This window comes from Brassica napus, chromosome C3 (genome assembly GCF_020379485.1).
Source record: "Brassica napus cultivar Da-Ae chromosome C3, Da-Ae, whole genome shotgun sequence".
NCBI lineage: Eukaryota > Viridiplantae > Streptophyta > Magnoliopsida > Brassicales > Brassicaceae > Brassica > Brassica napus.
The window spans coordinates 50,751,024-50,823,112 of NC_063446.1; the positions used below are offsets into that span (position 1 = coordinate 50,751,024).

Genomic DNA, 72,089 nt, shown 5'->3' on the forward strand with positions numbered 1-72,089 from the left:
AAAAAAAAAAAAGCGATACAGTTTTGGTAAATACTATAGTTTTAATTTATGGTGGTATATAGAGTTGTAAAATGGGGAAATTATATGTTTACCAATTTCATGCTACCACTTTTCATTTTTACCACCACAAAAGAAACATTTTCAAAAATATATTTTTCGCTAAATGACAAAAGATTCTTATGCCCTTGTTCTTCATATATATCATAAATAAATATTTAAATAAATAAAAATCTAAAAAAATAGAAAATGGTTTTTTTTTTATTTTTTTTCGAACTATCCTATTTCGAAATTCAAACCCTAAACCCTAGAACTCAACTCTAAATCCTAAACCATCAATTCAAAACCCTATTTCTTTTTTGAAACATCAACTCTAAACCCTAAACCCCGAAACATCAACTCTAAACCCCGAAACATCAACTCTAAACCCTAAACTCTAAACCTTCAAATCTAAACCATAAAACAACAACTCTAAACCCTAAACCGTAAACCCTATATTTTTCAGAAATTCGAACCCTAAACCCTAAAACCCTAAATCTTCAAATCTAACCTTAAACCCTAAAATTCAACTCTAAACCCTAAACCATCAATCCTAAACCCTATTTCTTTTTTGAAATACGAACCCTAAACCCTAAACCATCAATCCTAAACCTTGTTTTTTGAAATACGAACCCTAAACCCTCAAACATCAACTCTAAACCCTAAACCCCGAAACATAAACTCTAAACCCTAAATCGTAAACCTTCAACTCTAAACCCTAAAATATCAACTCTAAACCCTAAACCCAAAACTTCAACTCTAAACCTTAAACCATCAACACTAAACCCTAAACTATCAACACTAAACCCTAAATCCTAAAAAGTAAACTCTAAACCCTAAACCCTAAAAAATTAACCCTAATCCCTAAAACATCAACTCTAAACCCTAAATCCTAAACCTTCAACTCTAAACCCTAAACTCTAAACCCTAAATCCTAAACCCTAAACCCTAAAACCCTAGAGTTGGTGTTTTACGGTTTAGATTTGAAGGTTTAGGGTTTTAGGGTTTAGGGTTTAGAGTTGATGTTTTATGGTTTAGATTTGAAAGTTTAGGGTTTTATGGTTTAGGGTTCGAATTTCAGAAAAATATAGGGTTTAGGGTTACGTTTAGGGTTTAGAGTTGATGTTTTAGGGTTTAGATTTGAAGGTTTAGAGTTTAGAGTTTAGAGTTGGTGTTTCGGGGTTTAGGGTTTAGAATTGATGTTTCATGGTTTAGAGTTTAGAGTTGGTGATTTGGAGTTTAGGGTTTAGAGTTTAGAGTTGATGTTTCATGATTTAGGGTTTAGAGTTGATGATTTAGGGTTTATAGTTAATGTTTTAAGTTTAGATTAGTTAATTTTATGTTTTTTTTCGTCAAAGTTAATCAAAAGGTTATATATGTCTTTAAATACGTGGTAAAAGTGGTTAGTGTGAAAAGTGGTACTCTGAAAATGGTATTTTTGGCAATTTACCGAGCTAATCTCAAAAGTGAAAAAAAAAAGAAAAAGAAAAATCAGAAGTCAATGAGGACATCTAAGCAGTGACTCCAAAACTCATAGGTGAGAACAGATCTCTTCCACTAATCACAAAACCCTAGATCCCAACTATGGCGGAGGAGAAGAATTCGAAGCAGAGACATCATCGCTCCATGTTCTTGGAGTCCATGTATCCAGTCGTTGCGCTAATGCTCGTACTCGTCGCCTGCGTCGAGCTTTGCGACGCCGCGACTGTAGTAGATGTGTACCGTCTCATCCAATACGACATCTCCGGCGCTCCTTTCGGATCTCGTTTCTCCTCTCTCAACCACCACGCCGCTTCTCTCAGCTTCCAACACGGCGCCGATCTATCCCGCTCTGTACTTATCCTCCCACTTCGGGAGCTCGATATCGCATTCGTTCAAGGTACCTTCGATTTTGGTTTTAAGGATGAGCTAGTTAGTTAGTCACCTGATTCTTGGATCGGGTTTTGTTGCTATTTCTTCAGATTACATTTCACAGAAGCAGTCTCTTGGAGGATTGTTGATTTTGCTTCCCCAGACGTTTAGACCTGGTAACATTGGCGGTGGAGAAACCCAAGGCCTCAGGATATTATTAGCACAACTTGAGAAGTTGCTTCTCCATGGCAACATCCCTGTGAGTGTTCTGTTTCATATGTATTAGTTTTTTTTTTTTTTGAAGTTTAAAAAGCTCTCTTCTTTCTATTGGTAATCATGATTTATTCTTACAGTTTCCTGTCTACTTCGCCTTTGAGAATGAAGAGACTGATACTATGTTGGCTGATGTCAAGAAAAATGATGCACTTGGTCAACAAGCTACTGCAACCACAGGCGGGTTAGTCTACTATTTCCTCAATCTTGAGATTTTGTAGTGATATGTCTTCTGGCGCACGATTTTGTTATAAGCTGCTAAGTAGAATAATAATATGAAGATATGCGACTTTAAGATTGGGGAAGCTACGTATTAAACTCTTAGTCTTGTTTATATATGGTAGCTACTTGAAGTTATATTGAATTATTTACCTAAATTTGAATATGCTCATTCTTTCTACAATATTGTTCATTTCCAAGGAATGCTTTATTGATGAACTGTTACTTTAGTGTGTACGTTAACCATTTCTTTCCGTTAATATTGTCAGATATAAACTAGTTATCTCCGTATCAGAGCCTAGGAAAATTGCATCTCCCACCATCACAAACATTCAGGTAACTCATGGAATTTTATTTTATTCTGATAAATGTCGTCACTAGCTTTGATATCTATGATAAGTAGCATAACCTTCTCTGTCGAATCTTAAAATTATTAGCTAACTCAATGCTGGGAACCTTGGCTGGCCGCATTTTAAGATGAGTATGGTTACTTAGCATGATAGTCTTGTAGACACCACAATTGTTAAAGTCTGATGGTCTGGTTTGTGGTAGCTTGAATTTGTGCATCCTACAGTCCAATTTCCCTGCAAGGAAGTAATTTTTAAGTATAGGACCAGTTAAGCTCATCCATTATTTCAGCAACTAGGGATCTGGTGTACACTTTCCTAATGTTTAGTGTTATTGAATCTAGTTTGAACATTATTATTCTATCCTATTTTTATTTTCCTCCTTGTTAGATACTGATGTAGATATGTGTTCTCGCTGACTCTCTCTCTCTCTCTTTTACTGGTTACTTTTGGATGGTTGACATGCAGGAGGCCTGAGAGGATTTGGTTTGTGTGTAGGGATGGCTTCCAGGATCAAGAGCAGATGGAGATTCCAACCAGCTTTCAACAATTGCTGTTGTAGCATCCTATGATACCTTCGGAGCAGCTCCTGTATGTAATGAGTAGAAGATATCTTTAATACTCTGGTAATATGTACCTGACTAACTTGTATTTGTAGGCACTATCAGTTGGAAGTGATAGCAATGGGAGTGGGGTAGTGGCGCTTCTTGAAGTAGCTAGACTGTTTTCCACTCTTTACTCAAATCCCAAGACAAGAGGAAGATACAATTTACTTTTTGCGCTGACATCTGGTGGACCCTACAACTACGAAGGAACTCAGAAGGTACGAGACCTTACTTCCTGATTTCTACTAAAACCATATCCTTTGTGCATTTTTTATTTCTGTGTTTGTTACATTTGCAAACGTGTTGGTATTCGTCATTAAGTATCATATCTTTTGCAGTGGCTGAAAAGCCTTGATCAGAGGATGCGTGAGAGCATTGATTATGCCATTTGCTTGAACAGTGTTGGCTCTTGGGACAATGAATTACTGGTTCACGTGTCAAAGCCTCCGGAGAACGCCTATATAAAACAAATCTTTGAGGTAAAAACGATAGTGTATTCATCGTTCAGTGAGTAGCTATTATGGTTCATTGGTTAACGAATGCATCTCTGCAGGGCTTCTCAAATGTGGCAGAAGACTTGGGTTTTCAAGTGTCCCTGAAGCACAAGAAGATTAATATCTCTAATTCACGAGTGAGTCGATACTTAAATTTTGAATGATGCAACTTGATTTGCAAGGGAGCTGACTGTTAAAACTTAAAAGTATTTCTTAGTTCATGTGCTCTTCTTATTCATCTTGATTCCGGTAATCATAGATGTCTAACTGACAGTTAGAACTGTTCCCAAAATTTGGATAGTCATAATTTCCATGTCATAATTTGAAAGTCATTATATTTTGCAGCATTAAACTTGTCTTATGCAGTGATTAAGATTTTTCAATACTTAATTGATCTTCTCATGTAGGGGGTTACTTGAGATATTCACACTGTTGTCTCTAACTCCGGCAATTGTATTTTCACTGATCAATACATAGACACTATCTGACAGAGGTGTGCTGCTGATTGTTTAGGTTGCTTGGGAGCATGAACAATTTTCAAGACTCCGAGTAACAGCAGCCACTGTATCCGAACTTCTGACTCCACCCGAGTTACTGGAAAGTGCTGGAAGTTTGTCTGATACGAGGTAGGCTTTAATCATCTGTTTTGTTGAGTCCTGATGAACTATTTCAACGTATTCTTTCCTGTTTCAACTTTGCAAGAATTGTCATTATCCTTAAGACTAACGTCGATACTGTTTCTGAAGGCAACATGTGAATGAGGATTCGATCATTAAGGGTGTCAAGTTGGTGGCTGAAAGCCTTGCGGTAAGACAAGCACACTCAATTCAAGTGATTACTTTGTATACCGTCCCTGATTTCATTAGAGAAAAACCCCGTTCAAATTCTTAAAACTCGTTACATTTGGTGATAGCTGACTCAAATGTTTTCTTGGTTGCCGCAGAGGCATATCTATGGCCACCAAGGAAAAGACATACAGATTTTTGCTGATAATAGTAGTTTGGCAGTAAATCGCTTTTATGTGAAATCGTGGTTGGACGGTTTGTCACAAACTCCTCGGGTGGCACCATTTCTTTCAAAGAATGAACCACTAATCATGGCTCTAAAGAAGGTATGCATTATCTATTTTGTGTCCACATGCGGCCCGCCCCGCAATTGTTTATGACAATGTGGTGTTAAGTAGGTGAGATACCTCTTGACAGGAACTAGAGGATTATACTGCCGAAATGAGTATCCAACAAGAATCTTTAGATGGAATTTTCACATTTTACGACTCAACAAAGGCTAGCCTTAACATATACCAGGTAGGACTCTCATCATACATTATTTTAACTCATTTTCTCGACCTAATTGTTTGTTCGGTTGTGTGCATTATTGTAGGTGGCGAGTGTAACATTCGACTTGCTCTTGCTTCTGGTGTTAGGATCATACTTGATAATGCTTTTCAGTTTCCTCGTCATAACAACTCGGGTAATTATAGAAACCGATTGATCTCTTATACATATATATAGAGGTAGTGTTTAACCGAGAGTCGGTTTGAAAATGATGACAGGGACTGGATGACTTGATAAGCATATTCCGCCGGCCTCCTTCCCGGAAAATGAAAATCGCCTGATCGTTCACTTTATACTCTTCTCATCTCTTTCTTTCTGGCCATTCACTCTCGCATTTGTTACAAGTTGAATCTTGAAGAATTCACAAAGAGAAGCGCAAAAAATGAGAATGTCTTGTCCCCTCTTGGACTTTTTTGGTTTTGTTGTATGCATTTCTTGATCTAGCTGTTATCGCTTCTCAGTATTGTCTTTTTCTTTTCCTGCCAACAGATTTGCACCATCAAAACATAATAATGCAAGGCGCTCAACAATTTCAAAGAGCCGTCTATAGTTAATCGCTCAAAAGTTCTTAAAACTAGGTGCATAGTCCCCGCGCAAGCGCGGAGTCGGCTACATTATAAGTGTATTGTATAGTTTTGTTTACGGGATTTTATTGTTTTTTGTCTATAATGTGATTGATGGGACTTTGGATATTACACAGGTTGATGAGTTTGATATAAGAATGAACGACGAAGTCATATGTTGATATTTTTATATCTTATATGTTCAAAGTTGAGGGTGATGGAACTTGTTAGTGTTTACTTAGGTAGTTGTTTGTATATAAATCAAATAGTGCATAGAAAAAGATAATAAATTTGGATTTAAAATGTTAGGATTTCAAAATAACTGTGCCTTGAATCTGTGGTTTAGTCTAATACTGAAAAAACTGTTAGGATTTCAACTCTTTTTTTTCTCTATGTCGGGAATGTGGGCACTAATTTCCCGATTCATGTTGGTAAAATTGTTTCTTAGTTTGTGAGATTGAAAAGCGTAGATTGATTTTAAGCATGATTGATGAGAGGTTTACTTGCATCAGCTTCGTCTGCCGTGGGTGTTGAGTTTCGTCGGCGCCAGATGTTAGACATGCAAGAGAGAAGATCTGAATATGTTAATTTCGTGTTTTGTTTTTTCTTCTCTCGTGTTTTGTGGGTTCCACTCTTTGCTCACGCTGTACAAAAGATGAAGTCTGGCTAGGCCGTCTCACTTCTCTGAAGTATTCCCTTGATTAAGCTCCCACCAACATCTATCTTCTGATTCTGTCTTGAAGTCGAGGAGCTTCCAGAAAAATTAGCTTCCATCTGCTGTTCCGTTTGGAATGGAGAGTTCTGAAATGCCACATAAAAAACATATTGACAAATAACTAATGATTGTCAACAACTATCACTATACTAAATAGAAAATAAATCAAGGTTTGTTGTTCTGCACAAACTAAAATCTTACAACAGGGTTGTCACAGTCTTTTTTCAGGAGCAAGATCTTTTTCTTCCCAGAAACCATAGTCAATGCAATTCTTGGGAGAGAGCTATCCATGACAGAGGCTAAAGTTGCGTAGATGAAAAAATAGATCAGAAACACAGTAGATTTTTCCAGATAAGGGAAATATGGGATAAGTTGTTGACTAATTACCAGTTTCAGTTGTTGGTATGTCATTCCACTTGAATTTGCCTGATTGTAATCTTGCTTGGAGCTGCCAAATATGCTATGTTTACCAATTTCTAAGTTTGTGTTCGCGATCACTTGGAGCACCTAGCAACCTCAAAACGATCGACTTTCACAATGGAATCTGCTTTCAAAGATGGCATGTAATGATTAGCATGTCCGACGGGAGTAAACCCATGAATCACGGAATCTGCAAATAGTATTATCCAACAAAGAATCAAGAAATAAATTAAAACAATTATGTTAAATAAGTGTGATAGATTGAAGATTAACTTACCTTTTCATCAAGGAAAAGAACCGTGATTCCCACAAACTCTCTGTCTTTCTTGAAGTTCAGGGAATCCCAGAAGCGGAGGATGCCAGAGGCTATGCTCTGACTACTAAGACCAAGACGGAGAGACTCGAAGGTTGAGTGACGGACGCCGGGACGCCGGTTTGACGAACTGGAGAGGTAGAGAGAAACATTTTCTAGAAGATGGTTAAAGCTAAAAGGAATCAATGAGTTTTGTGGAGATGCAGATTGAGTTCATCAAAGATGAGAATCATATATATATGGTTTACAAAGGGGCTACAAATCAGGAACATTTATGATCAAGCGATTTAAGATGGGGACATGAAGAGTTCACCGGTGAAAAAATAGATTACGAACATACACACGGCGCAACTCTGTAACTCAGACTTGTTTGAGACAATGATGAAAAGAACCCATATTAAACTACAACAGTTTACAATATAGGAAAACCATAATTGTTGCAAATTTAAGATTTTTTTCATATAACGTGATGAATCTCATTTAAAAATGAAACCCATAACACACTTGTAGGTCCGACCCTCAAAGGAAGCCGAAGAAGCAAGGGCTTCCGACCTTCATAAATATATATTAGGTTCGGCCATCAATGTACAAAGGTATCAGTTAGCTTAGTGGTATAAATGTTGGTGTTTATATCTCAATAATCCGGGTTCGAGCCATGGACTTGACATTTTTTTACACTTTTTAAAAGTAGGGTCCACAAAACGATGACGTGGCGCGCTGAGGAGTGAGCAAAAACTGATCTATTATAATATAGATTAATAAAAATTAAAACAAAGAGTTATTTGGTTACATTTACTTTTGGAACCAAAATTCAAAAAAGTATGCTTTGCTATAATCTTTTGACACTGATCCGACGAAAACACTCTTAATATTGCCATGTTTACAGCTGAAAAACATAGGTGTATCCAAGAAAGATATGACATTTGATTTTGTTGGTGTGCATAAGTATCCCAGCACTTAGGCAACCTTGTGTCTACTTTATTTTTGTTATTTTGTGTCCAGTTGATTTCTATCATCCAGTAGTTTCCAATGTAAGAATTTAATTTCATATAATTTCTCAACTAAAATGTAATGGCAATATTGTTATTTGTATTGTTATTTGTATAAAATATATTTGATTATTTCAGTTTTAAGTGCTATATAAATTGTTATTGAGTAACGATAATTTTAGAAGATACAATATAAATATATTTTGTATTGATTAATGTTTCAACCTATGAAAACATTAATTAGGTAACAAATCATATATTATCTAACAGGCAATGTATCGAACAAAAGGTACAAACTAACAAACCATGTATCAGCTAACAAACCATACTATATGTTTTGTTAATAAATCATAATTATGTGCATTGTGTTAAACGAATCAATAACATACACGAATTAGAAACAATGTATCTACTATGAAAACATATATCAGGTAACAAAAACTGTATTATCAGTTAATAAATTATGTATCAAACAAAATATAACTCCTAACAAACCATTTAACATCTAACCAACCGTATATCTACAAAACACATTATTTTAGCATCCTATCACATATTATCAGTTAGTGACAATTTGATAATAACATCTGACAAAACATTTATCTCAAACGGTGATATAAAACTGATGATCCACTAAAACATGAATAATATCTGGTAACAAGTAAAATTTCTGCTAACATAATTGTTATCCATATTAAAATAAACATCACAAATTCGCTCGCCTCTTCTTCAGCTTTGGCTTTTCTCTTTAACAGCCTCACAATCTCAGGCAGAGACATCATCAAGTGCTTCGAATCTAGATCCGACGCAGCTTTAACCGATGCCGCCAAACACAACTCAGACGTTCATATGATTTTGACGTATACAAATAGAAAACAAAATGACCAAAACACAAGAAGATATATCATCAAATACTCAAGCTTTAAGGAGAACAATCAAACACATCGTCAAATACTAAAGCTTTAAGGTGAACAATCAAACACATAAAATTAATTCAATGGAAAAATAAAATCTAGATTGAATCCATCTTGGTAAAATCATTTTCAAGCTTCAGATGAAGAAAATAATAAGAGAAAAGCAGTGCAAGAAAGATTTCAAACAAACCTGAGATGGCGTCCTCCTTCCTTTCTTTTGATTATAAATATCTTCATATTTGAAAAACTAGACAAAAACAAAAGAAGTTAAAGAGGAAATAAACAAGGCAAGAGGATAGAGACTTTATAAATGGGAGGATAACTAATCATTATAAATGTAAAAGTGATTCAAGATATGAGATGAGAAAGAGCTAGAGATGCAGAATCTAAAATCTAAGAGAGCTAGAGATGCATAACCTATGAGATAAGAGGAGAGAGAGCTAGGGCCTATGATATATATTATCGGAATGAAAATGGTGCAAGAATGTTGGGGGTATTCTCCTAATTATTTTCCATTTTGTATGCATAGGCTCTAATTACTCTAAAACAAATATATTGGGAGCATTCTAAGTTTTCATTTAGTAAGGTCTCTTCCTTATTGGGTGTCTGTTGTATTCATTAACTTGATTAAAATCTGTTTGTATTTGTTCTTTGACTTCTCCTATTAGAAGATTAAACTGGAGTACATTAAGTTTGCTTCACCAAATTATCTTTTTCACTATCACGCTGAATAATCACTCACTCCCTATTCTCTCTCTTTTCTTGAAGAAAAATCGACTGTCCTTCGGTATTCAGTGAAATTCCGCTGTTGTGAGAGGGATCTTTTCTTCCTTTCAGTTTTCCACCATGTGCTTTTTTTCTAGGTTCAGTATTTTTATCTTTGGTGTGTATATCTGCGGCTTTGGTGGTGTAGCGGAAGTCCTTGGCGTTATCGAGGTTTGTGATATCACAACTTAGATCCCTCAGGAATGGATTTGGGTTGTGCCCTTTACTCTCGCCTCTTTTTTGGTTGGTTCACGGATGTGTGAGATTTCGCTTCCTTAGCAGCACAGTGGCGGTGGTTCTCGGTGATAAAGTGGGACGTTGGTGTGAGCTCCTATTTCAGTTACAGATCCATTCAGTATTATCTCCCTCCTTTTATATTGTTTTGAGGAAGGCAGGCGGGAGCTGAGTCAGTGATTATGTGGTGGGGGTAGAGGCGAGACAGTGGTGAGGTTAGATCCAAGTATTCTAAACGCCATCTCCAAACCGGCAAATCCCATCTGTACTATAAACACTAACTTATGTAGTGCTTTTCTTTTTCTTCTCTTGTCTTTCGATTTATGTTCCTCGTTTTTTTGTGTTTCTTTAGTGGGAGGTTGCGGTGGTGGGGGTCTTGTTGCTTCTATTTCCTCTTCTCCTCGTTTTAGGAGGTAGCTCTTCTAAGGCAGATGCTGCAGTCACAATTCATTTTGGTTCTACAGATGTCTGGCGGGTGACAGTTTGCTCTGGCAAATTAATCAGTCCCCGGTTCATTGTGTGGATTCAATTTATGTTATCGATTTGATGTCTTTGTACTACCCCGGTTATCCAGGGTCTTGAGTTTCTTTTATTTTCTGTTATTTTTATTTAAATCTACTTTATGTAATTTTCAAAAACACCAAAAATAATAATAAAGTGGTTTAAAACATTAAATGTATGCTTCATGCATGGCATAATCTCCATCCCTACTCCATCATTTACTCCAAAAATAGAGTGGGAAATGGAGTATGAACAAAAAATAAAAGATTACTCCATAAATAGAATGATTTTTTATTTTGTGTTCTTACTCATTTTCTCACTCCATTTTTGGAGTAAATTATGGAGTGGAGATGGAAGTGCCCTAAGCAATAATGACCATCTGCTTCTTAAAATTTTTAGTATGACCTCACTGTAAAACTGATTTGTTTTCTTTGTAAACCAAAATGTGTCTAAAACCATTAACAACCTTACTAAATATTTATAGTTACCAACATAACTATGTTATTGTGGGATTATCCACCCAAACCCAATCAAAATGAATCATGTACCATATATATATATTTTTAATTTAATCTTTTCCAAATCTTCTGTAATTTGAAAGTGATAAAAGAAGTCAAAACCTATGAAAACGACATATGATAACAAAATAGAACTATGAAAAAGACATAAGATAAAGAGATGCTAAATTGATACATGGTGGGGTGTTTTTAAGTTTAAAAGGATTAGAAAGAGCTACTTCTAGAGAAAAATATGTAAAGTTTAATGTTAATCTAATAACTAGATGAGTTGTTGACACTCTGGGTCAAAGACATCAAGTATTTCCAAAACTACTATAGGAGAAAAGTAAGAAACAATAGCATTTTCTATTGATAGTTCATAATAACTGATCATAAATAAAGTTTTTCCTTCACAAAACTATTAAAAGATTTGCATGATATAATCTTCCATTTGGAGCATAAACAGCTCTTTGTGTATTGCAACTAATAACCAGAACGCATCTTGAGTCCTATAAAGAACTAAAGAAGCAGCATGGCAGCTATAAAACTCATCCCATGAAGATATTGGTGTTTATTATACTTTTATAATTTCAGTTATGAAATCAACCCAAGACCATAATCTAGATTTAGTTTAATTCAACCCTAGTATGTTTTCTTAGAGAGAAGAAAGAAACACTAACCTTAATCCATGCTTAATCTGGCTTAGTAAAGAATAATTTCACCAATTGATTTATTCTTCTCTTTGTCAATTTCTCTAATGGTTTCTTTTGATGGAAAAGAAACCTTTAAACTCATTTTTCTTAATCCATTTGATCAACATTTTCATTGTGGTGTAAGAAAGATTCATATGTATTCTCATAAGAGATACAAAGCTTTTATATTTATGAAGAGATGTCATTATGTTAAGAGACACAACTCTCCATAAAAATGTAACCACCATACTATGAATTTGAATGGTAACCGCAGATTTTGTATTAAAAACGTGGCATAATTAAAGTGCGGTATGGTGAAACTGTGGTTCATGAGGTTTGCAGGATAAGTGCGGTTTTGATAGAGATTTTAGTGCGGTTTTGATAAAGAAATTAGTGCGGGTCTAATAGAGAAAGTAGTGCGGTTTTGATAGAAAATAATATAAAATAAATCTATTAACAAATTTAAATTTATTTGTGTCCAACCCAAAAATTCTGAAACCAAACCCAAAATGTTAAAATTAATTTGATTAAATATTTTATTATTTGTTATTTCCAACTTCTATAGTTCTAATAATTCAGATATCCTAATGCAATAATTAAAATTACATCAATACAATGTCAAAAAAATTGCAGTACTAGAAACAATAAAATACATAACAATCCACATTAATTTATAAAATAATACCGTGTAAAGATTTTCTTTATTCTTGAAATATTAAATACTGCTTTATTATTCCAAAGTTAAAAGAAAAGTAAAAATTATTATATTTCAATTTTTTCATTGCGGAATTCAAATCAATCCGCTGGTTATTAGGTGGTGGACAATATACGTGCGGTTGGTGTACTAAAAAATATATTAAGTGCGGTCCCAGTGTATTTTGAAAACGCTATCATGTTTTTGTTTTGTAAAAAAAACGCAAATCGTAAGCTGAAAAAGATTATTGGTGACGAATAGCATTTTTCGAAAAAGTAGTTGATTCAATGTCACCCTTCGAACCTATATATAATTATATATGTTATTTCAGTTGTTATATTCATTATTAACTACCATACATATATAACTATATATACGATCATAGGAAAGACACATAAAATAAGGTCAGAGAGAAGGGTTATAAATCCACTCAAATTCTAGTAAATTTAATCGAAACCGACCTATCAGAGTGTTGTCTTTTCTATTAGGATTCCTAATTTCGATGTGAATTTGAATTTTATAATTAAACCGAAAGACATATAGGTCATATAAGAATACAATTGAAACAATAACGCTACGAGAAAACGTTTCTATAACAACGAAGATTTACAAGGAAATTATTTCCTCGTAAATTTACATGGCGTTTACAACGAAATTACGAGGAGTCCAAAATTCGTCGTAAATTCGATGTAACTTTACGACGAAACAGTTGCGTCGTAAAGTCAATGTAAGTTTACGACGAAAGTACGTGGAAAGATAAATTCATCGTATACATCGACATTACAACGAAACATGTTACCGTTATATTTAGGTGAAAACGTGTATTCTATGTGCTTTAACTTAACTAATTTCGTTGTAAAGTGGTTGTAAGTTCATGTAAAATCGTTGTTATATCCATGTAAAACATTTTTTGTAAAATCCATGTAAAACATTTCGTGTAAAATTGTTGTTATATTTCACCTACCAAACTCGAAAATTTGTCTATATATATGTCATTTCCCACAACTCTCTTCCTCACAACACACAAACGAAAAAAAAAAAATCAGGAAAAAAAAATTTCAAAAAAAAATCTAAGAAAAAAATGGCCGGTGGCGGTAGTATTTACGAGATACGGAGTTGGATGTATTTGCACAAATATTCCAACGGGAGGGTGACGAACGCATTTCTGAGCGGGCTAGAGACATTCATGCACCAAGCGGGCTGTACACCAATCACGCTGGAAAGCGGTAAGATGTTCTGCCCCTGTCGGAAATGCAAGAATTCAAAATTTGCACGTAGTGAAACTGTATGGAAGCATTTAGTAAACAGAGGATTTACACCACAGTACTATATTTGGTATCAACATGGAGAGGGTTATGGGGGAAATGAAGCTAGTAGTAGTAATAATAATTTTGAGGATGCTCATCATAATGAAGAACCGAATCATTTGCATAATGAATATAATTATCATCAGGAGGAGCAGGTGGTAGATCATGATAGGGTTCAAGATATGATTAGTGATGCATTGTTAGAAACAACTACAACAATAGCTGATGGAACTGAAAATGTAGAAGAACCTAATTTGGATGCAAAAAGGTTTTATGAAATGCTAGATGCTGCAAATCAACCAATCTACACTGGTTGTAGAGAAGGTCTCTCTAAATTGTCTCTAGCAGCTAGGATGATGAATATTAAAACGGATCATAATTTACCTGAGAATTGCATGGATGCATGGGCGGAGTTGTTTAAAGAGTATTTGCCAGAAGACAACGTGCCTGCTGAATCTTATTATGAGATTCAGAAATTGGTTTATAGTCTTGGGTTGCCTTCGGAGATGATTGATGTTTGCATCGACAACTGCATGATCTACTGGAAGGAAGATGACAAGTTAGAAGAGTGTCGATTCTGCAATAAACCATGATTCAAACCGCAAGGCCGTGGGAGGAATAGGGTACCGTACCAATGGATGTGGTACCTACCAAATACAAACAGATTGAAAAGATTATATCAATCTGAGAGGACTGTTGCGTTGACGAGGTGGCATGCTGAACATGTCCAGAGAGATGGCGAGGTTGGACATCCATCAGACGCAAGAGTGTGGAAACATTTCAACAAGGTACACCCAGATTTTGCTACAAATATTCGGAATGTCTATCTTGGGTTATGCACCGATGGATTTAGTCCATTTGGAATGTCTGGTAGACAATATTCTTTGTGGCCAGTCATTCTTACGCCGTACAATTTACCGCCAGATATGTGCATGGAACAAGAATTTTTATTTTTGACCATATTAATCCCTTGGCCGAAGCATCCAAAACGGTCTCTTGATGTTTTTCTTCAACCGTTGATAGAAGATCTAAAGCAATTGTGGTCAGAAGGGGTGAGGACGTACGATTGTTCCTTGAAAAACAATTTTACGATGCGAGCAGTTCTGCTGTGGACGATAAGTGATTTCCCTGCTTATGGGATGTTGTCTGGCTGGACAACACATGGAAGATTATCTTGTCCATATTGTCTTGGATCGACGGATGCTTTTCAACTGAAGAATGGTAGGAAGAGTTGTTGGTTTGATTGTCATCGTCGCTTTCTTCCACTTTCCCATTCGTACAGAAGAAATAAGACATTGTTTCGGCACAAAAAAGTTATCAGAGACAGTCCTCCTCCATATCTCACCGGCCAGCAGATCGAAGCGGACATTGATTATTACGGAGACAGTTAAGGTTGGAGGAAACTGGCATGTTCCTGGAAATATGCCTGATGGGTATGGTGTCTCTCACAATTGGCATAAAAAGAGTATATTTTGGGAGTTACCCTATTGGAAGGATCTTCTCTTACGCCACAATTTGGATGTCATGCATATTGAGAAGAACTTTTTTGAGAACATCATGAATACAATACTTAACGTCCCTGGGAAGACAAAAGATAACAAAAAGTCAAGGATGGACTTACCTGATATTTGCTCAAGAAGTGAGTTACATACCAGGAGCAATAGAAACGTTCCTATTCCCATCTTCCGGTTGTCATCATAAGCCAAAACAACTTTGTTTGACTAGGTTGCATCAGAAGTTAAGTTTCCTGATGGTTATGTTTCAAATCTGTCAAGATGTGTTGAACGAGGTCAAAAGTTCTCCGGAATGAAGAGTCATGATTGTCATGTGTTTATGCAACGACTACTTCCATTTTCTTTTGCCGAGCTCCTTCCAGTAAATGTACATGAAGCACTTGCAGGTAATTATAAATTTATAATATATACACATATGTTATGAAATGTTATTAATTTGATTACTTTTGCAATATACAACCATCAGAGCATTCTTCAGAGATCTTAGCACACATACGTTCAAGGAAGAAGTCATCGAACAACTTCATCAGAACATTCCGATCATATTGTGCAACCTGGAGAAAATATTTCCTCCTTCATTTTTTGATGTCATGGAGCATCTAGTTGTCCACCTACCGTATGAAACATTGCTTCGTGGACCTGTTCACAACGGATGGATGTATCCGTATGAGCGACAGATGAAACATTTGAAGGGGAAAGCAAGAAATCTTGCAAAGGTGGAAGGTTCAATAGTTGCGGGGAGTTTGACAGCCGAAACATCTAACTTCACATCATACTACTTTGCTCCAACTGTTCATACGAGAAAAAGAGTTCCTAGAAGATATGATGATGGTGGAGTATCAACATCATATGCAATTGATGGTGTTCCTGACATTTTCTGCCAAATTGGACGGTTTGGTGGTAAAACGAAAGATGTATGGTGGTCATGTGAAGAAGATAAACATAGTGCCCACACTCATATTCTACTCAACTGCGAGGATGCAGTGACCCATTACTTTGAAAGTTAAATATTTTTGTGAATGTTAATTATATGAATTGGAGTTAATTATATATGACTTGATCATTTGTTTAATTTGCAGCATGTTTGTATCTCAAGTTGAAGAAGCAATACCAGGAATATCTGCAACTGATGTGGACACACGGAAAGATAAGCACTTTGTCAAGTGGTTAAAATCACATTTACGTAATATATCTCATACATTGATTAATTAAGCAAGTGTTTTGATACTTCAATATTAATTAAGAATATCTGTTTTTTGCAGGTTGATTATGACTATCCATATTATCCCGTATGGTTTCACGATTTGGTTCAAAGTCCAGTTGCAAAGGTCATCACATCACCTATGTATTTCACACGAGGATTTACCTTTCACACATACGAGTATGGGAGACATCGGGCAACGAGTAACTATGGAATATGTGTGAAAGGCGAAACAGACTTTTACGGGATCTTGCAGAAGATTATTGAAAAATTTTCGGGGTTATTGAAGCTAAAATGCGTCCTCTTCAAATGTGAATGGTTCGATCATGTTGTGAACCGAGGGATTTGGTATAACAAATTTGGTGTTGTGGATGTCAATTTTGGGAGAAGATACAACAAATTTGAGCCTTTCATTTTAGCTTCACAAGCCGAGCAAGTTAGCTTCCTTCCTTATCCTCGGCTTCGAACTTCCAGGATAAACTGGTTAGCTGCTATCAAAATTACACCTCGTGGGCGCATTGTCGCTGGAGAAGAACCGCCCTTGCAAGAAGAAGACGCTATCACTGAAGTTGAGGTACCTGAACAACAAACTGATGAAATCCTTTTGATCGACCCGGAAAACTTTCAATATGAAGATATTCTCGAAGATGCGACATATGAAGCACGTGAAGACGAGTTCGAGAAAAGCGACGATGATGATTGTAATGATAGTGATGAGAACAAAAACGATTTAGAGTGATGTAATATTGATGAGAACGAAAACGATTTAGAGTGATGTAATATATGTAACAAATGTTGTATTTCTCTATTGTAATGTATGTTTAAAGAAATATTGTTTTTATATCATCTTAATGTATGTGTAACAAATGTTGTTTTATATAATATGTATTGTTTTAGATTTAAAAAAATTATTTGGAGTTTTAGGGTTTAAGTTGGAGAAAGAGTAAGAAGAAGTAAAGAAGAAGATGTTAGATGATATGTGACTTTGGGGTTTAGGGATTTCATTCTCGGGGTTTAGGGTTAAGCGTAGTAAAATCCTTGTAAAAATAACACGAGCCTGGTAACTTTGTCGTAAATGAAAAGGCCGATTCCACGTAATTTCGTCGTAAATGGAAAAAGACGAATCCTGGTAACTTCGTCGTAAATGAAAAAAGACGGGCCTGGTAACTTCGTCGTAAATGAAAAAAGACAGGCCTGGTAACTTCGTCGTAAATGAAAAAAGACGGGCATGGTAACTTCGTCGTAAATAAAAAAAGACGGGCCTGGTAACTTCGTCGTATATTACGTGGAGTTTACGACGATTGCCTTTCCCTATATATTGAGACGCGCCAGAACGAGGGTGCCTCGTTCATTACTCCCAAACTCCTCTCTCCCTCTAAAGGTACCCCCCTCTCTCCTCTATTATTTTGTTAAGTTAGTTTAGGTGATTAATTAGTTAGGTAATTAGTTTAGGTGATTAGTTAGGTAATTAGTTTAGGTAATTAGTTTAGGTGATTATTTAGGTGACAGAATAATAGTTTAAGTGATTAGTTAGGTGACGAAATAATTTTTTAATTATCTCGTAATTGATTAAATTTATTTTAATTTTTTTTAGATGGCTTCTAGGAGAAACCAGCAACACCTACTTATTCTCAGTTGTTTGGCGATGGTTCCGGTGCATCTTCTTCCGGTCCATCATCTTCCGATGCAGTTCCAGACTCTCAGACTTCTCAGAGAGTTTCTTGGAGTCCTCCTCCTCCACCGCAGATGCCTCCACCTCCTCTTCCAGCGGCTGCACCTGTCAGCGGCTGCACCTCAGCCTGCCCCAGCAGGTGCAGTTCATCCAGATTTGCATGTGCCTTCATATGCACCATACGCGAGATATGTGGTGGATGATTTGCTTGCCCAGCCTGGACGGGAGGGTTTGGAAGTTCTAGACCCCGAAGAACTTATTGGTAAGTTATTAATTTTTATTACATTAAAATTTAAATTATTTTAATTTTCTAACAATTAAATTGTTTTTTGTTTCAGGTTTGGGGCTAACAACCGTGTTAGCCTGAGCGTTTCGGCGATGATTAATTGTTACAACGACGGGGCATATCCAAACTGGAGCATGACACCAAATCACGTTAAGATCACTTGGTTTAAATGTTTTGCGGTAAGATTTTTAAATTTAATTAAATTATCACTTTTAAATATTACTTTTTATTTTAAAATATTTATTATTAATTGTAATTTCTTCAAAAATTTTGTGTTTCAGCGAAGGTGGCATTGGTCTTTGGGAATCACCGAGAGGGTGAAGAGGGAATTCGTTGCAAAGGTAAAGACCCGCCTTTGCAACACAGTCTCCGATTGGAAGGACAAGTGGGAGATCTACGGGTATGAGGGAAAGCCCGCTGAGCTCACGACGGATGTGTGGGATGGCCTCACCGCCTATTGGAAGCTACCCTCTTCGATCAAAAAGGTCAATTCGTGCTCTGCTTCTCGAAGAACGAAGGATAAAAATGGTCATTTGCCCATGGTTTACAGAACCGGACAAAAACCTCATGCAGGAGTCCGTCTAGAAGCTGTAAGTTTTGTTTTTAATATTTATTTTAAAATTTTCAATTAATTTAAATTTTAATATTTAATTTTTTTTTTGTAGTTAGAGAAGACGGGAGTCTTACTATCTCTGTCTGAGCTATTCAAGATGACTCACGCCACATCCGACAGAGTTTTTGTGGATCCTGCATCTGAGAAACTCTTCCATGTAGTGGCTGCTCGGATTGAAGAACGGGAGACGCAACTAACCCAGCAGTCTCCCGATGGATTACCCGTCACATTGATCACCGAAGTGGCCGACAGAATCTTCGAAGAGGTACAACTTAAAAATTTTGTTTACGTTATTTTTAATACTTTAACATAACTAACTATATTAATATATGTTTTAATTTTATAGGTGGCTCCTAAAAAGAAGAGACGAATAGTCGGCATAGGCTCTGTTAACGAAGTTGAAAGGGAAACTTCGTCATATACTTTGAGACGGGATGAAGAGACTTCTCAGATGAAAGCTCGAATGGATAGCCAGCAGGTTCGTTTAGACTCGCTTGAGGATCTGCTAGACGTGATGGCGGTGGGGAACCCGACTATGCAGAGAATGTTGAGTGAGAGACGACCCGCTCTTGGGTTGCCATCACGAAATCCCGAAGAGTCCGATCCAAATCGTCAACAGCAGAGCAACCCCACCGACTACTTCGACAATATGTAGTTTTTTTTATATTTCTGTTTGTATTATGAATTTAAATATTGTATGACTTTTAAATGCTTTTTTAAAATATGTTTTTTATTTTCATATTTCGTTTTAAAATTTAAAATATTTTAAATTTTGAATATTAAATATAAATTCAAATTTATTATATACTAATAGTAATATAATAAGAATCGATGTAAACTCCTCGTAAACATTACATGGAGTTTACATCGAATGTTTACGTGTTCTTTACAACGAAAATGTTTACGTGTGTTTTACATCGAAATCATTACGTGGGCTTTACCACGAAGTCTTACGTGTCGTTTACGACGAATACTTTTTTGCGCTTTACGAGGAATATATTTCGTCGTAAACGTAACGATTCGTTTACGACGAAACCTCCGTTACGACGGTCGTTTAACAACGAAACATCTTTCGAAGTTAATTCGTCGTAACACCCCGTTTACGACGAATTTACAACGAATACTGCCTTTGTAAAAAATATGTTTTTTTGTAGTGTAAATTTTAGTACCGTGTTATAAAAAGAACTAGAAACAAGTCATATTTCTCTAAAGATGGACATGAATATATTCAATATTTCCATAATGAACTGAGTACGCCTTAAGCACATTGTATAGCGATCTTTGTCGAGATCTGTGTCACTCATTAGTCAAATTGACCATGTTTGCAATTACAGTATGGTCAAGACATAGGAGAAGACAAAAAATTGAAAAAGGTAGCTCTCCTTTCTTCCCATGCTTTTTCCCCCATTAAGTTACAAGGTTGTCTAAAGGTTTTCAGATCAAATTGATTCGAATTTTATGTTCCTATAACATTGAAAGCCTCTACATTGATTCAAGAGATTAGTTTCCACTTCCCTTAACTCCATCAAGAGTATGGGGGAGATGATTAGCCAACATCTTATGCAAGAAAAATGATCTATATGAACAAGAAATTTTTTCAATTTTTTGTTATGTATAAAAACAAAACTAAGCTTATTGTTAATGTCAAATTGAAATCAATCTTCCATGTGTTTTTATTTCAACTTAAACTGTGATGTCGTTGAACTGACCGAACCCTAGCAAGAGAAAGCCCTGTTCCATCATCGTCTACTTCTCCGGTGGTCAGTGCTTCTAACCGTCGCTGGGATCGGTCCGGTTTCTTCTCTGTTTAGGTCTCAAGGTTTCAATTTTGGCAACACAATATTTTCCTAGAGTGTGGTTACGGATCGGGGTTTGAGTAAAGGAATCTATGATTATGGTATCGGATCTTCTTCGTCCGTGCTCGGATGGCAAATCGATGGTTTCTGTGCTCATCGGCTTTTGTACAGGGTGATTTTGTATGGTGGGGTTCAGCATCGTCGAAGTTAGGTGCTCAAGCATGGGTTCGAACGCCTCCCCTTTTTGGATGCTCTTAGGATGTCTAGTTTTTGTTATTGTTTTAGTCTGTGTCCCTAGGTCTGCTCTGTTGGGTTACTTTATAAATATGAAGTTATGACGGTTTGGGATTTCTCGGGTTTCCTCATCACTATCTCGCCTTGATAAGGTTCCTTTTTCAGATTTAAATTTTGTTTCTACTTCTTCCATTAGATTCGGTGATGCTTTCAGGTGGGTCTTTGGTGGTTCTGCCAATTCAGTTTCTTTTCTATATCCCATGGTCATCTTTGATAAAGGTCTTTTAAACTATGGCTTGTGTTTTTTCTTTGGGTTGTGAATAAGATTTTTGTAATTTATGAAGTTGGTTGGTCTTGAGGCAGGGATGGGTGGTGGCTACTTAGTGTCTTCGGTTTGGGTCTCCCGCCTGTGATATAAGGTTCTGTCATCTGTTCACGGTGGCATCAAATATTTTATCGAAATTGTCTTCAGTAAGGTCTTGTTGCTCAGCCTTTGGGTTTCTTGATGAATTTTTCATTGTAAAGCTTCAGTGTTGTGAATTTGTGCTGTTCTTTGTTTTTTTACCGACAGATTTTCTGGTTTTCTTAGTATGGGACTGAGGAGTTTTAGCTCAATCACGCTTGGTATTTAAGTAGTTTAATTGTCAGGCGTGTTCTTCGTTGGCTGCTCGGGTAGAAATCCATTTTCTTGTGGCTTCTTTTAGTTGAATTTTGTTGTTAAGTGATGGTTTCTTGTGGATTTTTTCCGGAACTATCTTGGAGCTCTTATACCACGCCAAATAATTTGGACCTTCAAACGCCTTCTCATTCAAACTAGCTTCCCTTATCGACTTGATTTGCATTTTCGCTGATTTTTTATTAGCTCCATGGGTTCTTAGTGATCTTGTTCCTTCCTTGTTTCATGTTATGTTAGATGCTTTCTAGGTTTCATCCTTGGCTGTGGGTTGTAATGTTTACTTTATACAATGAAGTGGATGTGTCACAAATTAATATTTTCTATCTCAACTTGCATATCTCTAGATTGAACATGTCTAAACAAATTGATACATATTTGATTATTTTCGTTAATAACAAGAGAGAATAGAGGAACCAAATCGTCGAGTAGTAATATAATAGGTAGAACATAATTTTGTTGAAACAAATAACAAAAGACTGAAAGAGGGACATAAAAAAAATATTAAACATGATGGCACAAGTAGTATGTCATGGTAAAATGGGAAAATGTTAAAAAAGAATTATATTTTAAAAACATAGATAATCCTTTTTAATTTTAAACTGTAAAACATTTATCCAACCATAATTTCATTTTAGCTAAATTTTTATTATATACATAAGTTTGGTTTTTAATAGAACGTACAATAATTTATATGAATTTATAATTGTACTAACAAAAAAATTAATAATTTTACTAAGTATAAAATGCAAATATTATTTTAGAGTTAAAATAAAGTTATATAAAATTTAAGGATAAATTTGAAACAATTAAAAATGAAATGAAGTTGTAAATACCATTTTCTTAAATTTGAAGAAATATTATTTTTGACGACAATAGATTGTTCTATTACTCAGACTTGAGATAATCCATAATAGAATAATCAACATAACAAAGGTTTCTACGAAGTGATCGAGCGGTCCTAGCTCGGTGGTCTGAAGGTTAATTTTTTCCATGTGGGATGTAGCTTATTTTGAAATATGTTCTTGAGTACTCTTAACTCTTTTAACTCCGTCAAAAAGTTCGGCTATCCCTAAGGGTCTTCCATCACTGTTATCAGTGGCGGATGCAGGAGAGTATTTAGATGTGGGCACATGCATTATATCTATTATCAGTTGGGAGAATCTCATAGACACTATACAGAATACTGAAGGAACTGAAGGAGAAATTAAAATCAGACGGGAGCATGTTCTCTTGGATGTACGTCCGCCCCTGACTGTTATTAGATCTTTTCAATCCACCCCAAAGTATGATATGCGAGAGAATACTATTTATATTCTCATTTTTAACTTAAAAATGATATACTAACAAAAATAAAGTACCATCTCCAACCTCACATTGTTTATACAAGCTCCAAACTCACTTTGTTTATTTGAATTTTTCTTATTATTTACTTCTATAATATAACAGTAGTATCAGGCCTGAGACGGATCGGGTATCCGAGCAATTTTAAGATATTCGGATCCGGATCCTTATCTGGCGGATCCATAATTTTACCATCATTATCCGGATCCGGGGTTCTCGGATATCCGGGTGTCGGATATCCTTATAAAAATTGTAATATCCGGCGGATATCCGGATCCGGATTTGGATCCTGAAAATAAATAAAAAAATAATATAAATATATATAAAATATTAAAAATAATTTAAAAATAAAAATTATATAATGTTTTAATTATTTCTATGTATAATATTACAAAATTTACATAAAATTTACATATACTATTATAAAAATGAAAATATATTAAATAAAGTTAGCTTTTATATATAAATATTACTATTTTTGAAATAGTTATTAATAAAACTTACGGATCCGGATATCCGCACTAAAAAATCAAGATATCCAGATCCGGATCCGGCTTTGTGGATCCAACATTTTACTATCCGGATCCGGATTCGGCCCCTCCACAATCACAGAGTATCGTCATATCTCCTGCCTGAACACTGTCTACAAGGTGCTTTCTCGCCTCCTGGTGGCAAAATTAAAACCAATCTTGCAGCTTTCATCCTCCCCTGCCAGACTGCGTTTGTAAAAGATAGATTATTGGTGGAGAACACAACACTGGCAAGTGAGCTGATAAATGGTTATCATAAGAAGACTTGTAGCAAACGCATAACTATAAAAGTAGACATTGCAAAAGCTTTTGACACTCTGTCATGGGAGTTCCTGTTTACCTGTTTAGAGAGTCTGCAACTTCCAAGCTTGTACCGGTCCTGGGTGAAGACTTGTATCTGTAAAACAAGTTTTATGGTTGGTTACAATGGCACGGTGAATGATTATTTCAAAGGGAAGAGAGGACTAAGGCAAGACGACCCACTATCACCTTACTTGTTTGTTATGGCTATGAACTACTTGTCTCTAATGCTAAACAAAGCGGCTGAAGCAAATAGAATCAAGTACCATCCAAAGTGTAATGCCATGAAGCTCACTCACCTGTCGTTTGCAGACGACTTGCTCATCTTCATTGATGGTTCCATCGAATCAGTGCAATGTGTTCTTCAGGTTTTGCGAGAATTTGAGCTCCGATCAGGTCTTGCGGTTAGCTTCCAGAAAACTAGTTTCTACTCTTCGGGTTTATCTGATCAGGAGAATGATGCAATCAAAGCTTCTACTGGTATGACGCTAGGTGATCTCCCATTCAGGTATCTAGGAGTTCCCCTCAACTCAAGAAAATTATCATTGCCAAACTGTCAGCCTCTGATCCAACAAGTCAAAGGAAGACTATCCTCATGGTCAGTAAAAACTCTCTCCTTCTCGGGCCGTTTACTCCTGATCAAGACAGTCATCGCGGGTATCACTACTTTCTGGTGTTCTGCCTTCATCCTCCCTAAGGCCCGCATTAAAAAGATAAACTCCATGTGTAATCCGTTCCTCTGGAAAGGAAACTTGGATGGTCATCACGCTTCAAGGGTGGCATGGGACACTATTACATTAACTAAAGCGCAGGGGGGGTTGGGAATTAAAGACCTACTAACCTGGAACAGGGCTTGCTGTTTGCGACTCATCTGGATGCTTTTCTTCAGGGAGGAATCAGTCTGGGTGATATGGTTTAAGGAGGTTATCCTTAAAGGAACAATACATAACTACTGGACTGTCAAGACAAGTCAAAAACACTCGTGGCTGGTAAACAAATTGATAAAGATGAGGCCGATCGTCTACCCTCTGATAAAGATGAAAGTGGAGGATGGTCGCTCTGCTCTTTTCTGGCACCACAATTGGGCTCCTGCAGGTTGTATTTCCGCTCTTGAAACCTCCTCAAACTCAAGACTAGGGATTCCGCACAAAGCAACTGTGGCTTCGCTTTGTAGAAATGGGAACTGGTTCCTTCCGCCTGCGAGAACAGAAGCAGCGTTAGAACTCTATGCCTTCTTAACCACAATCCAGCTTTCTACAAATGTTGATTTCTATGTGTGGAATCTTCAGGGGAACAGTGAAACAAGATACAAAACTGGAGCAGTATATACTTACTTGAGAGGTGAGATTGAAGATAAAGGTTGGGCAAAGCTGATATGGTTCACGCGCTCTATACCGCGACACTCCTTCCAGGCGTGGCAAGTCTACCTGAATCGTTGTCCTACTAAAGATAGGATGATAGGTTGGGGCCTTCATGTGGATCCGATGTGTGTGCTTTGCAACTCGCAATTGGAATCTAGGGATCATCTGTTCTTCGATTGTCCATTCAGTTATGATCTATGGAGCTTGATCGCGTCTAGGTGTTGTCTTCGGCCTCTCGGATCTTGGGGTCAGACGGTGGATCAGTTGACGGCTTTGGTGGGTGATAAAGCAAAGCGCTTGCTCTCTCTTCTAGCCTGGCAAGCCACCATCTACTGGCTCTGGACTGAAAGAAATGGGAGATTGCATGCCAGACCTTTTACAACGACAACTGTGATGTACCCTGCGATTGATCGCCAAATCAGGAATAAAGTTCAGAGCTTCAGAGAAATCAACCCCTCTCTCTCGACCACGATGATGCAGCGATGGTTCTCCACGGGATGAGATGAAAATCTCCCACAGTCTCTCTTCCTCCATTTACTCTCGCCTAATGACTTCTCCACCAACCAACTACCACCTACCGATTATCCTTTGGGCATATTACACTTGGGCTTAAACTTTGATCTTTCCTTACTGTCGGACCAGTTCTAATGAGATTCTTTCTCTAGGGTTTTATTATCTTATGTGTAATTTGGGCCTTGCCCACAAAACACTGTCTTCTAGGCCTGTATGTTTTTTTTTTGTTTTTAGTTTAATCAGAAAGAAAGCCGGTTTACAAAAAAAAAAAAAAATTCAAGAGCCATAAAACCGTCTTGCTTACCCCCGCTTTTCACCTTAAATAAACCCAATCTTTCGCTTCTACTTCCTTCGCAAAATTCACCAAAACGAAGTAAGCACATCAAGGCACATCAAGCAATGGAAACCAAAGCGGCTCCAATCGATCAGTTCTTCAACGATGTCGTCTCCACTGGCTTGGTGAATCAACTTTCACATGCTTCTACTTTCTCCTGCTTCTTTCTTTTACATAAGTTTTGCAGAAGTTGGAGAGACTCGAGGCGGCGTTTGTGAGGAAAGATTACAATAGCTGTGATGATCTGTTGTCAGCTTAAGGCATGTACTCTTTGAACCCTACTTCGATTCCATATCTTGTCTGATGTGGGAAAACATTTTGCTGGTTAGTGTCGTGAGGGGTTGAATTTTTGCATCCGAGATAATTTAGCTTATCGATCTGTTGTGGATCTTTACTTTTGGATTGTTATTGTTGGTAGAACCTGTCAAAAGTGGTTTAGATTGAAATTTTCTGATGTGCTTCTCACTTTGCTCTTTCAGTTTTTTTTATACCAAATTCAGAAGTCTTCCTCCATTGTTTGAGAATACACGATGGACCTGACTCTTGCAAGTAAGTTTCTCTTATCATATACTGGAAATACCTGACCATCTCCAAAGTAATAAATTTCTCTGATATTTGCATGTGTATATTACTCTGCATCATTAAGTATATGTGGCTAGCTGAACCTGTCTCTCTCTTTTTTATGGTTCAGATTGCAACTCTAACATGTCACACATACCGAGTTTACCTTGCCGTCTCACCTGATGGACAAACGATTGTAACCGGAGCAGGAGATGAAACCTTAAGGTTGCTGTCCATGAAAGCCTAGCTCAGGTAAAAGTAAAACCAATTAACTTTTTTTGCATTAACAAAATGATATTTTCAGAGGAAATAACTTGATATTTTGTCTCTATACACAGAACAAGGCACTGCGGTCGGGTGATAATATCATGCATGGCCGATTTTGAGATATATAACTGTCTGATTCTGTGTTTAAAATGGCGCTCGCCATTGCCGCCATGGCGCGAGGCGCAGTCAAGCGATGGCTCTGTCGCCACGTACCACCTAGGCGAGGGTGGGTTCCGTAAGGCGCGCGCCATGGGTGCCTTGTCGAGAAGGCGAGCAAGTCGAAGGCGTGCGACATGGCGAGATTTACGTAAACCGTATCTAAACCATGTAAGCCTTAATTAATAATTAAACTCTAAGACTTAAAAAAAAAACTTGACCGTCGGGATAACCTAAACGTCTAAAAAACAATGAGAACCCTAGGTTTATAAAATAAAAGTTACGTAAAACATAAACATAGATCTCAAGGTTTTTTGCTTAAGGTTAGAACTCTCTAGTCTCTACTCTTTTGAATCTCGTTTATGCTTATTCTTCTTATTGATTCTAGTGTTCCTTTGTCACAGATTAGAACGTACTGCGGTTGCTTTGGTCGGAGTTTAACACACACGGTTAGTCTTTTATTCTCTGCATTTTTTTTGTTTTCTTTTTTGTCTTCATTCTGTCTCATTTTTGGTCAATGATCACAGTCTAGTTATGGATAATAACTTATGATCAGTATGGTTATTTTTACTTTGATCACAGTTTTAATGTCTGATGAGGCTGGGGGTAGTGCTACACGTCGTGAAGTTGATCCAGGAAGAAAATATGGGATCATGTTGAATAACAATTCCAACTCTTGGAAGTGTATCTTCTGTAAGAAGAACTTCAACGCTGGAATTTCACGTCTCAAGCAACACTTGAGAGGGGATCATAGGAATGCCAAAGCTTGTACTTTATGTCCACCACATGTGAGAGAGGCGTTAATCAAACACAAGCAGATGAAGGATGATGAGATAGCTGCTCGTAACTTGGCTCTTCAAGAAGAAGAAGAAGGTCTTGACGAGTATGATGAAGAATGCGGGAAAGAAAGTCAGCCGCGACGGTCTGTCCATGCTAAGAAGAGGAGAGTTAGAGGTCCACTGGACAGGTATGTGATTGTTCCTCCTCCTGATGTTTTGCAAGGAAGGAAAGATAGAAAGAGTACTCTTGGAGCTGCTTGTGATAAAGAGGCAAGGGAAAATGTATGTGGAGATATAACTAGGTGGTTTTTGGATGCTGGTCTTGCGTTCAATGCAGTCAACTATCCTAGTTTTGACAAGATGATTCAATCAATTGGGCTATATGGACCAGGATTGAAACCACCAAGTATGTATGAATTAAGGGTTCCATTGCTTAATAAAGAAGTGCAGAACACTCTTGTCCAAATTGAGGATAACAAGAAGGAGTGGGCTAGTAAAGGATGTTCACTTATGTCTGATGGTTGGAGAGATTCAGTGGCTAAGAAAGACATTGTCAACTTCCTAGTTAATTCCCCTAAAGGTTCTGTTTTCATCAAGTCAAAAGATGTTTCCGAAGTGGTACGTATGATCTGAACCAGTATTTATTTTCAAAGTTTATATTTCTTTGTTTTAACACTTTATTTTTTTTAGGTGAAAGATGCAACGTTGTTGTATAAGTTGCTAGATGATATGGTTGAGGAAATAGGAGAAGCTAATGTAGTTCAAGTCATTACAGACAATGCAAAGAACTACATAAAAGCTGGTATGTATAATCTGAACCAATATTTATTTCCCATCTTTGTTTTAGCATTTGATATATTTTTTTGTAACACTAATATAAAATACTTAAATTCAGGAAAATTGCTTGAAGCAAAAAGACCTCATCTCTACTGGACTCCATGTGCTGCACATTGCATTGATCTAATGTTGGAAGACATTGGAGAAATTCCAGCATTGAAGAATGCAATGAAAAAATGCATGTTCATGAATGGATATATCTACAGCCATGTCCCTCTTGTGAACATGATGAGGAAATTCACAAAGCAAAGAAATCTGCACAGGCCGGCTATAACAAGGTTTGCTACTTCTTGCATAACCATGACTCAGTTTCTCAAACAGCAGAAGCCTTTAAGGGATATGGTCAATTCTGCTGAATGGAGTGAGTCTAAATGGCCCAAAGAAGCTGGAGCAAGAAAAGTTAGACAGTATCTTATGCAAGCGAGTTTTTGGAAGAATATTCGGCGTGCTCTGAAGATTATGACTCCTCTTGTCAAAGTACTTAGGATGGTTGATGGAGAGAAAAAACCAGCTATGGGATACATTTATGCAGCCATGGACAGGGCAAAAGAGACAATCGAAAGGGATTTCAAGTGGAATAAAGAGAAGTACGAAGAAGCCTTTGAGATCATTGACAAAAGATGGGAGTGTCAGCTTCACCATCCTTTGCATGCTGCTGGGTATTTCCTAAACCCTTCAATCCATTACAAATATCACGATGATGTACGTTGCGCCGAAGTGGAAGGGGGCTTGTACAATTGCATTACTAGGTTGGTTTTTTAAATTGTGTTTTTGTTTTGTATTAATAGGTTGGTACACATTTTCAGATGATAGTTTTGTTTGTGTTTCATTAATAGGTTGGTTCCAAGTACAGAGACTCAAGACAAGATAATGACAGAGTTGGATTCTTTCAAGGACGCTTCTGGTATCTTCGGCCACGACATGGCCATCAGGCAAAGAGATATCAAAGCACCAGGTAACACAAATTTGAATTACTTTAAGATAATTGATCTAAATAAATACTAACAATTTTTTTATTTTAATAGCTGAATGGTGGTCTTGTTATGGATCTTCTGCTCCAAATTTGAGAAGCTTTGCTGTTAAGATCCTTAGTCTGACTTGTAGTGCTACTGGTTGTGAAAGAAATTGGAGTGTTTTCCAACTTGTAAGACTTTTAATCATTTTTATTGTATATTTGTAAGTGATTTTTTTTTAACTTATAAGTGTTAAACTTGATTTGTAACAGCTTCATACAAAGAAGAGAAATCGCCTAGCACAACATCGGCTGAACAACATGGTTTTTGTGAAATACAACAGAGCTCTAAAACGCAGAAGCTTGAGAAGTGTGTGCGCCACCAGAGATCCTATTCTTTTGGATGAAATAGATGACAGCAATGAGTGGTTGATTGGAAGAATGGATGGAGATTCATCTGATAATGATGATTTGGTGTGGGGAGATGATGATTTGTCATGGAATGTTGTGAGCCAAGCTATGGGTGTTGAAGAACCTAGCTATTCTACTAGAGGAGTTGGAGCAAAAGGTGCAAGTTCATCTAAAACAGATAAAGGAAAAGGTATTGCTAGCTCAAACCAGAAGCAATCATCTGCGCCTGGTATGAGATTGGTTGATGAAGATGATGAGTTGGAAGAAGATTTAGATGAAGATGACCTTGGGTATGAAGATGTTGAGTACGATGATGAAGATGACAATAATGGTGTTTCTGAAGATGAATTTTAGGTATTGGTTTTGAGTTATTTATTATGATATTATCTTTTGGTTTCTACATTTGAGACTTTGTTTTTGGGTTTTCTTTTTCAATAATTTTGTTTTGGTTTAACTTATCTTCAAATAATAAAGTTGCATCTTATTTAAATTTAGTGTATCAATCATTGCATAAGTGTTTTCTACGTTTCTTCTACAAAACAAGACGTAAATAAAATAACGTAACGTAAATGTTCTTCAAGGCGAGCGCCATATTGCGCCATGGCGCGAGGCGCAAGGCTCGGCACGTCTCGCCTTGGTGCGCCATGCGCCATTTTAAACACAGGTCTGATTAATGTAATTTAAAACAACAGGAGCTGGTTCAGCGGATTCGACAGGACAGCTTCGGCGTTCTCATCGGCCCACCAGGTTAGCTTCGACAGTCAATTGAAACTCCTTCAGAAGCTTTTATGTCTTCTACTCTATATGAAGTTGAAGAGGAGAGAGTTGGTGTACATGTTTATAGTGGGCTATATGAGGTACCATCGTTCTTTGCAGTGTTTTAAAATTTTCATGTAAATGTTAACATGTTTAACCTTTAAAGTCCTTATATCCAATTTATATTTTGACAAAGGAACCAGAATAGTATTAGTGAACTTGGTGAGGAGGCATTGTTTCCCGGTGTACTGGAATGGAGATAATAGGTGTGTGCTTAGAGGCCATAATCATTTACCGAACATTTGGAGATTGCATATCGTAACAAGGTTAAATGTCTTTCTCTAGAGTGTAGACTTAACTAAAAAAAATTCTACATGCTGCTTCTTACCGCTTTGAGTTTTAAAATTTTAAGATTCATAAGCTATGTTTGTTTTTTATGTTTCCTTTTGTTGTTGAGAATTCATGTACTGATGCTGATAACACAACAGACCATTTTCGTTTGGATGTTTTTTCACCCAGGTATGTCTCATGAGGTTTCAACCCTCTAGGTCTTTTGCAGGTTCCAGGTTCCAGGTTTAGGTGAGTTAATGTGTAAAAAAATGTAATATTCCTTTCAGCTGAATGATTGCCTAGATAATGTTGTACTAAATTACTAATGTAGGAATTCATACTATCTTTACCGGGATGATGATACTTGAGAAGCTTGGCTTAGTGTTAATCCCTCCTGCTTCCCACTACTACGACTTTTACAATGTTCCATACTTCGATTTTTTCATAGGCAAACAGTTTTTAAAGGCTTACACGTGTTCTCGAAGTTGTTAGTCCTAAATTCCTAATGCTAAAATAATAAAATCAACATTTATATGATTATGATCGCAAGATAATAGTTCTTCACTTTTTTGAGTTGAGAAAAAAGTATTAATTAACTACACAACCTTTTAAAAAATAGATATTTCGACAAATGTTTAAAACTAAACATAATAATTTATCTAACATATAAAAATAATACGAAGATCAACTTATAATACTGAGAGGCAAAAATGAAATAAGAAAGATCTTTACACCAAAATACATATACAGTAGAAAATATGCTATGAAAATGAAAGTTTAGTAAATAAATTTTACTGTAAGAACATATTTGCGTGACCAATTATATAGGATGAAAACAATACTTTTATAAAATTATTGAATAATTTAAACAAAACATAAACAGATTCAATTAATACTCTGATTATTTATTTATTTTTTAATTTAAAGCTTAGGAGTTAATGAAGTCTAAAACTAACATTTTATTTAATTAATTGACAACAATCATAAGAAAAGAAAATTAGAGGAAGCCATAGATATCAGAAAACATAGAAGAAAGAAAAGATCTGATGAAATAGAAAGGCTTCACCTTTTAAGATATCTATAAGTAAGATATTGTGCATATATTAATAGTATTGTGCATATATTAATAGTATTATTTTAAATTTAAGTATTAAATTTTATATGAAAATATATTATAATAATTTTAAATATTCAGATTCAATAGTTAAATCAATTTACATATATAAAAGTGTAGTTTTCAAAAAATTAAGAAATGTTATAGTTTTTAGTAAAATCTCAAATAAAAGTGATTTTCCTAACTATTTACGATTCAAAGTGCATAAACTGTTCCGGTAAAAAGATCTAATATCTCCTAAATTTTCTCTTAAATATGTCTATGTTATAAAAAGAAATGAAATTTTATTGTATCGCGGGAATTTAAACAAAACAAAATTTTATACCCGTACAAAGAAGATAACACTGGAATAGAGAGAGATTTTATTATAAGGGAGAAGAGATTGTGTTTTTTTTTAGATGATCATATAATCGATCGAAATGATCGATTTATATAGAAGTGAAAAAGTTGAAGTTACTGTGCGTGCATAGTGACAGTGGGCTCCACACTTATTATATTTATTTGTTCTTCGGTGCTGTCATTTTTGACTTTTGATTACGTTCATAACACTCCCCCTTGGAGACCAGTGTCACTATCATTTCCTGCTTAACGTCTATGTTGCCTCGTTAAAAACCTTTCTAGGAAAACCCAATGGGAAAAACCATAGTAAGGTAAAAAGAGTACAACTGCGTAAGCTCCCCCTCGAATGAGCAGTCATAGATCCTTTTGATGACGCATTCCAATGTTACGAACATGTTTTCTGAATACCGAAGTCGGAAGTGATTTTGTGAAGAGGTCAGCTGCATTGTCGCATGATTGGACATATCTAACTTCAATCTCTTTCTTCTTTACGAGCTCTTGAGTGTATGAGAAGAACTTTGGATGAATATGCTTCGTTCTATCGCTTTTAATATATCCATCCTTTGTTTGAGCAACACATGCTGCATTATCTTCATATAGAATAGTTGGCTTCGTATTTTCGCCAATCCCGCTGCTTGAACAGATGTGTCGGCTCATTGATCTCAGCCATACACATTCTCTACTTGCTTCATGGAGTGCAATGATCTCAGCATGATTTGAAGATGTAGCTACGAGCGTTTGTTTCTGGGAACGCCAAGATATAGCAGTGCCTCCGATCGTAAAAACGTATCCTGTTTGCGATCGGGCTTTGTGTGGATCTGAAAGATATCCCGCATCTGCAAAACCAATCATTTGACCTTTTGAACTTTTAGGATAAAATAAGCCTAAATCAATGGTCCCTTGGAGGTAACGAAAAACATGTTTAATCCCATTCCAATGTCTTCGAGTTGGAGATGAGCTGAATCTTGCCAAAAGATTCACAGCAAATGATATATCAGGCCGTGTACAATTTGCAAGGTACATCAGCGCTCCAATTGCACTTAGATATGGTACTTCCGGACCAAGTATCTCTTCTTTCTCCTCAGGTGGTCGAAATGGATCACTTTCAATATTAAGTGACCTAACGACCATCGGGGTGCTAAGAGGAGTTGATTTATCCATGTTAAATCGTTTCAACACTCTTTTAGTGTATGTGGATTGATGCACAAATATACCATTTTGTGAATGTTCTATTTGTAGGCCAAGACAATACTGTGTCTGTCCTAGATCTTTCATCTCAAATTCTCCTTTGAGATAGTCTGATGCCTTTTGTATTTCCTTTTGAGTTCCGATAATGTTAAGATCATCAACATATACCGCGATTATTACAAATCCGGATATTGTTTTCTTGATGAAAACACATGGGCATATAGGATCATTCACATATCCTTCTTTTATTAAATGATCACTGAGACGATTATACCACATACGTCCAGATTGCTTTAACCCATATAGTGATCTTTGCAATTTTATTGCACATAACTCTTTAGGTTTGGAACTTAATGCTTCTGGCATTTTAAATCCATCAGGAACTTTCATGTAGATATCAGTATCTAATGATCCATATAGATAAGCTGTAACAACATCCATGAGACGCATCTCTAGATTTTTATCAGCTGCTAGACTCATCAGGAATCTAAATGTGATCGCATCCATAACAGGAGAATACGTTTCTTCATAATCGATACCAGGTCTTTGAGAAAATCCTTGAGCCACAAGACGAGCTTTATACTCTTAATCTCATTTTTCTCATTTCGTTTTCGAACGAAAATCCATCTGTACCCAACTGGTCTCACATCTGCAGGTGTGAGCACAATAGATCCAAATACTTTTCGTTTATTAAGCGAATCAAGTTCAGCTTGTATTGCATTTTTCCATTGTTCCCAATCATGTCTCTTTTGACATTCATAGACAGATTTTGGTTCTGGATCATCAATTTCTTCATTTATTTCGCTTGACACAATATATGAGAAAGCATCATCAAGGTCATTTTGTTCATTTCTATTCCATATCCTTTTATTATGGATGTAATTAATAGAAATCTCATGATTATCTTTCGATTCATGATGCTCTGATTCATGATGCTCTGATTCATCAGAATCCTTATCATTTATTTCTTCCAAAATATTTTCTGCTATTTTGGGTGCATCATATATTTCAGCTTTCTTCTGTTTCCTAGGATTCTTATCCTTAGAACCAACAGGTCTACCACGCTTCAGGCGTGTTTTTGGCTCTCGTGTGTCATCCTCCTTTTCTTGTTCATTTGGCATTTTGATACGAGCAGGAGCATTTGCAGCTGGTATATGAGATTTAGTTACCGTCTTGGTATCTACAAATGCATCAGGTAGCTGGTTAGCTATACTCTGTAAATGCATAATTCGTCGAACTTCTAGTTCTGACTCTTTAGTAGGAGGATCAAGATATAACAATGATGGTACACTCCATTTTATATCACTTCCAACATTTTTGTTTTCTCCCCCTAGAACTGGGAATACATTTTCGTCAAAATGACAATCAGCAAAACGTGCTGTAAAGACGTCACCAGTCTGTGGTTCTAGGTATCTTATAATTGATGGGGAATCAAAACCAACATATATTCCCAATCTTCTTTGTGGTCCCATCTTTGTACGTTGTGGTGGTGCTACAGGCACATATACCGCACAACCAAAGATTCTAAAGTGGGAAATGTTTGGTTCTCGACCAAACGCTAACTGTAGTGGGGAATACTTATGGTATGCACTCGGTCTGATCCGAATGAGTGCTTCTGCATGCAAAATAGCATGTCCCCATACAGAGGTTGGAAGTTTTGATCTCATGATCAATGGTCTTGCAATCAATTGCAGACGCTTAATTAAAGATTCAGCCAAACCATTTTGCGTATGAACATGAGCAACCGAATGTTCAACTTCAATTCCCATTACCATACAATAGTCATTGAATGCTTGGGATGTGAATTCACCAGCGTTGTCTAGTCTAACTCTTTTAATAGTATAATCAGGAAACTGTGCTCGCAGTTTGATTATCTGAGTTAGAAATCTCGCAAATGCCACATTTCGAGATGATAATAGACAAACGTGTGACCATCTACTGGATGCGTCAATTAATACCATAAAATAGTGGAATGGTCCACAAGGTGGGTGTATAGGTCCACATATATCGCCTTGAATTCTTTCAAGGAACTTTGGTGATTCTTTATCGATTTTGGTTGGCGATGGCCTTACGATCAATTTTCCTAGAGAACATGCAACACATGTCATTTTATTCCCTTGAGAAATCTCCTGGATTTTCAGTGGATGACCATGTGAACTTTCTATGATTTTACGCATCATTGTAGTTCCTGGGTGGCCAAGGCGATCATGCCATAACGTGAACTCTTCTGGGTTCCGTTCTACTACAAGATTTGATTCGATCTCATCGATATAAGTATGATGTAACCCCGAAGGAAGCTCTGGAAACTTTTCCAATATGTGTTTTCTGCCACATTTCTCAGAAGTTACATACATGTATTTCTTTCCATCCTCAGTTGCAGACTGAGTATCATATCCGTGAAGATATATGTCTTTAAAACTCAACAAATTCCTTTTAGAACTTGGAGAATATAGAGCATTATTTATGGAAAATTTTGTTCCATTCGGTAAAGTAAAGTTTGCTTTACCAGTTCCTTCAATCACGTCTGCAGGACCTGATATTGTATTGACGACAATTCTTGTTGGTTTTATATCAGAGAAATATCTCTTTTGTCTCAGAATAGTGTGCGTTGTTCCACTATCTGGTATGCATATTTCACGAATCCGTTTCTTGGATTTTGCTTCATTAGCATTCTGATCCATTTCTGAAATTGTCATAAATATTAATAAAAGAAAAACATAAAATTCATTCATATAAAGAAACACATAATAATTATACAATAAGATGATGTTAAAAACATCATTATTTGTTTAAAACATGAAATATAATAATTATACATGGTAATACTGAAAACTATTCAATACTCTTATCATAGGCATTTCGATTCTCTTCAGGAGTAATCTAGTCCAGCTCATTAGCGAAGTCGGAGGATTCAAGGTATGAAGTCCCTTCAACATTTTCCGTGAGGTTCACCTCTTTAGCCTTTCCTTTTATGGACTCTTGATATAACTTGCACAAATGTGGGGGAGTACGACAGGTACGGGACCAATGTCCTTTACATCCACATCTGTAACATACAGTCTCACTTTTCTTTGTGGTATCCTCTTCGGTTTCTTTGCCTTTAGGAGGTTGTTCAGATCTAACCCATTTGTTAGATCTAATACTTTTAGGATAGTAAGGCTTTCCACGTTTGTTGTTGAAACGCCGACCACGACCTCGGTTGGTCTGGTTTCTCCTTCCCGAATATTCTACCGCCGTAGCATTCACTTCGGGAAATGCCTTGGCTCCCGTAGGTCGGGAATTATGGTTTTTGATTAGTAACTCATCGTTCTTTTCAGCCAACATGAGTGTTACCATCAATTCAGAAAATTTGGTGTACCCACATTTTCTGTAAATTCGGGATAAGACGTTGTGTTCTTTGTGGAAAGTATTATATGTCTTGTCAAGCATTTCTGCTTCGGTGACAGGGTTACCACAATATTTTAATTGTGCAACTATCCTCAAGATAGTGGAATTGTAATCTCTAACCCTTTGGAAATCCTGAAACCTCAGGGTTTTCCACTCTTCAAGAGCGTGAGGGAGATTGATTTCCTTTTGATTATCGAACCTATCTTTCAAGGCTTGCCATAGTACGGCTGGGTCCTCAACGTCTCCATAGTCGTGAGTTAGATTCTCATCTAAATGCTTCTTCAGGAAGATAATCGCTTCGGCTATATGCTCGGGTGGCGATTTGTTACCGACTTCTATCGCTTCGGTTATCTTTTTTATTACAAGATAAGGTTTCACATTTGTGACCCATCTGACATAATTTTCGCCGGTTACTTTCAGAGCCGGGAACTGGAGTTTCTCGATGTTTGCCATTTGTATTTCTAAAACACAAAATAATAATTTTATTAGAACTTCATAATTTAAAAACCGTTTACATTAATCATGCAAGCAATTACAAGGAGAAGTGATGTAAAGAAAATTAAGCCGATATTCATCTTAAATTCACTCGGAGTAAATTCTCCAACGAATAAACCATAAATAGAAACACAAATAAAAATGGCACATAAAAACAAAAGTGCGCGAATCATCTTTCTTGAAATGAGAAATCGGAGAAGAGCGATTTGAGAATTTTTTTTTTTTTTTGAGAGAAGATGAAATGTTTTGGATGATGAAATGGAGTGAAAATGAGTTGTATTTATAGATGAAAATTACTGTTCATGACCGTTGGAGAAAGGGGAAATTTTTGAAAAAAATTCTTTGTGACCGTTGGGGTTAAATCGAGTGCACTAAAAATCAGTCTGAAAATATCGTATTAAACAGTCAATCAAATCTATAAAATTTCATAAAAGTAAAAAATTATGACAATGAAATATTTATGTTATGACAACAAATCATGCGATGGCTCAGCCGATCAATGCAGAATAATAAATAAATTATACGGCGGCTCGGCCGACCAATTAATAATAAACAGAATATAAGGCGGCTCAGCCGACCAATAAATAATAAACAGGATATAAGGCGGCTCGGCCGACCAATAAATAAATTAAATTACTAGTAAATAATATAGGCGGTATTCCGGCCATTATAACATGATATAAATAATAGTAGATGCGGTATACCGACCATTATAACAGGGTATAAATGATACAAATAAATTTTACCGAATAGCAGAGTGATCGTGCTGATAACGTGTTATAAAAAGAAATGAAATTTTATTGTATCGCGGGAATTTAAACAAAACAAAATTTTATACCCGTACGAAGAAGATAACACTGGAATAGAGAGAGATTTTATTATAAGGGAGAAGAGATTGTGTTTTTTTTGAGATGATCATATAATCGATCGAAATGATCGATTTATATAGAAGTGAAAAAGTTAAAGTTGCTGTACGTGCATAGTGACAGTGGCTCCACACTTATTATATTTATTTGTTGTTCGGTGCTGTCATTTTTGACTTTTGATTACGTTCATAACAGTCTACATGGTTTTAAAGCTGCACAAAATTCTAGATATGATACTTACACATTTCAACTTAAAATAAACCGATTGGTTTTATCAGACACGATAGATCAAACCATGTCCAGCCGGGTCTTTTAAATTATTATAAGGATAAACAAACTTAACATAGTTTCTCAAACAGATTTATTTGAACTGACAATAACATATGACTGGCACTAACGACCTTTATATCTTTGATTAGTTGTCTTGAGGCTCTGAGTCGTCCGCCGCTTTCACCGACTTGGACACGAATGTAACCGGTTTGTTTTGGTTCTCATTTACCCTCAAGTTAAATATGTCTGGCCTTGAGTAATGTCCGACCACATCGAAGTATAACTTGGCACGTGCGATATCGCCAAGATCTAGATGAGAAAAAAGAAAGATGGTTTATCGAAATGGTTGGGTAAAAAAGGTTCATAATTTTTAAGATGAAGATCAAATACCAAGATCAGCAGTGACGAGACCCTCTGATTCAAAGTTTGGTCCGGCGAGAATCTTTCCTAATGGTGAAATAATGACACTACCGCCCTGGGAGACAATAGCCTCTTGGTGTTGATCGTCGTACCAGTCGGTGAACAAGTAATCGGCATGCTCAGGGAAATCTTTACGCAGGCAGAACTGGCAAGCCGACATCACGAAGCATCCACCCTCCAATGCAATGTGCATCATCGACGATTGCCATTCCGTGGAACCGTCAGCGGTAGGTGCACAATATAATTCAATTCCTGCAGCAGCCCCAAAATTAAATTGGTAAGGAGCGTTACATTAAAAGTCAGAAAGGGCAAATGATACTAGGAGTCTTACCTTTCCCGTACAAGGAAGTTCTTAAGAGTGGCATCCTATTTTCCCAGCAAATAGCAGCACCGAGTTTGCCAAGCGGAGTGTCGTAGACAGGGATGGTTGATCCATCTCCGTAACCCCAGATGCAACGTTCCAGAGATGTGGGCATGACTTTACGGTGCTTGCCCAAAAAGCGACCTTCGGAACTGAAGAAAAGGGCTGTGCAATAAAGTGTATACCCATCCTTCTCCATCGCTCCCATCACCAAGTACACTTTGTTTTTCCTAGCCATCTCCGCCAGCTTGTCTACTTCAGGGCCTTTAGATTCATTTCAAAAACCAAACATATGTCCAAAAAGGAGTTAGTTACGTCCCAATCATGTTCTCAGTTTGAACTATAACAAAGTTAACATTTACAATTTTTGCAAATGAAAGTTACATTTTGTTTACTCATTTCTCACACCATACAGATACTTGTCTCAAAATAAATAAATCTAAATTTTTCATATACAATGAATACAGATCTACTAGGTTTTTACGGAATCCTGAAAATTAATACTAAAATCGAGATTTGGATATTTAATTTTCGGAACCTATCCGTAAACACAGAACACAAGAAACATGTTGTATACTTAGGAAATAAACATTAAAATAATGATATCATCCAAAGATTGGAACTTTACCAGGAACTACAATGGCAGAAGCATGATATCTGCGGAAACAGTCACGACCAGCTTCGTTATGAACGCCAACCCCTATGCCAAACCTATATCCACGAGGATAGCCACCGATATACGCCTCGGGGAACACCACCAGCTGCGCTCCGTCACTCGCCGCCTGCGCAATAAACTCCCCTGCCTTTTCTGCAAAATTCAAGTAAACCATTTGATATAATTTTTAATAGATCCGTGGTGGGCTTGCAGGACACTCTTACCTATAGTTTTGGGAGTATCGTTGTAGACGGTGGAGGCCTGCACGATGCTAGCTCGAACGATGGTAGATGGCATATCGCAAAAACCAGGAGTAGTGGCTTTGAGAGCTTTTGACATTTCTTCAGTACCAGACATATCACTTAACTTTGTAGGTTGGTGATATCATTGAGTTGAGAGAGGCCACACTTATATAGACTTTTTTTATTATCTTTTACCAATGGTCCATACATGGAGAGCCGTGCACGTAATTAGTTTATTATAAAATACAATACAAAATGACTTTTGAAATAAACTGTTGACAATACAACAATTACAAGAAAATGTTTAAATTGTTTTGTGCTTAATGTACATAGAGTCAAAGATCCAGCCTTTTGTGTTAGGTTTACCTATGTCCAAGCTGATTGGTTCAGAGAGGAAGGATCCAATGTCTCAAAAAAAGAGAAATGAATGTTTGAACTCAAATTCAAAGAAAGAACAATTATTAACTTTAGAAAACAATATATATATATACATATATATATATATATATATATATATTATTGTCTCCTGATGCTTGTAGGTAATGAGTGTAGATTTATTATCTAGTATCTATCTAGCAAATATGAAAAACCCTAGAGCTCTGTGACGGCGACTTGGATGGCGACTTGGATGGTGACTTTTAGATTTCCTATTTTCTGTAGGCGATCTCCGATCTCTGCAACCTCGACATCTCCAACATCACTGCAAGGGAGACTATCCGACACTCCTTGTGGCAAGCAGATCCTTCTAGACCTCCGCCATCATTTCTCCTTGCGTTTTCGTCAAGCAATGTTCTATAAAGCCTTCGGATCGATATTTTTCCTTTGCAAATCGTTCTCCTTGATTGGTACGTTCATTAACGTATTGATCAACCACGGATCGGAGTCTCTTTTCATTATCTTTGCTGCTTTGGTTGTCTCTGCTGCTAGGAACACCTCAGACATAGCTTTGGGATCTCCCTTGATGTCATTACTCTCCCATCAACAGCAACAACGGCTCATCTCTCCCAGCGATGTAGCCAACTTCTGATCTCCTTGTACGACAGATTCTGATCAACAACAACAGCCCAGCTTCTGATCTCCTAGTACGACGTATCTTATTATACGCCGTAGCAGACACGATTCGTTTAAACGCTCGTGTTGATCTGGTGGTGACCTCAATACCATTTTATGGGGTTCATGGTTCGATTTAAAGAGCATCGAATGTCGCTCATCGGAAAGGTCCTGTGTCCAAAAAAAATAGAACGTTGAGAAGCTGCTTCAGACTATGCCTGGACAGTGGAGTTTACATTACCGAATAACAGCTAATGACTTGGGGAATGGGAAGTTCTTATTCAACTTCACCTCAGAAGATGATCTTAAGTTTGTTCTTCGCCAAGGCCCCTTTCATTATAACTTTTGTATGTTTGTTTTGGTGCGAGGGGAACCCATAGTACACAATGACTATCCCTGGATCATCCCTTTTTGGGTCCAGTTAATTGGCATACCTCTTCACTTCTGGACGATTAGGAACCTGAGAAACATAGGATCCAGGCTTGGTTATATCGATACAATGGAGCTCTCAGAAGGTCGGATGCTGATTGACGTTGATTCTAGACGACCACTTAAGTTCAAGAGGCAGGTACAATCTCCTGAAGGAGATGAGGTGACCATTGAAATAAAATATGAGACGTTGTTCAAGCATTGCTCGATTTGTGGAATGATGACACATGAGAAAGGCCTTTGCCTTACCATGGGATCTCATGATCAAGCGCAAACAGAAAGAGGTGGAGTCTTTACGCACGTTTAGTTACCTTCGAGTCAGTCTCCCCGTCAATCTTCGAATGGGAACAGTTAAGAGAATGTTTCGATGCGTACTCGTCAGCCTTTGCTGGGGAGTGGTCGTATCAGTGACACAACGAGGGATCATGGGCGCTCTTCAGCAACTTACCAAGCTTCAAGATGAGCTTATGGAGGTAGGAACATATATCATGATCCTGACTCTTACACATCTAAGAGAGGAGGAGAAGCGAATTGTTATGATAATCACAAAGATAGGATCATGAGAGGAAGGGACGAGCTGAAACAAAATCGTTACGGAGGCTCTTGCTTTCGTAGTGGACCATATGTCCGACAACCTGGAAAAACTTGGCGTGAGAAGTCAAGGAATGAGGGGATAGTGATGAAAGATGGAGTTTCTGGTGGTGCTTCTTATCAAGAAACGAGAAAGACGGATGTTCCATATGTACATCAAAATAGCTCAAGAGAACATCAAAGAAGTGAAGCTATATCTCGTCGAAGCAGTTCACGTGAAGTTGTTCCCTATGAACACACTTCTGGCTCACGGAGTGATGGGTCACAAGGAGATGAGAGTATAAGGTTGGGTGATATGCGCAGTACTAGGAGGGTGGCGATAACTATTGTTACGCCGTCACGAGATTTGACGATGGAAGAGAATGTTACAAAACGAACCAAGGATATCATTCGATCTCTCTGTTTTACCTCTTTAATTGACCAGGCGTGCCCAACAGAGGCTGGAGAGGACCAGATGATTGACGCATTGGATGATATGGAAGTCGAGGATCAACAACTTGGAGAGATGATGGAATGTGAAGTGGAAAATGATGACTTGTTGGGCATGGAACTTAAGGTGATGGAAGTTAATAAAATTCAGCAGGATCAAAGCAAGCCTCGTGCAAGATCAGATAATAAAGTGCAGAGGAGCAGTAGACGTGGTTCCTGAACGAATGTCCCATTGGGCCTTCCGAGTAAAAAAATTTGAAATCCTTCGTCGGGGATCTCCTCATAAGCAAACTTCGTCTTCTCATAGAGCTCATATGGCTGGAGAATCAGGAAGGTTGAAGAGCAGACACTTGGGTTCGACGAAACAAAGAGAGGTTTCATCCAAAAATGATGGATTGATGGGTTCCAAAAACTCATCCCACGGTCATCTATGAAGACACTCAGTTGGAACTGTCGAAGGATAGGGAACGACCTCACAGTTCGAAGCCTTACGGAGATGTGTCAGAAGCATCGCCCATGACTAGTGTTTCTTTCTGAGACAAAGAACAGAAGGCTGCTGTTGCAAAACATTCAGGCCAACTTAGGATTTGATCAGTTGTTTACCGTTGAGCCACTTGGTCTTAGCGGAGGTTTAGCTCTTTTATTTATGGATGATTTTCAAGTTAATGTTTTATTTTCGAATAACAGAATGATTGATATTGAGGCAGTCATTGAAGGAATAAAAGTTTTTATGACATTTGTTTATGGAGACCCAGTTTTAGAACGTGGGGATCAAGTTTGGGAACGTCTTACGCGTTTCTCAACAACACGAAATGGACCTTGGTTCATGATAGGCGATTTTAATGAAATTACGAATCATAGCGAGAAGGAGGGAGGCATAAGGAGTTCTGATAGCTCCTTCTTGCCTTTTAAGCATATGCTAAGTGACTGTGGTATGTTGGAATTTCCATTTACTGGGAATAAACTTTCTTGGGTTGGAAAAAGATCAGGAGGGACAACTGTTAGATGCCGATTAGATAGAGTAGTGGGGAATAAGGATTGGCATGAAAAGTTTTCCTATACAGCTGTCAAGTATCTCAGGCTTTGGGGCTCGAACCATCGTCTGGTCCTAGCGGATATTCTCACCAAACCAGTGAGGAAAAAAAGAAATTCAAATTTGATCTGCCTCCTGAAGCGAATATAATGGAACATCTTTGCTAGTTGTCGAAAAGCTTTGAGCCATGGAGGAGACAAAACAATATGAATTCAGAAAAGCTAGTGGAGAAGCTTAAGGAGAAGGTGGAGGATCTATATTCGAACGATGATGCTACGTCAGAGGAAATAGCAGATGCTCTAAAGGAACTATCTAATGCTCTTAAGGCGGAAAAGATGTTTTGGAGACAGAAAAGTAGGGTTCTCTGGTTAAGGGAAGGTGATAGGAACTCAAAATACTTCCATGCACTAGTGAAGCAAAGAAGAGCAAGGAATAGGATCACACAACTCCTAGATGAAAATGGAAATGTGGTGGAGGATGAGGAAGGATTATTAGAAATTGCTACTAGCTATTTTAGACAAATATTTGAGTCTTCTAATTTAGAGGATATAGCTGATGCGCTAGGAGAGGTCTCGACAACGATTACAGGAACAATAAATGAGGATCTTACAGCCCTAGTAACTGAATGGGAGGTTAAACTAGCGTTGTTTGCAATGCACCCAGAAAAGGCCTCAGGACCAGATGGAATGACAGCTCTCTTCTACCAGAAATTTGGGGATATTGTCAAAGAAGACTTAACTCGTATGGTTAATCAGTTTCTTTTTAAAGGGACAATAGCACATGAGATAAATGATACCAATATCTGCTTAATCCCTAAGACGACTAAGCCAAATGAGATGACAAAGTTTAGAACAATCAGTCTATGCAATGTCAGCTATAAAATAATATCTAAGGTCTTATGCCAAAGATTGAAGAAGGTTCTTCCACAACGGATATCTGAAACCCAGTCAGCCTTTGTTGCTGGAAGATAATTCACAAATAATATCATGATAGCTCAGGAGATGTTCCATGCACTGAGAACCAAACCGGGTAGACGAGTTAAGAGAATGGCCATAAAAACATATATGAGTAAAGCATATGATAGGATAGAATGGTCCTTCATTGAGACTGTCATGCGGAAAATGGGTTTTTCAGAGATATGGATTGACTGGATTATGAGATGCATCACCTCAGTCAAGTACAAAGTTCTCATGAATGGAGAACCAAGGGGAAATATTGTCCCAGGAAGAGGTTTACGTCAAGGAGATCCTTTGTCTCCTTTCATATTTATTCTATGAATGGAAGGGGTCGTTAGCCTTCTTAATCATGCAGAGAACCAAGGAAAGATAACGAGGATGCGAGTCGCACGCGCCAGCCCCTCGGTATCACACCTTCTCTTTGCTGATGATAGCCTTTTCTTCTGTAAGGCGGAGCCCCGTGAATGTGAAGAAGTTATGAAAGTAGTCAGGAAATATGAGAAAGCATCAGGTCAATGTATCAACTTTGATAAATTCTCATTACTCTTTGGTAAGAGGATTCCAGCGAATGATCGACAGCTGATCAAAAATGCACTTGGTATCCAAACGAAGGAGGAATGGGATCCTACTTAGGAATCCCATAGGATATTAGTGGATCCAAGTGTAAACTATTCACTTTCTTAAAAGAAAAACTATTACGCAAAGTGAATGGTTGGACTGGTAGATGGCTATCGAAGGGAGGAAAGGAAGTTCTAATTAAATCTATCTTTCTAGCTCTTCTGACTTATGTCATGTCTAGCTTCTTGCTTCCTTTGGAGATATGTGAGAACCTTGCAAGTGTCATTGCACAATTCTGGTGGAGCTCGAATCCACCAAAACGAGGAATTCACTGGACTAAATGGGAGAAAATGTGCGCACCTCGAGAGGAAGGAGAGATTGGTTTCCGTATGATCCATGAATTCAACTTAGCTCTTTTAGCGAAACAACTTTGGCGTCTTGTTCAATTTCCAGATTCATTAGTGGAAAGAGTTCTTCGGGGAAGATATCACCGCCTGAGTTCGCCTTTGCGAATTGGTGCAGTAGATACCCCATCTTATGTGTGGACGAGTATTATAGCTGCGAGGAAGCTATTACTCTTGGGTATCAGGAGCAAAGTACATTCATGATATGAAATTAATGTATGGCAGGATCCATTGATTCGCTCAACGCCATCAAGGCCGACTCTCCCCCGAGCCCCAGTAGTACATCCAAAGATGACCGTCAACAGTCTTATTAATTTTGAATCAAAGGAGTGGGATGCTCAACTATTGGAACAGTATGTAGATCAAGAGGACATACAATTGATTCAGATCTTGGCCATAAGCCCTACCCATCGACGAGATACATTTTGCTGGAGCTACACCAAAAATGATCAATATACAGTCAAGTCTGGATATTGGGTTGCTACAAATTTGATGACAGCTGATGAGGAAAGAGAAGTTATGCAACCTAGTTTGACCAAACTTCAAGCCTTTGCTTGGGAAGTTAATGCACCACAAAAGATTTGTCATCTTATATGGAAATTAATTTCAAGACAGGTAGCAGTAACAAGGAATCTGGTACACCATAATATGCGATGTGATAACTACTGCCCAAGATGTGGAGAGCCATAAGAAACTGTTACTCATGCGATCTTCGAATGCCCACCGGCTTTACAAGCATGGGAATTAACATCGACACCGTCAAGCTCTCAGACTTTTCCTGTATCGAGTATATACGCCAATATGGACTATCTCTTTTGTAGGAAGAATAGTATTATGAAGGCAGAAGATGACAGAGATCCTTATCCTTGGATAATCTGGTATATATGGAAGGCTAAGAATGATAAGCTATTTAGAGGTATAGACAGAGACCCATTGGAATTAGTCAGGTATGCAGAGAGTGAATGCCAAGCTTGGTATAATGCAAAGGATAGCATACATGTTCCTCCACAGGCACATACTGTTGAAGAAGCATAAGTCTTAAGCTTGGGTAATATTTGTATGGTGGATGTCTCATGGACCTCCACAGCTCAATTTAGTGCATTTTGATGGGGTTTGGAAAGATAGCATGGGGAAAATTCAACTTATGGGGTCACGGAACATGAAGAGGCGTGAGACAGCATTACACTCGGAACTGGAATCGTTAAAATGGGCAATGGAGAGCACAATACAACATTCGACCTGTCAGAGATTTGAGACAGATTGCAAGGACCTAATTGCAATGATAACGGACCCACAAGCTTGGCCAAACTTCTCAACTGAGCTGGAGGTCATTCAAACTCTTCAGTTGTGTTTTTCGGATTTCAAGATCAGCTATTTCCCAAGGACGCAAAATGAGATTGCTAATTCGCTAGCTAGGAATGCTCGTTCCTTTCATAGATCTCTTTGTTTTATTGGTTCTTTTATTCTGGTCTGGTTACCTCAAGTTTGAATAATATAATAGCCGTTTGTTGCAAAAAAAAAAAAAAAAAATGAGAGTAGATTTCTTGAGAATTATCCTCCAGAAGATTTATGAAAAATTCTTCTCAGTTAATTTTAGTAAACTTGTATTTTCTTCAAATTCAAAATAAAATGTTAAGATGTTTGTTCATTCATGTCTACAATGTTAAAATTTTTGTGAAGTTTTTGAATGAATTTTGTAACTTAATGTTTCATAAAGATAATGATGTGATTCACAATATATTCATCATTCCTTATGCTAGTAGCTAATGAGGGAAACCTTCTCGATAAGTCTGCTCTTACTATAAGAAAACATAGGGCTTACGACAGCCGTATTCATCGTTATTTTGTCGTTAATGGGGAATTACGAGAAATAATGACAAATCTTAATTCGTAGTAAACCGTTCGAAGTAATAGACTAGTCGTCCTAATTTTGTCGTAACGTTTACGATAAAATATATTTGTCTCAAATACCAAGCATACAAATGCATTGTAAAGTAGTCGTAAGCCTGATATTTTTTCGGGAAAGGGTCGTTGTGTTTTTTGTAAAGAGTCGTTGATTATCGAAGTAAACTGGTCATCTTGTCTTCGTAAATTTTACGACAATTTACAAAGATATTGTCATAAAGCAGCGTAACAAATTACGGCGAATTAACATGTATGCACATATTAATTCGTTGTATAGTTTACAAGTAATTAACATTTGTATACTCATAAATAAGTTGTACGTAACTAGGAATTTAAAATTTTCCTATTCTTAAATAATATCATTAATTTTTAAAAATTTATAATTATAAAATAAAATTTAATTTATAAATATTAATATTTAAATTATATTACAAATTCAAAAATATTTATCAAATATAAAATAGGAAATAAGCTAAAGTTCAGGTCTTCGAAGAGATCCGAGCTAATGATGTCAGCTCTTCGCTCTAAATCCACTTCCTCCTCCGCCGTACGGCATGGTAGGTCTGGAATCCGAGGTTGCACCACCAAAATCCAACATCCATTACAAATCCAGGTTTTTGATGGCAAACATGTCAAAGAGGTCTTCGACAGATTCCAAGTGAGCTTTCGTCACATCCAAATCAGCCTGTATATGAGACGAATCTTCATCCTGTCTCTAGGAATAAGATGATGTCGCCCTCGAGAAATTGTTCACGGATCCTATTCCCAGCGCCATCTGTTTTTAGGTACAACCTTGAAAAGAAACAAAAATAAAATATTTGAATTATATGAAATAAAAAATAATTAAATTAAGATAGAAAAATAATTAGTATTTTACCTCTTCAAATTTTTTGTCCACCTCTTGTGTGGACAACTGGACGGGTAACTCATTCGGAGACTATTGCGTCAACTAAATCTGACGTTCTTCCATTCTGGAAATAATGTCATTGTGGATCTTTTTCTTACCTAGGATCCCCGAAAAACTCCCGTCTGTGTCTTGCGTGTTGCCTCAAATTTTTTGAAAAGAGATGGTAGTTCTTCTTCCTTTGCGGCTTGAAAATAGATTGAAAGTTAGAATCAATTTAAAATATAATAAAGAAAACAAAATATATTGAAATCACTTACAAATTATAAACGGACATCGGCCTGGAGTGCCTGGCCGGTAGTGTGAGTCATAGGAAAATGTATGCCTGCATCCCTCATCATACGGGAAGTATAGTACTGCACGGAGACTCAGACCGAGTGTGGGGTGGTCCATTAGCGGACGAGACCATCCCAAACGTTCTTCGTGAGTGAGGCGGGTTTCACGTTATCGCCTTTGAACTCCCAACGGTCCTTCCAATCTGGGACAGTGTTTGCTAAGCATATATTTTCTTAGCAACAAAGGCTGCCTTTACCTTCTCTTTGATGCCTATGGACCAATTCCATTTTTGTTGGGAAGAATATATAAAAACAATATTAGATCTTCAAAAGAAAAAAAACTATTAAAATTATTTAAAAATAAAAAATTACCACAAAACATTTGAACCACACGAGCCTAATGTGCTTGGGAGTAAAACTCTAGTTCGGACGAAGTAACCCTTCATCATGTCGAAACTCTCCGTGTGAAACGATCATCGATTCCTACCTAGAAAATAATAGAATTAGTTAAATTAAGTAGAAAATGTTATATATATATATATATATAAATAAATAATAAAAGTAAAAATATACATATCAGCAAATGTTTGGTGGTCGATCAGGGTCCAAAACCTCTTATCCTTTTTGTCCTGGCTGGGTGAGAAGATCATCGATGGTATATCGTGCATAAGTTTCAACTGGAGGCACCAAAATTTCTGGATGAACTCCGGCTGCAAGGGCTGGAAGCGCATCAGGAGCCGGAGGGGGAGCAGCCGCTGCTGCAATGAGGGCAACCAGAGGTGCAGCAGGAGCAGGTGGTGGTGGTGGAGTTCTCTAAGACTGATAGCCCATGAAGACTTCTAGATCTGAAGAAGGGCCCAAACTAGATGTGCCTACATGTCCCGTTCCAAAATATCACTATAATGTGGCGTTTCCCTCTGTTCCCATGAGCCATCTACAAAAAAAACAAATTCAAATTTAAAAATAAAAATAAATTATATATAACTATTTCTAATTCCGCAACTGATCTGTAAATTCCATAATCTAATCTAGGGGTGACCGAATAAAGTGAATCCGAAACCTGAACCGAATCCAACCCAATAAAAATGAATTCAAACCAAATCCGATATAAATACTGAATAAGACTTGTTTTTATGATATTTTGGGTTATGGATTTTTAACGGAACCAAACCCGAACCCAAATGAATATCTTAAAATCCTCTAAATTTTCAAAATTCTAAAAAAATACTCATACAAGACCCGAACTCACTCCCAAATAAGTAACCAAAATACTCTAAAATTTCATTGAGAACATAAAATAAATATTTATTACATAAATAATTAATTCAAATATGTAGTTTAATATAACTTGTATTTGGCGAATAATTAACTCGATGGATTTGACTTTACTTTCAGATGTATATATACATATATATACTAAACTAAGTAAAGTCAATCCATCGAGTTAATTATTCATGCAGTAGAAGATATATTAAACTAAGTATTTAAGTCAATTATTAAACTTAAATTATGACATGGTTCAGTTTTTATTAAATTTAAATTACATGATTTACAATTGTTTGTATTTACATGATCTCAATTTAATTCCCAACAAAATATTTCTCTTAATTTTTAAAATTAATTCAAAGTTAAAATGCATGAATATATTTTATTCTTTTTAAAAGACTTTTTTGTCATCAACAATCGAAAAACATTTCAGGATTATAATAACAAAATGTTCACATGCTTTTGGTTTAGTAATAAAAGGATAGCTTCACTATCATTTTAAGTTATTTTGTATTTAATTAACTTTGAGCTATATATTTGCATTCAAATTTAAAATTTGGTTTATTTTTGACAAACGACCCTACTTTTTTATATTGGTTTAACCAAAAAATAGGGAAAAAGCACCGGAGATAATACTGTAAAAAAAACGACAAACATAAAAAAAGTAATTATTAACTGTTGAGTGAAGAAATAAATCTCCCATCGTTCTTCATTTACTAAATGTAACATTTATATCAATGATGTAGTAGTCCAATTGGTTTAATAACATGCGTCGATGTTGTTGCGCTCCTAGATTTAATCCACTGCGGGAAAGATGTTTTACGTCATATATGATATTCAAGTCCGTCTCAATGTTTTATGAAGCCCGGTGCATGAACAATACAAAACAATTTGAAAAAGGGTCATAAATTTGAAAAACGGGTCCTACATTATAACTTAAATTTTCTAAAAATTTTGAGACCCAATGCAAAAGCACTTTAGACACACCTCTAGAGACAGGTCTGATAGCAATTAGCATCAGACGGATCCCGAGCCTGAAAGATTATTTGGACCGAAGGCCCATACACTTTTAGTTATCAAAAACAAAAAAATGTAATTTTTATTCATTCATCCAAAAGAGATTACTTAACATCAATTCTTCATTTTGATTTGGATATAATTTAGCATTTACATAAAAACTTTCTTACACTTTTAATTTGTATATTTCAATTTTTAAATTTTGGATAAAATATAGTGTATTAGAGCAATTCTGTTATTGAATTTGTTTGGTATTTTCTAACAAAAACATAATGGAAGCACTCAATCAGTAGAGTACCTATGGATACAAAAAGAAATGTATTGAAATGATTATTTTTAGTGAAGAGACCTGATCGTGATATTAATGTGATTATGATGTGTCTAGTTATTAAAACTATAAAAGTGATGTGAATCATCGAAATTAGGAAAACAATTTTAAAAAGCATTTTGTAATTAAAATACTCTTTATTATATTAAAAAAGGTAAAACAGTGTTATTACACAAAGATACAAGTGGCATGCACTTTCAATCAAGATTCATTAGTTTTATACTTTTAGTTTATAAAATCCATATTTCCATTACCATTTATGGTGGAAACTGAGTTTCATCAATAATTGTTGTCCATATATTTTTCTGTTTCTGATCTTAAAAGTGTCGTTGTATTTTACATTGTATAATGCGTAGATTTGTTTAGTATAGTTGAAAGCTCCAATAATCAGACAGTCAATTTTTTTGGGTAGATATGGATATTGCTTTGAGATGCGCTATTTTTGTTTTTATTCAACTATAAAATTTATCAATTTTTTTCTTTTCTAAAATTTGGAATTCATCAATTTTTTGTTACTCCAAATTCGACTCATTTCGATCCCCTGGCCCTCATATTAAGTAACAACTTCTTTTTTTTTCTTTTTCATCTTTATTATCGACCGCATATTTTTTTTTAAGGTGCGTAATTTTTGTTTTTGTTCGACTATAAAATTTATCAATTTTGTTTTTGCTAATTTGAATTTATCAGTTTCTTGTTTTTTTTTTCTCAACTTATCAGTTTCTTGTTACATCCAAATTCTACTCATTTCGATCCCCTGGCTCTCATATTAAGTAACAAATTCTTCTTCTTTTTTTCTATTTCATCTTTTTATTATCGACCGCATATTTTATAGATCAATCATTAATGTGCACATAATGATCCAGACTGGACTTTAGCCAATATTTTTCTGTTGACAATTTTCTAAGCCATTCATTCAAGTTGATATAAGCCATTTGTAGGACCACTATGAATATGATTTTTTTTTTTTCTGTATTTTAAACACCAACAAATTTCAAATGTTGAATTTATAAAATTAGTGATTTTGATAAAATAAAAAAGACGAAATTTTGCAGATCTTTCGCTTCGGCCGCAATATACGAAAGAAACAAAAACATGGTTCTTGATTGATATCAGCTTTAGAAACTGATTCTCACCTTAAATAAAGAAGAATTTATGTAATAAGAAAAATGATAAAAACTAAGCATATAGCACACTGAAAAAAGTATAAATATTAGATTTATAAATAATAAAATAACTAGATTTGAAAATTTAAACTAAACGTTACAAAATATTTTACAAAAGACAAAATAAACAAAAGAGTTACTAAGAAGTCTATGTAAACCTTGCGGATGTGATTGTAGTGTAGAATGGGTTTAGAAAAATGTTAAAGATTCTAGATTCAAAATCTATCATATAAATTTATTTATCTACGTAGATATTTAACTTCTACGTAAAACAACCAGGCTTACATTTTTAGCAAAAAAAAAAAAAAAAAAATCAACCGGGCTTACATGTTGATAAACTAATCCCCAGTTTACTCGGGTTTTTGAATTTAGATACTCTGAATTATAAAGAAAAAGTCAATGTAAAAACGTGAACATTGCCGCATTATTGCATAACACGGGTCGGATATACCCACCTCTGACACACGGACCACCGCCGTCCATAGCAAAGCAATTTAGAAAAATGAAATCTAGGATAAGTATCAGCAGCTCCATTTACTCCCGGAATGCTACAACATTTTATAGAAAATAGGACTTAGAGCATGCGTAGTGGTTAACAATTTTAGCGTTTTTTAAGAAATTAAAATAAATTAAAAATGCAAAAAGTAATCGAAAAATAGGAGAGATGTAATAATTGAAGGAGTCTTGGACCTTCTCTTCAAACTACTAAAAACCCTAAAACTTTATGCTGTCAATAATAGAAAATAAGAACGCACGTGTTGCCCAATATATGGCAGAGCATATAAATATTATGTTAAAGTCGACCAGTGGTAATTCTTGTAATTATGTGGAACTTGGGTTTTAAGTCGGCCATGAACAAGTTGGCCCGTTCTTGCGCGTCGTTGTCGATCGACGACAAAAGGTGTTTGTCGATCGATGGTTGACTCTAAATGTCGCTTCTGGCTAGTTCTCTGAACAGCTATGAGTTTCTTCTATCTTTATCTCCAAAATGCTCCATAATCACCACATTGCTCCAAAACATACATGAACCTGTAAAGACTCTAAAAAGAATCCAAAACATAATAAATACACTCTAAAACAACTATATATATGACTGAAAACTGGTAAAATCCATTGTATGTCAACTCTCTTGGACTTTTCCTTTTGTTTGTCCTCAAGCAAAATAAAGAGTAGTCTTTATAAAAGAGATTTGAAGATAACAGGGACTCACATAATTGAAAATTACTATTGTCACTTCTGCAAATATGAATGGATGGTAATGAATCAATACTAACCTTAGAGATGTTTCAATGTACTACACTCTATCTTAGTCACCATATCATACAACACACAACTCCACTGATAGCGCCTGACATACCCCTATACTGACTTCATTTCTGCATAAATATAAATGTGTAGCTACATCTTGGGAGTATCGATCATGGGACACATGGAATCAACTCAAGCAAGTATCTAGACCAACATGTAACTCTTTATGGTTCTTTCCTTCTCTCTTCTCTCTTTCCTGAATCTGATTATTTATTTATTTATTATTTGGTAAAGTGTAGGCGAATAGTGGGGTCATTGGTAATGTACATACCCCTCACTTCCAACGATGTGTGATCATTCCTTTGAATTAGAAATGTGAGGTCATAGGTAATGTACCTACCCCTATGCATCTCATATAATCATCTCAATCTTTTATAATATGGATGCTTAAGAGAGGTAAAAGGAAAACCAGAGACACTAAGTCTAATACCTTCCAAACTCCAGGAGGACTCTGATCCAGTGTATACGAAGCCTCAAAACAAGTGAGTAAAAAGTAGATTAACGTTGGAAGTAAGCTTTGGTTTCTCTAGACATTCTCAGTAAGTGTGGATGTGAGTAACATGTGATACACTACGGTGTTTCCATATAATACATCTTGTAATCAAGAAATCTAGATGGTGCTAGAGAGTGGTTAGAGTAATAATTAAATTGTAATAATATCATTAATCCCTTTCTTGACTCGATAAAACATAATAAAAACAATTTTTATATTTTTGTATTTTATACGACTCAAAAATAAACCAATATCAATAAGCCTTCCTCCAGACTTAAACAACACTGTCGCCAGTGTTTATTCAGTCGAAGTTTGGTGAGAACATAAATCATAAGTACTCAATGTAACAAGGAAAACGATATACATGCCGGCTGATGTCAGTGTCAATCAACACACTTAAGTGACGCACAACTTGTTGGTCTGCATGTCACAAACTGCTCCTACAGTAGCCATGAAGGCTCTCCCGAGTAGTAGAGAAGAATTCCAGTTGAACTTGATATCCAGGACATGGAAGTCTACCAGAACTAGAGCATTACCAATCTGCACCTGAAGGTTTCTGATGATTCCTCCTGAGTTCCTCTGAGAATAGTCCACAAAAGTGAACGAATCCTTCGAAGGCTCTATCTCCAGACCTAGATGGTCTACCATCACCTTAGGTAGAATGCTGACTGAAGAACCTATGTCGCAGAACGCACTAGGGTAGTCAATGCCTCCTATCAAGCACGGTACTACAAAATTTCCACGATCACTCTTCTTCTTCAGTGTAATCCTCTGTCTCATCTTCTCTCTGACCTGATGGAACATCCTCTCAATGTCCTTCTCAGTTTCTATGGTTTCTCTGAAGAACATCCACAATCTGTGGGTAGAGTAATCCTCATCGAATGGCTTATGGGTATCCTGAGAACCCTTTTAGTGAAGTTATCTATCTCATTCTCAGTAGCTCCTCTCTTCAGATGCTTGGATCTCTTTCTCAAGGTTCGTCCCACAGTAGCCTGTTCAACCACCATTGGCTCTGGTGCATCTTCAGATTACAGACTGTTTTTGTCTGTTGATGTCTTTGAATGTTTAGATGGGTTTCTGAATGCATTCAGTCTGGCTACATCAATGCTAGGTAACCGCACTCGGTAAGTGAAAGGCGGGAGTCGATCTACGCTGGAGGACTCTTGTCGATTGTTGCCTAATGTATGGTGTAGATCGGCGGATGATTGTTGTTGCCGATCGATGTCTTCCGTGGTGACACAGGTAGGGTTGGGGGTGGATGAGGGTGTCGAGCTGCAAACCCCTCGTGAGTCATGATCCTCACTGTTTCAAAAAATGCAATGGATTCCGAAGAAGGTGTAGATCGATGCTGGACATGATGTGTCGGTCGGTGCTCTGATGACTCCATCGATCGATGTTTGTTTCTTGGTGTCTATCGACACCAGTGTGAACTGCCGAAACTCATGGAGCTTTCAACTTCAAAGTCGACTCTTGAAGCTTATCCGTCTTAACCACTTGCCATAAATCATTATCTATTATGGCACTCACGTGGTGTTTCAGTGTTTCTTCTCCTTTACCCTTGATTAAGGCTTCTTGCCTCTTAATAGCTTCTCCTGTCTGAACCACCTGCATCTTCAACTTCTTCACATGTGTGCTCAAAGTTTCAACTTTGTGTTCAGGGTGTAGACAACATCTATCTTTCCATTGAAATCCACTATCAGCTGCTGCTAGCCCTGACGAACTTGATCAAGTTTTTCCTCAACATGTAAGAAGAGTTTTCATAGGGTTTGTTGCTGCTGTTGTAGTTGTTGTTTTAGGGTTTCTGGTAATGCGAACTCCGGTTGTAGTTTCTCCTTTGTCTTTTGCCATAGGAGTTTCTGTATCCACTCTGATGAAGTTCACATCTTCCTCGTCGTTTCTGTCACTATTGACGTCTACAGCTTCTACATCTTCTGCAAAACTAACATGCTTTTTGAGAAGCTTATGAACACTATCCAGCTTAGCTTTGAAATCGTCCAACTACTCATTTCCAAGAGTAGTGGCCAAAATCTTCCGCTCAAAATCAGTGTTCTTTGTGCTATTGTTGGATGCCAAGTTCTCCATGAGTCACACAACCTCTTCTGGATTCGTAGTGTTGAAGTTTCCTTCACTAGCAGTGTCCAACGCCATCTGATATGCCAGCGTGATGCCTCTGAAGAAATTGTTGAGCAGCTGCACTTCATTGAATCCATGGTGTGGAAAATCTCTCTGATAGGACTTGAATCCCATCCAAGAGCTCTTGAATAACTCCATAGGCCCTTATGTTAATGTACAAATCTTGCTTCTCAACTCTTCAGCGCGTCCCACATTAAAGAAATTACGCAGGAATGCATTCTTAACGTCAATCCAGGATGTAAGAGATCCTGGTGGTAACTGCTTGAGCCAGTGCGAAGCATCTCCAGATAGTGAGTACTTGAAGAGCTTGCAAAAGAGATAGTCCTCAGGGACTCCATGGATTTGATGGCAGAAACCAAATTCTCGAACCGCTTCAGATGGTCCATAGGATGCTCATGTGAGAGACCACAGTAGGGTGTCTGTCCCACAAGTGTAAAGTACTAAGGCTTCAACTCGAAATCGTTCCTTTGAATAGATGGAGGACGAATAGCAGATCTCTTGCATAGTATTGATCTGGATGGTTGTAGTCAGCCAACGTTTTGGGTCGAGCAGCCTGTGCTTCATCACCTACAGCCTGAGCATTGGATGCGGCGGCATCAGCATCATGATCAGGAATTGCAGCCCTCTGATCATCTAACATCTGACCTGCTGCATTACGCAGATGACCCTCCTGGTCATGCATGTCTCCATTCTCATTTCGTACCAAAACTAAAGTCACGACCATGTCTCGTGAACGGATGTGGATCGATATTTGGGTAGAAGTATCGATCGGCGGTAGCTCACAACTGTCAGTCGACGGATTTGGGTTGTTGTCGATCGATGTGGCTTGTTTCTCTTTGCGGATTGTGCGTTCGCATGGTCTGAGAATAACAATGATTTTTCCTTGTTGCTTCTGGTACTGCTGGGCATGCACCTGAAAGAGATCAAGAAATTTTTTTATAAGAATTTCAGTAACAATAAAAACCTAGGCTAAATCTAATTAATAAGATCTAATGGCGATCGAAGCTATCGGCAACATCGCCAAATTTGATATCACTCAAATTACACCAATGAGTATTTTACTCTCTCAAATAAAAGGTTCAGTTGTAGTACTTAGGGATCGAATCCAAAAGTAGCTAAAGCACACAATAGATCCTAACAAGTTTATGATTAAGCTAGGCAAGCAATTTAACAATAAATAGCAAAGGTGAATAAAGCAGTTGTTTGGTTGATTGATTGATTTGAGGTTGTAAACAATAATGAGAAATAACTAGATTTAGGGTTTCAGGTAACTGGGATTATAATGATATAGATGCTAAGGTTTCAATCCTAGAACACAAATTCTAATGACAATATATTCCAGCTTCCGCGTGCGAATAAATTCTGTTGATCTAAGTCTATATCTCAGCTGTCGCTTGTTGATATAGTTTGAACGTCGATCGACGCTATGTGGCTAGCGTCAGCTCGATGTTTACCTAGTCAAGCGTTACCGAGTCGATTGGTTCACTAGTTTTACTAAATCAGCTGTCGCTTGTTTCTATCAATCCTAGCTCAGGGGAATTATTTCAGGTAAAAGACCATGCTTTCGTTTGCGCCTAATTATCCTAAGTTCAGGGTTCTAGTTAACTACTCTAGAACACAAGCATTAATAGCAATTCCTATGAAGAAAATCTTATCACCTTAGCGTATCTATATTTGGGTTAATCCCTCATAACCTTACTTCTAATCCCTAAATCTAACAAGAATGACTACTCAGACATAGCAAAGCAAAACATACCAAATATCTGAATAAATTGCATAAATAGAATTGAGTAGAAAAACTGGAGTTCCTATACAAATCTCTAAAGGATTCTTGTATCTTCTCTCCAAACTACTAAAAACCCTAGATATGATTTGCTGTGTAAAGTAAAAAGTTTGAAAGCGTGTGTTGCCCAAAACAATGGCAGAGCACATAAATATTAGGTCAAAGTTGGCCAGTGGTAATCTTATAAATGATGTGGAACTTGGGTTATAAGTCGGCTGGGAACCAAGTCGGGCTTTGCGCTCTCTGCTGTCGATCGACGACAAGAGTTGTCTGTTGATCGACGGTTGACTCTGAATGTCGAGTCTGGACTGGTTCGATGGGCGTCTACGAGTTTCTTCTAGCTTTTGTTCCAAAATACCCCAAAATCACCATATATCTCCAAAACACTCATGAACCTGTAAACACTCTAAAAAGACTCCAAAACATAATAAATAGTTCATAAAACATCTATATACCATGGCTAAAACAGGTAAAATCCATGGTATATCAACAGTGAGTTTTTGATTATGACGCTTTTATGTTTGGAACTGAGAAATGGGTAAGTTTACGTTTATATTGGTAAATGGGTGAGTTTAAATTTATATTTGGTAAATGTGTAACCTATGATAAGAGAGAACTTTTATGTTTTCATTTTGTTCTTGTTACCCATAACCTTGAGGCATTTACCCTATAACTTGTTGTTTGACAAGAACAAGTTTATGCATAAGTTATTTACCTTAAAAATTGTGAAGTTTACATAATAACTTGGGAGTTGTACTTGTACACGCGCCTAAACAAGGTTGAAAAGTTACCTTATATATTGTACACTCTCAGATTGGCCTACAATAATAGGATGGGCAGAGCAGTCCATGTGAAGCTAATAACATGTGTTGATATGTTGAAAGAGATGATTCTTTAGGATTATTTTATGGACGATAGCTGTTGTTTTTATTGAAATGTCCTATTGTGATGATGGTGTATATGTTCGGAATGGGGAAGGAGATGCACTAGTTTATATTGCGAACAACGTCGATTACAAAATCTTTAAATCGGTTCAAAAGGCAGGCAAATGAGTAAACTTGTTTTTTACATTTAAGGAGTACGTTGAAGGCAAACTGCTATTCATGAGACCAAAGAGATGATTTCTTACACATTACATTCGTAGGTGTTGAAGGTTCTATAGAAGTGTTTAATGGTGATCAAGGTGTTGAAGGTGATAGGAAAGTGCTTGACGAAAATATTATATTGGGGCATGTAGAAGCATTAAAAGCTATTTTTGCTAATCAATAAAATGTGTTAATATAAGAAGATGGCATAGCCAATGAACATGATAAGAAAGTAGACAAAAAATAAAATACAGAATACACAACATATAATGATGAATTAGATGAAGACTATGAGGAATATTATGACTAGGATTACTGGAACGAATTTGTGTTAACGGGCGTTTTGTCGGACGATGATAAGGATAACGAGTGAGGTCCATCAATAGGAGGAAATACCAAATAAAGTTGACGTGTACGTCAGCAGCAAACTTATGAAATTTCAGTTAAAGGGTGAATCAACAGTCTTTAAGCCAAAACGGTGTATCATGATCAGAGAAGCAACATTTTGAAAGAAATGTATTTTGTGGGTCTAGAAAGGCATGTTCCCCTAGTATGGAGAATTCATATATGAAGCACAAGATTACTTATGTGTGTCCATAAATTGCTTTGATGGTCTTGATGATGAAATAAATTATTATGGAGCTGGAAGTGGAGAAATAGTTCTCGTAACCCCTCCAAAGAACCAACAACCATCATCAGAAATTCAGTGTGCCGATTTTGTTGTTCCGCTTCCTTAATCTTGTTCTGGTATTCATGACACTTCCGAGGATGTATATCCCATCCCTCAAGGATATTCTAGCATTCAGAACACTTCAAAAGTTTTGGTTATTAGTGACAAGTGGCTTTGTGGTTTAAGAAAAGGATTAGTTGTATGACATCATATGGCTTTGAGGATATTGAACCTTACTTCAATGACATGGTTTCCAACAGTTACAACGTCGACGAAATTGACTTTAGTCAAGGAGATTAAAATATTTACTTTGGTAAGGTTTCTAGGAACTAATAGCATTTTAAGATAACCATAGGGATATGTGTCTTTGCCAATATTTTCAGGTTCATGTTTAACCATCATGCAAAAGACTACATAATTGCAAAATGTTTTGACAAAGGTGCAGTTTTTATGTTATGGCAAAGCATTTCGAGGACCATGGATGTGTGGCTGATTTGAGAGGAAAATATAAGAAACATACTTCGTCTCAAGTTATATTTACCCTTTTGAGATCCAAGTATGAAACACTACAAGCCGGACCGCATACAGTTGAGCTACTAGAGACCCTCCACACTAAATTTGTATTTAAAGCAACATACTGAAAATACTGTAAAGCGAAAGAGTTAGCAATTTCTGCTGCTCGCGGAATAGATGAGACTCTTACAAGTTGCTATCACAATATTACCATGTACTTAAATATGCCAATCTCGTAATATTACTAGGATCAAAACAAAAATTGATGAAAAGGAAATAACAAGGTTTGAGTTTTTTTTCATGGCGTTGAAAGCATGCATTGACGGGTGGAAGCATTCCTGGAAGGTAATTGTGGTGGATGGTATGCACATATTATGGAAGTACAAAGGTTGTCTCCTACCTGCAAGTAGACAAGAAGAAATTTCCATATTGGTTGTGTTTTTGTAAACCGTGAGAATGATTGATATCACTCAAATTATCCGAATGAGTGATTTATACTCTATCAAATAAGAGGTCGAGTTGTAGTACTTAGGGATCGAATTCACAGGGAACTTGAGAACCAATTAAATCTAATCAGTTTGATTAAGCTAGGCTAATAGGTTTAAAAGCAGTAAATAAATATAGCAAAGCAGTAAACAAGTTGAACAAGACAATTGTTCAGCTTGACAGGGAGTTGTTTGATGGAAGGATGGTTGCTAGATCTAGGGTTTCTATTCAGGTGTTGGAGATTATAATCCTATAGATGCCTAACAGTTGCATGCATGATATATTAGAGCTCAACTTCTTAATCACAGTGATCAGCGATGGCAATGTTTCACTTGTCAACTAACTAGATCTTGGATCTCAACTGTCGTCTTTTGATCACAAGAAAGTGTCGATCGATGATCTTATATGGATATCAATCGATATACCTTTCGCAAATATCGATCGATTGTTAGAAGAAAATATCGGTCGCTGCGTAACGATCCTTTTCGGGCTCTTGTCCGATGACTCGCGTTTCCTCCGCAAAGCTTTTCGTAAAGAAAGATCTATTTCGAAAAAGTATTTGTCGAAGAATTTTTCTATGTTTTTCTTCTTCGGGGATTAGGACGTTAACTTCGTCGTAACCGTTTTCGACCCCAACATGGATCTATTCAGACATGAAGTTTGTCACAGAAATCATAGATGAATAGATGAAAAGTATAAATAATATAAAACCAAAACCAATGGAGTTCCAGGAGGACTCTGAAGGAGTTCCTCCTTTATCTCCTAACTAAGAACAAGAATAAAAGAAAGCTTAGATAGATGTAGCCGTCAACAATGGCTTATAAATAACATAAATAGGGCTTCTGGTCGTCCAAGGGTATTCTGGTAATTTGGGGTTGCTTCTGGGCTTCAGTTGGTCATAAAATATGCTCGGCCCGCATTCTGGAATCCATATCAATCGATGTCAAGAGTTCTGCATCGATCGACATAAGTTTCTCTTCTCGACAGCTTCCTCTCGCTAGGTAGACTGACCACTCTTTAGTAAAACGGGGATAACTTCTGCTACAGGATGCTGATTGACCTTAAACCGGTGGCATTGGAAAGCTAACTCAAAGCTCTATCTTTTGTCAAAAGATGAGATTAATCTAACGGTCTAAAGGTCTCCATCCATAGCTAGACATCTGATGCGTCTGTGCAGCTCTGCACCTCAAAAGACTCCAAAATCACCATATTTCTCTAGAACGTACCTGAACCTGTAAATACTCTAAATAGACTCTATATAGTATTAAATGTATATTAAAAAACTTATAGAACATGGCTGAAAGTCGGTAAAATCCATGGTTTATCAACTCCCCAGACTTACCCTTTTGCTTGTCCTCAAGCAAAACAGACGGGCAGTCTCTCTGAAAGAGGTTTAGAAACAGCAGGGACTCAGATGATTTAAAACTTAGAATCACCACCTCTTCGATATTGCAATCCACATCTAAGAAGTCATAATCACAAAAGCACATTATACCATATCCTAGCTTAGCAACCAAATTCACCTAGCCAACAACTTAGCAAATCCTGTCTCACATTCCCCTCTACCAACCTCATTTCTTAACATAAATAAAAGTGCAGGCTTTACCGTGGGAGTATCAATCACAGGATGCAAGGATTTTCAAACAAGTATCTGGACCTGCAGGTAAAAGTTAGTTCCTATCTTTTCTCTCTACTAATTTCTCTCTTTAGTCAAAGTCTGCTTATATTGCTAGATCATTAACCAAGAATGGACAAGCTTCAATGAATCAAGTCTTAATGGTGGTTGCCACCAAGTCCTGTTCACTTCTTTTTGACCTATATCCAAGAATTCATGTGAATCGAACCTTGATGATTGCCGCCACAAAGTCCCGTTCGAATTCTTTTTGGTGGAATCCTTATGAAGCAAGCCTTAATGGTTGTAGCCACCAAGTCCTATTCGGATTCCACCTAACTAACACCTATATATATATAACTTATATTTTTTCTTTCTTTTTGTTTTTGTTTTTCTTTCTTTTTCGTTTTTTTTTTTTTTTTTTTTGAAAATAAATTTTTCTACCTATAAATCTAGCGTCGAAATGGAGAGAGAAAATGTGATAAATCTACACAAGATTTTACCTTCCAGACTTGTTTGAAGAATCCAATCCCATGTATACCAAGCCCCAAGACAAGCAGTTGTGTCAGGTTTAGTGTTGGAGGTCAGCTTTGGTTCTTTCAAACAATCTCAACAAGTGTGAGACAGGTTGATCCACTTTAGTTACTTTAGTACTATCTGCAATCAATAAGTCTAGAATGGTGCTGAAGAGTGGTTAGATAACAAGCAAAAATCTAATAAGTTCATTATCCTCTTCTTGACTCAATAAAACTCTTTTGAAAATATCAGTAAACATCCCCCCAGACTTAAATTACACTGTCCCCAGTGTATATCTAGTTGGAGTTATGGTAATAACATAAACATAAGTACATAATTTAACAAGTAAGAACGATAACCTGCTCAGTGTCGATCGACACAATGAAGTGACAATCGATCGTTGTTGATGAAGTGCTGTCGACTGATAGCGACATGGTCTCATCGGTCGATGGCTAGAGCAATCATTCGACACCATGAAGAGACAATCGATAGTTGAATCGATATTGAGCTGGTCCCATCGGTCGATATGCTGAGGAATCGTCTACTCGGATCTTTTCTGTTTTTTATTACTCTAAATAGCTAACTAAAACATAATATTAATAGAACTTCCCCCAGACTTAAACAACACTATCTCCAGTGTTATAAAGTCTAAGATTGGTGGGAAAATAAATCATAAGGACAATATGTAACAAGGAAAAACGGTATACCTGACTTTGATGTGAGTGCCAACCAACACAGTTAAGTGGCGATAAATACTCTTCAAGCTCTGTCGATCGACACAGGTAAGTGGCGATCGATCGATGCTAGTGATGCTCTGTCGATCGATGCTGCGCAGCCATCGTCGATCCTCTTGCGAACTCGTCTTCCTCGGATTTTTCCTTTTACCTAACATATATAAAACACTAAAAGTTAGTAATAGATAACTAATAAAACCAATTCTAAATAGTTATATATTTTTTTTTCGATGAACAGTGACTGCTACAGTGCCCTTATACAATATCACAGCTACAGTAACTCCCGATTTTCTGCTACAGTGTCGATCGATTTCCTTGCCACAGTGTCGATCGATGCTACAGTGCGGTTGCTACAGTACCATCGTTACTGTTCATCCACCTTTTTTTTTTGACCTGCAATAAATAAAAACTTTAATCAGTAACAATCTAAACTAAACCGAAAGAAATTACCTTATAGTGGGTTGCCTCCCACTCAGCGCTTTGTTATAGTCATTTAGCTTGACTTTGGAGATATGATTCAGTCCGGATGAGAATGAAAACATGCTCCAAAACAAGTCTCAATGTCTGCTCTCTGAAGCTTTATCATTCTTGTGTGAAAGCCTCCTCCATAGACTCTTCTCCTTTGTCTATCATCTCAGCAATAAGGAGTGCTCGAACCTTTGCAAATGGATTTGAGAAGCATCTGAGAAGTGGGGAATCAATGATAACTGAGAATCACCCATAATCCTTTTTCTCTTCTTCCAATTCCTTCTCTTCTTTCCCCTAGACTTGTCTGATCGCGTGGTGGTATCTCCATCCCTAAGATTTCCACACACATCGAACTCCTTCTGCTCTGATATACGTCCAGTGTCGATCGATGTTGAGGTGATAGTGTCGATCGATGCCGGGTTGTTTGTGTCGTTCGATGGTACTCGGTCGGTGTCGATCGATGTTGCTTCTGCTGGGCCCTTATCGACTTAATCTCTAAATCGCAACCCTCTCCGAGAAGCTTCTACGTGCTGATGATCATCCAAAACCTCAATGTAAGAACTGATCTGCATACTTCTATCAGGTGGAATAGGAGATTCAGCTTCAAATACAGTGCATGGAACCACAATCTTCACATGATCATGTATCCTCTTCATTCTTTTGTGACACTCAGCAGCTTCTTCTGTCCAGATAGGTGGTGTCTGATGCTTAGGGACAGCAAGGTGTGAAGTCTTGGACATGTACATCCCTTCCTCAATCGGTTCCATCTCAATTATGCAACCTGGCGGAACGTCTAGCAATGGGAATCGATCGATATTAGGTGGGTGGTGTCGATCGATAAGTGGTTGGCGGAGTCGATCAATGTCGGGTGGGTGTTGATCGATTATGTGGGGTGGTTGTCGATCTATCTCATCAGGTTGGTGTCGATCGATGCTAGCCTTTGAAGTTTCTAGATCTCCTCTCGAAGTATGCTGATCGTCATCAAGCTTCTTCTTCAAATTCTGATCCATATCTTCAAGCCATTCCTCCTGCTCTAAGAAGTCTTCCATAGTAACTTCTCTACTCGAATCCAAATCTTCAAGCTTTTCTCCATCCTCCATCTCCAAGAACTCTTTTAGCTCCAAGGAATCTTCCATGGTGATCCCTTTTTCTACCTCTGGGGAAGGAGAACAACTTGATACATCAGTGCTCTTATGGGTCGAGTCTGCAATGTCCTGAGGACAACTCGATCTTTCAGGGATTTCGAGTGGTATCGATCGATGACAAAAGTCTGTGTCGATCGTTTTTGAGGTGTCGATGTTGATCGATTCTGAGGTACTGCTGTCGAACGATGCTGAAGTCGGATCACTTGTATCAAATTCTTCTACTTTGCTCGGCTCTCCAAATCCATGTTGTTCATCCCTTTTTGCCATAATGTCGTCGAGCAGCTGTATTGGAATCATATACTCCTCATCTAACGATGCCAAGAACCTGTCCCATTATCATTCTTCTCCTTTTCTCGAGTTGCTTCAACATCATCAAGAAATTTGTAAAGGAAGGTTCTTTCAATGTCATCCCAGCTGGTTAGATATCTTGGTTGTAGTTGACTGAACCATCTGAATGCATCCCCAGAGATAGAATAGGGGAAGATCTTGCAGAGCATGTGGTATTCAGACACTTCATTCTGCTCGCTCCTTGACACGAGATCCTTAAGCTTTTCGATGTGGTTTCTAGGATCTTGGTGAGGAAGACCCTAGAAGGGGTCTTGACCTACCCAATCATACAACTCTCGGCTCAGGTAAAAGTCATTCATCTCAGCAACAACAATCATATCAGGGATCACAACACCCTAAGCATTAATCAACTCTCCTGCGCTGTTGCGAGTACGACCTTCTTCGTCTCTTAAAATCCCATTCTTATCGACCTTAAGTATAAGCACTTCGATCTTCTCTATCTCCCCACAGGTGGTGTCGTTTTTCGCCGGATGAACAGTGTCGCGGTGAACAGTGTCGGGACGAACAGTGTCGATCGATGCGGGATGAACAGTGTCGATCGACGCGGGATGAATAGTGTTGATCAACACGGGATGAACAGTGTCGATCGACAGGAGATGAACAGTGGCCGATGAACAATGTTCGGATGAACAGTGTTTTTCGACGCTTGATTGGCTCTGTCGATCACTGTTGTTTGTCGGGTGTCGATCGATTCTTCCTTCGTAGACTTACGGATCGTGCGCGAATCAGAAGGCTCCTTCATTGAAGGACCTAGAACTCCTCTCTTCATTGTTGTTCCCGGTACTAAGATGTATGTACATGAAACAGAAGAAAAAATTTTATTAGTTTTTTTAGAACAATAGTAAAACCTAGACTAAATCTAACTAGACAAGATCTAATGGCGATCAAAGCTCCCCGGCAACGGCGCCAAATTTGATATCACTCAAATTACCATAAGGAGTGATTTATACTCTCTCAAATAAGAGGTCGAGTTGTAGTACTTAGGGATCGAATTCACAGGGAGCTAGGGAACCAATTAAATCTAATCAGTTTGATTAAGCTAGGCTAATAGGTTTAAAAGCAGTAAATAAATATAGCAAAGCAGTAAACAAGTTGAACAAGAAAATTGTTCAGCTTGGCAGAGAGTTGTTTGATGGAAGGATGGTTGTTAGTTCTAGGGTTTCTATTCAGGTGTTGGAGATTATAATCATATAGATGCCTAACAGTTGCATGCATGATATATTAGAGCTCAACTCCTTAATCACAGTGATCAGCGATGTCAATGTTTCACTGGTTAACTAACTAGATCTTGGATCTCAACTGTCGTCTTTTGATCACAAGAAAGTGTCGATCGATGATCCTATATGGATATCGATCGATACACCTTTCGCAAATATCGATTGATTGTCAGAAGACAATATCGATCGATGCTTCTAGCTAAGCCCTAGGTGCGGGTTGATAATGCTCACTAGTCTTCTAGATCAGCGGTTAGCTCTCTCTACCAGTCCTAGCATAACAGATTAGATTCAGAACATGATGATCAAGGATGCTTGACTCATGCAAATTCCTAGGTTCATGTTCTAGTTAGCAAGGCTAAAAAAAGCATTAAGAACAATCAATCAATGAATATCACAACTCAGTAAATCTATAGTTGGGGCTAATTCCTCTAACCTATTTGGTCTTTAAACCTAACAGGTGGATCTATTCAGACATGAAGTTTGTCACAGAAATCATAGATGAATAGATGAAAAGCATAAATAATATAAAACCAAAACCAATGGAGTTCCAGGAGGACTCTAAAGGAGTTCGTACTTTCTCTCCTAACTAAGAACAAGAATAAAAGAAAGCTTAGATAGATGTAGCCGTCAACAATGGCGTATAAATAACATAAATAGGGTTTCTGGTCGTCCAAGGGTATTCTGGTAATTTAGGGTTGGTTCTGGGCTTCAGTTGGTCATAAAATATGCTCGGCCCGCATTCTGGAATCCATATCGATCGATGTCAAGAGTTCTGCATCGATCGACATACGTTTCTCTTCTCGACAGCTTCCTCTCGCGAGGCAGACTGACCACTCTTCAGGAAAACGGGCATAACTTCTGCTACAAGATGCGGATTGACCTTAAACTGGTGGCATTGGAAATATAACTCAAAGCTCTATCTTCTGTCAAAAGATGAGCTTAATCTAACGGTTGAAAGGTCTCCATCCATAGCTAGACATCTGACGCATCTGTGCAGCTCTACACCTCAAAAGACTCCAAAATCACCATATTTCTCTAGAACGTACCTGAACCTGTAAATACTGTAAATAGACTCTATATAGTATTAAATATATATTTAAACACTTATAGACCATGGCTGAAAGTCGGTAAAATCCATGGTCTATCAATGATGAATCATGGTCATGACTTTTTTAGAAGCTCTCAACCATCATAAAAGAAGGTTGTGATTTAACAATGGTTTTTGATAGATCTGAGTTTATATATTCTGCTAAAGAGTTATCTTATCTTGTGCACATAGTGGTCTTTGCCTCGAACACCTATAGGAAAATGTGGTAGGCATGTTCAAAAAAGGCATAATGAGTTGGTAGGTAGGTCAGCTGAAGTATTCAGGGTATCCAATTTAAGAAGCTATATGAAGAAATCATACTGACATATATATGATGTTGAGATTATTTGGAGGGCATTGATGTTAGACACTGGACACGGTCTCATTTCGAGTGGAAAAAACAATTTGTGGGGAAGGAAATAATAAATTGATGACATCAACCATAGCGGTCATTAAACAAATTCATACTTCTTTCGCGTGAATGTCCTATAATGGCTCTGCTATAATTTTTAAGACAGTTGGTAAGTCGTTGGTTTGAGAGTACGATGTAATAATATTAAACTAACTAATAATAATATATTCCTCAAGAAGTTGACATGGAAATGACGAAAAAACTTAAATTATCCACATGGCTTCTAGTGATACCAGTTTCTGAGTGGGAATTTGAGGTTACTCTAAAAACGGGTGGATACGAGTGTCATGTTAGTACGGAAAACCAAATTTTCTCGTGTTTTGAATTCCATAAGCTTTAAATTCCATGTTGCATGCAATTGCGGTGGAAACACTTCGTGGCATGGAGTACTCTTGTTTTGTTTGATAACACTAATTTAAACATAATTGGATGGAGACAAGAAAGGGGGTTATACTGATGATTCCATATCCAGCCATTATCTATGTACTACGTAAATTGAGTAAATTGTGATTTTGCCATCTATGACTAGAAGATCTTTTGGATAGCCACAAAAAAAAAACTTTCAGCTGGAAAGATTCCGGTAAAAAACACTAGATTGTTTTTACTCTAATCATTACTCAATTGTATATATTTTAACGGGTTATCTATCAATTAATAGGAAAATGTTAAGAAAAAGAAGGTGAACAAATATGGTTGGTTTTTTCAATCAGGTTACATCCGAATGACATATACTGAACCTTTTCCATGATGGGTGTTTTAGTTTATAAAAAAATCATTTTGTTCATATTTGTCGAATATCCGTATGTAGTGTATGAATAATATGTACACCCTTTTGTAAAATTGTTTGCTCGGTTAAGTACTTTTTAAGGTCTATGGTGAACTTCTCATATTTAAAAAATGTACACTCATCATAAGGTTATATCAAGGTGCACAGTCATATAAATGTACAACCTATACATGTTACACCAAGGTGTGCGCCAAGTATACTAATATAAAAGTTTACTATGGTGTATGCATATATAATGTATACCTTTTAGATTTCGGTTTACAATTATCAAGGTGGACAATTTATACACCATGGTGAATGTTGTTCAAGGTGTACACCATGTTAACGTCAGTGTACATTAACCTAAGTGGACATTTAAAACGATGTACAACCGTTTTTCAAACATATTTCATTATAAAAAACATATGTCTCCACTGACGTAGTTTCAAAGAATATGAAAAGCGACATTACATGCATGATAGTGGTGCATTGATCATTGATATCAATGTATGAATTTACAGGAGCCTAACCTAAAACATGGAACAAACGTTGTGGCATGTCCAAAAAAAATTGCAGTTGTTACAAAAGTGATCAAAGTTTGGATCATGTTCATAACGACAATATGGCAGTTGAATGAAATCATCATTCAGATATTTGAATGCACAATCGTATTTATCCATATAAATTGTGTTGAACCATGATGTTGTGTCCTCCAAGTTTTTTCCATTTTCCTCACTATTTTAGACGTAAAGTCCATGTGAATCACTGAAAATTGTCGAGAAGCTTCACGAGCTTTGGTGTCTTCAAGGCATACATTGAAAAATCCATAGGCGTGGATTGTTTGGACGTTGACTGAAACATTTCCCCCTATAATTTGATGGCACCGACAAGATTTCCACAATTTGTTCTTTTCGTATTATAGTGTGTCTATATTACCATCATTTAGGTACTTGACGAAGAAGTTACAGAATCTTCCACCCATGTGAATATTTGTTGCATCAATGAACATCACTCTGAGGTATCACTTATTTAATACTTAGGGTTCTTGCACCAGCTCATACGATCGTTTCCCAGCCATAAAGAATGAATCAACTTGCCAAAAAATTTCCTCCACAACAATTTCAACAATTTTCTAGACTACTTCATTAATTTGGAAGAATAAGTAGGAAACTGTAGGTCATGTTTTTTATATCTTGTAAGGTTTTGGATAAAGTTGGACACAACACAACATATATTTATCACATTAAGTCATTATTCTAATCATATTCATTAATTATTCAGTTCATTGTTCCAACAATATTCATTAATTCTTCACCAACCATTTTCCTGAAATGATTAATTTTATTATGTACATGTAATTGCTTATGGTTGACAATGAATATATAATTAAACACAATAAATATCAAAAATACTACATGAGAATTTTCATGGACCAATATTAAAAGTACTTTAAACAAGGTGATAAAATGGTAGGAGATGGCAACCAAAACAAAATCATTGTTAGAAATGCTAAGGCTTATTACATAACGCAAACGTTGCATGCGGTACAAAAAAAAACATTATACATGTTGTAGAAACTTGTTTCGGTACACATTTCCCTTTTGATTTGCCTTTGTTTGGTCTATGTGCTTCCTCAGTAGTAGCAACCTCTGGTAGTCTCGCGTAATATTTCAAATCGCAGTGGGTGCATACTTATGTGTAGGGGATGGATGATTAGTTTTAGGTAATACAAGAGATGAATTCTTAACTATATGAGATGCATGCTTACGTTTGGGTGATGTACACTTACGTATAGAGGTTGCATGCTTATGTGTCTCCAATTTAGGCTGTACTTGAAAACAATGCTTAATTACTTAATGTATGAAATAAATAGTAATGTGAAATACAACCTCAAGTGGCAATAGTAAAATGTATGCAAATAGCGAGCACCAATTTGGTTTTGTCTAAATCTATGGGCTTATTATCCCCTACTTGACTACAACGTCATCATCTGGCATATTATTCTCCTTCTCGGCTACAAAGTCATCGCTTGACATTCTAACCTCTTCCACTTTGAAGCCATCGAGAAGGTTATCTTCTTCAACATTGTCCATTTTGAACTCATCGACCCCATCCTACAAGAGTAACAATTGAAAAATATCAATCTCTCACAATTTTAATTGGTGTACATCTAGTTTAAAGGGAGCACATCCTGTCTATAGGTTGTAAACCATGCTTATATGATGTAAAAATGACTAAACCAATGAACACCATGGTAAATCTATGGGATATAGTATAACCTCATCGTCTTTGGTTTTACTTGATCCGCGGATGATATCTCATTCACATAGTAGATTTGTGGTACATGGGTGGGCACATCTTCTTGAGGAACCATGTACAAGTCATTTAGATAAATTGTATCATATGACTTTATTGTTTCCATGGCAGTTTTAACTGATGTATCAACGTGGAATACATTCGATAATAAGTCATTATGCAGACAATG

At 37.0% G+C, this 72,089-nt stretch overlaps 3 protein-coding genes, 2 long non-coding RNA genes and 1 pseudogene across 12 annotated transcripts; 3 read left to right on the forward strand and 3 right to left on the reverse strand.

The window, feature by feature from the left end:
• Positions 1-1,532: 1,532 nt before the first annotated feature.
• On the forward strand, positions 1,533-5,713 carry LOC106425070 (nicalin-1). The gene is made up of 14 exons (XM_013865794.3): positions 1,533-1,915; positions 1,998-2,146; positions 2,241-2,344; positions 2,649-2,715; positions 3,225-3,317; positions 3,385-3,549; positions 3,670-3,810; positions 3,885-3,962; positions 4,339-4,451; positions 4,572-4,632; positions 4,769-4,936; positions 5,028-5,129; positions 5,206-5,295; positions 5,378-5,713. Exons 1-14 carry the CDS (start codon positions 1,621-1,623, stop codon positions 5,438-5,440), a joined length of 1,689 nt encoding a protein of 562 aa, XP_013721248.2. The 5' UTR covers positions 1,533-1,620; the 3' UTR covers positions 5,441-5,713.
• Positions 5,714-26,082: 20,369 nt separating this feature from the next.
• On the forward strand, positions 26,083-31,749 carry LOC106425039. 8 transcript variants are annotated; one of them, XR_002661616.2, is made up of 7 exons: positions 26,083-26,398; positions 26,614-26,683; positions 26,826-26,947; positions 27,034-27,052; positions 30,790-31,179; positions 31,342-31,432; positions 31,515-31,749. It is a non-coding gene; the product is annotated as an uncharacterized LOC106425039 (long non-coding RNA). The 8 variants fall into 8 exon arrangements; XR_007321022.1 differs by having other exon boundaries at positions 30,790-31,171; XR_002661615.2 differs by having other exon boundaries at positions 26,084-26,398; positions 31,373-31,432.
• LOC125584007 lies at positions 27,062-30,587 on the forward strand (annotated as a pseudogene).
• A 4,955-nt stretch (positions 31,750-36,704) lies between the features above and the next one.
• LOC125584008 lies at positions 36,705-37,664 on the reverse strand. The gene has a single exon (XM_048751702.1). The coding sequence runs from the start codon at positions 37,662-37,664 to the stop codon at positions 36,705-36,707; it is 960 nt and encodes a 319-aa protein (XP_048607659.1).
• A 1,159-nt stretch (positions 37,665-38,823) lies between these two features.
• Positions 38,824-40,976, reverse strand: LOC106347471 (nitrilase 2-like). The gene is made up of 5 exons (XM_048751703.1): positions 40,503-40,976; positions 40,252-40,431; positions 39,594-39,887; positions 39,233-39,514; positions 38,824-39,151 (listed from the first exon to the last, which is right to left on the reverse strand). The coding sequence occupies exons 1-5, from the start codon at positions 40,633-40,635 to the stop codon at positions 38,988-38,990; spliced, it is 1,053 nt and encodes a 350-aa protein (XP_048607660.1). The 5' UTR covers positions 40,636-40,976; the 3' UTR covers positions 38,824-38,987.
• Positions 40,977-47,634: 6,658 nt separating this feature from the next.
• On the reverse strand, positions 47,635-50,746 carry LOC106425059. Its single transcript, XR_007321016.1, has 3 exons — positions 49,427-50,746; positions 48,753-49,325; positions 47,635-48,667 (listed from the first exon to the last, which is right to left on the reverse strand). It is a non-coding gene; the product is annotated as an uncharacterized LOC106425059 (long non-coding RNA).
• Between the last annotated feature and the right edge of the window lie 21,343 nt (positions 50,747-72,089).

Bases quoted from the DNA above. Each gene is read 5' to 3' on its own strand.
- LOC106347471 (XM_048751703.1), bottom strand. From the start codon at position 40,635: ATGTCTGGTACTGAAGAAATGTCAAAAGCTCTCAAAGCCACTACTCCT. The intron at 40,432-40,502 runs GTAAGAGTGTCC...TGAATTTTGCAG, and splicing joins CGATACTCCCAAAACTATAG to AAAAGGCAGGGGAGTTTATT. The intron at 39,515-39,593 runs GTAAGACTCCTA...GGGCTGCTGCAG, and splicing joins AACTTCCTTGTACGGGAAAG to GAATTGAATTATATTGTGCA.
- LOC125584008 (XM_048751702.1), bottom strand. From the start codon at position 37,664: ATGGCAAACATCGAGAAACTCCAGTTCCCGGCTCTGAAAGTAACCGGC.
- LOC106425070 (XM_013865794.3), top strand. From the start codon at position 1,621: ATGGCGGAGGAGAAGAATTCGAAGCAGAGACATCATCGCTCCATGTTC. The intron at 2,147-2,240 runs GTGAGTGTTCTG...TTATTCTTACAG, and splicing joins TTCTCCATGGCAACATCCCT to TTTCCTGTCTACTTCGCCTT. The intron at 2,716-3,224 runs GTAACTCATGGA...GTTTGTGTGTAG, and splicing joins CCACCATCACAAACATTCAG to GGATGGCTTCCAGGATCAAG.